This window comes from Carassius gibelio, chromosome B12 (genome assembly GCF_023724105.1).
Source record: "Carassius gibelio isolate Cgi1373 ecotype wild population from Czech Republic chromosome B12, carGib1.2-hapl.c, whole genome shotgun sequence".
Classification (NCBI taxonomy): Eukaryota; Metazoa; Chordata; class Actinopteri; order Cypriniformes; family Cyprinidae; genus Carassius; species Carassius gibelio.
The window spans coordinates 23,572,584-23,644,672 of record NC_068407.1 but is presented as its reverse complement, the minus strand read 5'-3'; the positions used below and the strand labels follow the sequence as shown (position 1 = coordinate 23,644,672).

At 40.6% G+C, this 72,089-nt stretch overlaps 1 long non-coding RNA gene across 1 annotated transcript; it reads right to left on the bottom strand.

The window, feature by feature from the left end:
• Window positions 1–42,083: 42,083 nt before the first annotated feature.
• LOC127968964 (uncharacterized) lies at window positions 42,084–42,597 on the bottom strand. The gene is made up of 2 exons (XR_008156191.1): window positions 42,523–42,597; window positions 42,084–42,379 (listed from the first exon to the last, which is right to left on the bottom strand). It is a non-coding gene; the product is annotated as an uncharacterized LOC127968964 (long non-coding RNA).
• Window positions 42,598–72,089: the final 29,492 nt, after the last annotated feature.

Below are 72,089 nucleotides of genomic sequence, written 5' to 3'. Positions count from 1 at the left end.
AGCAAAGGGTCTGAATACTTAGGACCATGTGATATTTCATTTTTTTTATGTGCAAAAATGTCAACAATTCTGTGTTTTTCTGTCAATATGGGGTGCTGTGTGTACACTGAGGAAAAAAATGAACTTAAATGCAGTTTCATAACAAGGTTCGGGTGGAGCACGTCAGAAACCTAATTAGCACAGGTGGAGCCACTTAAGATAATCAACCTTAGAGTATAAATACAGCTGAATTAGCCTACCTGTCTCCATTGACGGTTTATCAGCATCCCGGTTTGCTCTGTCTGCCATCTTATCACAGACCCAATTTTTCTTCCACCAAGGAGATCCATACCAGGGATTTTTCAGATCTGCTACTTTTGCTGATACCCATGATCATTAAACACGGCCGCTGAGCACCATCAAACGTCGTCGCGACAGCTGCTCTTCTCGCCAAGCCACACATCTTGGCCAATAGACCATGCAAAACCCGAGCTCGCCTCGCTTGACACCACGATTGATCCGATCAAGACCGGGCTATCCTCGAGTGCTGGAATCACACTTCAGTTCTTACCCACCGCGGCTCAGCCTGTCGCCGCAGCTTTTCCGGCTGAGACGCAGTTTGAGGCTGCCTCCTCTAGCGGCTCAGACCGTGCGTCGTAATCAATACATTTTCAGGTGAAAACGCTAAATACAGGTTCGCGGCTAGAAAGTAGTGCAGCAGCTGCGTGGAGTTCCGATCACATACGTATACGGAAATTTCAGATCCGATTTGAGCCTCGGATGCGTTCAAATATTTGAACTTCTGCAACTACACCGTAAGCGAACGCCCAACCGGATTTGATGTATTCTAATCAAATCTATCGGTGCGAGCGTAGAGCTGCAACTAACGATTATTTTTCTGTCGACTAATCTAACAATTATTTTTTTCGATTAGTCGACTAATCTAACGATTATTTTTATTACAATAAATAATTAATCTAATGGTCTTTTTTTAATTAGTTAATGAATCCTTTGGAGAACTTTACAGAAAAAAATATAAGTACAACTTCTAATATAATATTTCAACCTTTATTCATTTTCAACCAATGCGGTTGAAGTTTTTACAGTATAAAATAATAAAGAGGCAAAGAAAATAATTTTACTATGGTAAATATGAGTTTATGATTAAACCACAGTAGCCATAAATTTACAGTAGTCTGAGACGTCATGAAATGTTCTTTAGCATCACAAACCATGAAATGTAGTCAGGGTTCTGCTATGGTTTAGCTTGGTTTCCAGAAATCTGGAGCTGATTCGGGGTAGCTCGGTGGTTTGTGACTGTTGTCTCGCGGCGAGCCGTCTTTTCAATGTAGATGCAAGATAAGCGCGCTCATAATGGAAGCGGCGCGGTGCGCGTTGCGACACACTCTTTTTCCAGGCGCGTCCGAACCACATCGAGTTAAAAATGCCAAAGAAGGTATAAACAATCTCAACTTTCAGAATGCCGCAAGCTCAAGAATATCAGACCTGAACCAGGAAGTTGGCAACCAGATCACACGGTAACCAGTTAAACCGTAACCGGAGAGCGCCAAGATGTTTTCCTCTGAGGTGCTCGCGCATCGCAGTTGTGCTGCCGTGGTACACCATATCGGTTTTGCAAAGGGAACAAAGGGCCATTTTATTTGTCCTCTTTTTAAAGTATTCCCATACTTTTGATAACAGTGGTCTCTGTTTTTGTGAAAGAATGCAACTTTCTCCATTCCCAGTATGCTGTTACGCAAGATGTAAACAAACAGTGTGATTATATTCATTCAAATTATTAATTTTACCATGGTGAACATGCCAAGGTAACAGTTGCTGCACGACCAGTTTGAAAGTTCTGCACGACTGCCTAGAGGGAGAAATATGACAATCGAGTCCAAATGTCATGTGCCATGGAAGGTGGCTTAAAGTTTGTTAAATGAGGTTATGACATAGTTCTGTTGGATGACGATGCCAATTTTTACCACGAAGCCAAGGCTTTTTCCCATAGTCGTCATCCACACTGAAATGTCCAAAGATATTATCTGCCTTACCGTGCATGTTTAAACCTCACACAGACATAAGTTTCATGCAATTATTCTGGCAGGATCAATTTATTTAGGGATATATTTCACCATTTACTGGCGTGATCGCTTAGAATTTATCTAATACACCACTACCCTCGTTTTGCCGCAGGACAGCAAGTGTGAGTAAAAATTCTGTTGTCTTTCTAGGTCTATAATATGAAAAGCATGCAAGTAAATATCTTTAGAAACTGCTTGGAAGTGAATAGCACATAACTGCAATTAATGTTATTGCCATAATCATGTCTATTGGTATGTTTTACAAGACTAAATGATGTTCATTGTTTTCAGTCTATACTACAATGTGAAACCAGTGTTCCAAATGTATCCGTTTTGGAGGCTGCTTAAAAAGGCCGGAAGGCCAAAACAAGAGGAATGATGCTTTTCCAACAGGAACGTACTAATGTGGACAAAGGCTTAAGGAATTGTCAAATTAGGCAACCAATCGCTAAGCTGGCAACACAGTAGACTACGCATTAATTTTTTAGGTTGCCCCATCAAATGTTACTAACCTGTCTACTCTTCCCAAAGCCAAGGAGGGGGAAGATGGGCCTAGTGGTTAGAGAGTTTGACCCCTAACCCTAGGGTTGTGGGTTCGAATCTCGGGCTGCCAATACCATGACCGTGGTGTCCTTGAGCAAGGCACCGAACCCCCAACTGCTCCCCGGCGCTGCAGCATAAATGGTTGCCCACTGCTCCGGGGGTGTGTTCATGGCGTGTGTGTGTTTGTGTTCATTGCTGTATGTGTGCACTTGGATGGGTTAAATGCAGAGCATGAGTTATGAGTATGGGTCACCATACTTGGCTGAATGTCATGTCACTTTCATTTTTTTTTCACTTTCAACAACTACAGCAGTCGTTTGAAGTGTCAGTGTCTGCTCCTGCAGGAGCCTTTTTCTGTATCTCCTCACTGCCACAGCAGTGTCTGCTCCCGCAGGAGCCTTTTCTGTATATCCCCACTGCTGCAGCAGTGTCTGCTCCTGCAGGAGCCTTTTCTGTATCTCCTCAAAAAAAAAAAAAGTATATATTTTTCATCATTCAATGGGTCGTTGGTTCTCTTCTGGCAAAAGTCGACATCACCTCCGCTCTCAAGTTATGCCTATCCATCCTAGGTGGTGGTGATAGTAATACGTATCGATTATAGTCAAGACGATATTAGACTCATTCTCCTATTATTGTATTTTATTATCATTATGAGGCGGCCACTATAATTCAGCTACCAAACTGTTACGGTTTAACTGGTTACCGTGTGATTTCATTTCACGCTTGCCCGTGCTTGCAAGGATGATTCGAGCCTGTAGGTGATGAAGAAGTCTCAATCCACAAACAGACGTACATCGTCTGCAGATACAAGGTATTTCATTGCACTGTAACAAGTAATCTGGTATGCGCAATATTTTAAACAAGCCTCACTAAGTTTAATGCCTGTCAAGTTCTGTGTGTTTGATGACTGACCACAGCTTTGCCCAAACTTGAAAATGGATTTATCTCCGATGAACGCAAAGGACAACTCAAAACTGTTCACTTTCTTTTCTTTTATTTTCTTAAAGATGGTTTGATAGATTGGGTTGGAACAGAATAGGTTGATAACCTTTAAGACACACAAACCAAAACCATGAATTAATTACAAATAAATCACAATACCACTTTCTCAAAGTTATAATAAATAGATGTTACTGAATCCTCAAACCAAACCAAACAAAGTAATTTAGATTAACCTAGGATCTCTAATAGTTAATTATTAAAATACAAATCCCATAATTAAACTTATGTAATTTAAACAATACACATGCTTAGAGTAATGTTACTTCTGCCAAGTTCTACATTCACATAATAAAGTCTTCGCTATTTAATTTAAATTGCACATTACAACCAAGCAAAAAAATCATATAGCCTGAACTCAACACATTCAAACAATCACATTCTGTCCTACCAGTTGCGTCTTTGGATGATCAGGAGCTGTGGTTAGGGTATCTTTTTCCAGGAACGGGTGAGAGGGCCAACTGAGCTCTTACCAAACATTTCAATGCCATGCACTCCCTGTGGGTGCGCCAGTAAATCAGAAATTGGTTCCACCTCCTGTTGTATGGTTGCCCCCTGCAGTTTAGGAATGCTCCGGGTATCCTGGGTGAATCTAGGCTGGAATGCTCAGTACAACTTGCAACCATGAATTGACACGACACCTCCCACTTGACCTACTGGTTCTTCAACCCAAGGAGGTCACACCAATACTGTGATATGTTAGATTTAGTTACTCTATTTTTTGATCCTGTTGCTGATGCTGCTCTTCAACTGGAAGCAGGACAACTATTCGTCTGACATCCCTGTGAAGAACTGTTGCAGGTATCTTGGTTGAGTGTTTTTTCCCCTTTTTAGTGGGCTTCACAGTTGCGACTGGGTAGCTGGGGAAGGATCGGAGATATACATCCCTCACAATTCCCTTTCTGTCAGTATTGATGTCAATAACTCTGGTAAGCCTGAACTGACCTCTCAAGGCAATTGCCACATTCCTGTGAGCTGTGTGCCACTTAGTCCGGACAAACAGGTTTGGTCCGGCTAACTGGCTCCATTTCCTCCAGAACCAGTCAACTTCAGCTTGGATGGTTCTTAATCTCTTGTAAGAGTAGCCTTCAAAGTCAAAGGTCCCTGGATCTCCTCTGGGTCCAGTTCTTCCAAGCAGAAGTGAATTTGGGCTAATGTATTCTACACAGTCCTCCCGGCTCTGAGTCCTGGCATCAATAGGTCGTTCATTGGCAAGGTTGGAAGCCATATAAAGGAAAGTCTGAAACTCACCCCATGTGAAGACTCCATTACCCCCCAGATTGTGCAAAGCCCGCTTCACAGTCCGGACAGCAGCTTCAGCAGCTCCGTTCCTGTGAGGTGAATCTGCTGGATGGATCCTCCAGTTCCATTCTGTGCCATGCTTGGAGACTTCATATTCAAGCTTTGATTTCTCCAGTCGGTCCAAAAACATGTAGAGCTCCTTGAGGGCAGGTCTGGCTCCAACAAAGTTCTTTCCAGGATCCGACCACAATTTCCTCGGATGTCCTCTCAGTGCCGTAAATCTTTGGTAGGCTAACAGGAAGCCTTCAGCTGACTGGTCACTGACAAGGTCTGTGTGCATAGCTCTGGACGCCATGCAACAGAAGACAATTCCCCACACTTTGAGTTTCACCTTCTTTCTCACCTCATCCTTCACTTCGTAAGGTCCAAATAAGTCCACTGTCGTGCACTCAAATGGATTGGCTGGTGTTATTCGCTCCGATGGAAGGTCACTCATAATCTGTTGGCACCTTCGGGCCCTAAGTCTCCTGCATGTCACACAATTATCAACGATCTTCTGAGCTAATTTCCGGCCTCTTAGCACCCATGCTTTCCTTCTCATCCGGAGGAGTGTGCCTGCAATTTCTTCATGATTTGCCTTGTGGGCTTCTTGAGCTAGAAGAGCGGATACCCAGGATGTGCAGGGCAAGATTGGTACTGCAGTTCTTTCTTCATTAAAGATTTTGAATCTTACTCCACAGAGCAAAAGTCCAGTGCTTTCCTCTTTGACCACAGCAAGCCTGCTGAGTGTGGTGTCTGGCAAGGTTACCTCCTTTTGAGCTGCAAGGAAGAGATCCCTGAGTGCATCTTCACACTCCATGATGGTAAGTGTAGCTTTCTTGACTCTGGACTTGATCTCAAGAGCTGAAGGAATCTTCTTCCTCCTTGGCTTGCTTGTGGTTGAGGTCTTGGCCAGCATTTCTTTCCACTTTGTGGCAGCTCTCCACACCCAGGCAATGACTCTCATCAACCTGTTTAAACTGCTGAACTTACTGATGTTAAGGATTTTCCCCACTGAAGAACCAGAAGGTGGCCTCCGGACTTGGATTTGGTGCCCTTTTCTGCTAGGGCTGCTTTGCAGGTCCTTGTTTTGGTCAGAGGTTGGAGACATTTGCATTGCAGTGGTAGGTGGAGCATGTTTTTTTTTTCAACCTGTGCTCGGGTCAGTGCTGCTGTAAAACATTTCCTTTGGAGCTTGTTTATACCTTCTTTGGCATCTGCAGTGACATCTTTGGCTGACTTTGTCGGCCACTCCTCCACTGATCGTTTCAGAAACTCTGGGCCATTTTGCCACACAAAGTTCTCTTTGAGGTCTTCTGGGGTTGCTCCTCTTGTTGTGAGGTCAGCAATGTTTTGTTCACCTGGAATCCATCTCCAGTCTTCAACTGATGTGAACTTCTGGATCTCTCCCACTCTGTTCGCAAAAAAGGTCTGGTACCCATAACTGTCCCTTTGGATTGCACCCAGCACAGTTTGACTGTCCAACAGATGGATCAAACGATCAACTTGCATCCGACTGTGCTTTTCAATGTATTTCCTGAGTCTTGCAGCGAACACAGCACCACAGACCTCAGCCTTCACTGGTTCTCCCTTTTTGGTCAAGTGGTGTGAGCTTGGCTTTGGACTCAACAAGCCGGACCAGGATGCCTTGCTCCGTCTCCCACCTGAAGTATGCAACAGCTCCATAGCTCTGGTCGCTCCCATCTGAGAATGTTATTCCCCAGGGTTCTCCAATCCTTTTGACTGGTGTGAGGCTTCTATGGAAGGTAATTTGGTTGAGGCGTGCGTATTCCTGAAAAAGGTGAATGGCTTCTTCTCTAAGTCTTTCAGACAGAGGTGTGTCCCATGTATCTCGTGTTACAGTTTTGCCTCCAGCTTCTTGAAATGCCTTTCTGACTCAAATGGCTCCTTTCTGTTTGGCAGGTGTTGCAAGGTCTATTGGGTCATAAAAAACTAGCTACTTGGCTAAGCAATTGTCTTCTAGTCAGTGGGTTTGGAGTTTTTCTTCTTACCTCTTCTCCGACAAGATTTTGGCTGACTCCTTTGGTGGTTTCATCTAGCTTTTCCAGGTCATTATGGGATGTCAGGATATCATCTACATAGGAATCCTCTTCAAGGACTCTCCGTTCCTCCTTCAGATGAGTGAACATTGGCAGCTTTGCTGTCTCTCTCATGGCCAGTTGTGCGATGCACCCTGCTGGTCGATCACCAATGTTGACCCTGGTGATGGCATATTCCTCAATTTCTTCATCTTCACTGTTTCTCCAGAGAAATCTATGGAGGTGCATCTCCAGGTCTTCAAGCCACACAGAATTGTACATCATCTTGATGTCGCCGAGGGCAGCATGGACTCCTCTCCTGAATCTTAGTAGCACTGCTTGGATGGGATTAAGTACATTAGGCCCTTTCAGGAGAAGGTCATTCATGCTGATTTCTCTAAACTTCTGGCTGCTGTTCCATACCAGTCGGACAGGTGTTGTTACAGAGTGTGGGTTTGGCGCCACCAAATGACTGATGTACCATACTGGTCCTTTCCAGTCAGCAATGGTCTCTGTAGGGAGTTTCTTTGCTGCTTTCCTTTCCACCATCTCGTGGACTTGAGTTGTGTATGCTGCACGCCACTCTGGTTCTTTCTTGAGCTGTTTCTCCATCCTCAGAAACGTGGCTTCCACTGCGCTTCTGTTGTTGGGGAGGGAACTTGGATCCTCAATCCAGGGGTATTTTGCGTCCCAATGAGGCTCCTGACTGTGCGCATCTGACTTCATATAACTGAGGCCTTGCCTGATCATCTCAAGCTCTCTTTCTTCACTCAGAGTCATGTCTTTGCCTCCTGGTTGACAGTTACCACACCGGCATCCTCCACACATGGGTTCGCAGGCCGCACCAATGCTGTCCCACTTCCATCAGTCCAAGAACTCTCTGCCAATAACAGTGGTTTTGGTTTCAGCTCTAGATTCCTGCATCTCAGCAATTTCTTGATACTTCACTGCTGTGATTCTCATCGATCGTGCAAAGTGAGTCTCAGAATTGTGCAAGGCCATGTCCACTACTTCACAGAGGTCTGGATGTGCTCCGCCAACGGTCTTTCCTAAAGGGCTTTCCCACAGGACAAGATATCCTACTACCTTTACTCTCTGTGGAGCAAGTCTTCCTTCACGGTGGCTTATGAGAAGCTCCACGTGGTCTGGTCTGTGAAGATCTTCCAGGTTGGAATCAGGGAAGAACTTCTTGAGTTGCTGTGCTTTGATTACTCTGTGAACTTTTGCAATTTCATCCAACCTATAACAGATCAGCTCATGAGCTCTCTCCGTGCCTCTAGGTGTCTTGACTCTTACCTTGAGTAAGTATCTTTTGGTCTTTACCTTCATGGCCATGCCTCCAACTCCATGGACGACAAGCGTGATCTTTTCACTTTGAAGCATCAGTCTCCTGGCAGCTATATGAGTGATGTAGTTGGTATCTGATGCTAAGTCAATGAGAGTTCCAATTTTCTGTCCTGCGCTGGTGGTTACTTCGAGATGCATAAGAATAACTGGTAACTCACGTGTGTTTGAGTCCATCACACCAGGAAGGCTTCTTCCAGTGCAGTGTGATTTTGCAGACATATTGGTGAAGCCTCTCCTGAATTTTTCTGCCATATCCGGGGTAAGCTTAGATATTAATTCCTCTTGCTCCTCTGTGAATGTTTGCCTCCTAGTGCTGGGTTTTCCCACTTTCACAGATTCTTTCCCCTTGAATCCTCCTTTCAGGCAGAGAAAGAAATGGTGATCTGAAGAGTTTCCTTTCCTGCAGTCTCTGTTCCTGCACAGGTACGTGTCCGTACATTCATCATCCTCTGCATGACATCTGAGGCATCTTCTGCATGCTCCCAGCTATTTGACAGCATTCAGTTTCTCACCAGGCTTTAGTTCTTTGAACTGCTTACAAAAGAATATCTTCTCACGGTGCTTTTCATCTCCACAGACAACACATCCTCCTTTCCTCGTGGACTTTGTGGAGGCATACCTTTTCTCCAGGTACGTGGCTTTCTTTTCAGGGTTTTCACCTACACCCAATTGGTCTAGTTTCTCTAGAATGTCTTCTTGTGTCTTTAAGAATGTTAGAAGGATGTCAAAGTGATTGTCAAGTGTGACTCCATTTCTTGGATTGACCATGAATGTCAGCCAGTCCCTCTTTATATTATCTGGCAGCTTGCTCTCTATGGATCTGATCACAAGGGGATTTTTTATGGCTTCAGTACTTTCGAGCTCCGTGAGGTCATTCAGGGCCTTTTCCACAGCTTGAATTAGGTCAATTACCTTCCTTGGCTGGTGTGACTTTAAAGGAGGGATCCTTTCTAGGTCCTCAATTATCTCCGAGGCAATTGTTGATTTATCTCCATACCTGTTTTGAAGTACTCTAAATATTTAATCAGCACTGTTGTATGTTGCCAGGCGCAGGTCTCTACATATTCTCTCGTCCACACTGTCAAGGAGTTGGAACTTCTTCACTTCCACTGAGCCAGTCGGCTCTCCCTGCTTTTGCAGTTTTTCCCAGTCTCTCCTCCATCTATGGAAATTCCTCTTAAACCCAGTGAATTTAGGTAGACTGGTTGGCTTTATTCTTACCACTGGTTGTGGAACTGCTGTTGGTTGAGGCTCTGGACCTCTTCTTTCCTCTTCTGTAATTTTTTGTGCAGTGAGGAATTCTGCTCTTCTGGCCTCGGGGTTGCTGCCGAATTTTCTCAGGTCTTTTAACCTGCCTTTCAAGTGTGCTGTCTGATCATGTGAGATCCATTTTTCCCAGTCTTTCAGGCTTACAGTTGCATCATGAATTAGCTTCCTCACTCTTTCCAGCTGCAGTTCATAGCCATCTCTATTGATAGCAGTGACGGGGCTTGTTTGGGCTCTGTCACAGGCTTTTCCCGCTTCTTGGATTGCAAAGTCTACCTCCTCTTTACCATATCTTGACCAGAGGTTGGATTGAACTGCTTTACGGATTTCGCCCAGTCTCATGTCGCACTCTTCCATTGTCCTTTCAAGCTCAGCCTGCTGGTGCTTGTCGAGCTTCCTGGTGCTTGTCGAGCTACCCAAATTCCTCAACACTGGAGACAAAGGAAACCTTTCGTAGAAGTTCCTTACTTTCATCATTTTATTAATAATATGTATTTTGAATATGTTTTGTGTGTACCATGGTTAATCCTTGTTATGCGAGGATTATAATTTTTCTATCGTATAAATTGGAATTGTTTCTCAGAAGAATCATTTTAACTTTCTCAAAGAGACTTTCTCAAAGAGAGCCATGTTCTGCAACCCCCACACTCCTTGGCAGCTCGTAAAATTTTACGACCACACAGGACCACAGGACAGGAAATCTAATCCTTACAAAAGAATGGTAAAATGTACTCAAATGTAGTCTTAATGTATATAGTATTGTTTTTGCGGTACATTAGAGGTTTCCCATATAAATTGGGACTATCTGCAGTGTTATCATGTGTTAATCAAATCTTTAAATGTGTGTAATTCTGCATTTGAATGTAACTTCATGTTTTGATCATTTATATATATTATTTTTGATATCGGTGTAATCGTCATGCTTTGACAGACCCATTTATCTAGAGCAAAGTAATGAAAAATGTATTTAATCTGGAATTACGAACTTGCTAGAATATCCCCGATGAAATTGGACAACCCCTAAATCACTAGGGGGTTGTTTCCACAGAGACAAAGAAACTTTCCCCCGCGGACGTTCATTGGGTGTTTACGCAAAAAGAGGCGTGAACCATCCCAAGCCATAAGAACCGACCGGACAAGATCCGCCCTCTCTCCTCTTCTTTTCTTCTCGTTCTTGGTTCTCGGACACGCTGCTCTCCTGTGCGACCCTCGTCGCTCCCGCGAGTCCCTTGGCGCGGCCTAGGGCCGCGCTCACATCGCCTGGTCTCTTCTTACGCTGACTTGCTTCAAACTCACACACACGCTGCGACCAACGTCATATCACCGTCCCCCTCAGCACAGGGAGTGAGGAGAGGAAAGCCATTTTCATGGCTCCTTTGGAAGCTTTTGTTTTTGTTGTTTGTTTTCTTTTCTTTACTGAGTTTATTAAGTCTTTACTTTCTTTACTAAGTTTACTAAGTCTCCTCTCCACACAAGGAAGACGAATTCTGGAACATTGTTTGTTGAACCTTTCAAATACCGCGCGAAGACAGAACAAAGGCCCACTTCCGCTGCTGCACGCTCACGCCAAGATCCAGCGCAGCTTACACGCGCGCAGTTTTCAAAAGGACCAGCGCACAAAGCGTCACAAAAAGACCACGCTCACGCACGATGGGCCATGCAAGTATCTGGTTTGCTGGACAAACCACTGTTTGATTTGCAGTAATTTACAGTAAGAGATATCACAATAATTGATATGAAGAATGGAATATTGACATATTAATGAGTAAGTTACAGTGCCCTGTAATTCGTTATTGGTATAGACAATTGAGCTATTTTTCATAATCAATAACATTTAATGTAACTGTCATCTGAGATATATATTAATCATATTCCTGATTAATTATTCAAATTCCCTATATATCATTTGAGTTAATTATTATGTAAAACTCATTGTTGTTACATCTGCTCAGGTAGTTTGCTTGCTTGGTGAAAGCAGATTTAGCTAAGGTCCGCTCTTGCTTCAGTTGCTTGACTGTTTTCCCAAGAGTTTCCTGTGCCATGGTGAAGAGTTTCCAGTCAATTCTTCCTTTGCATCGACAGCTTGACTTCAGGCCTTTGATCCTTGTTCTCACTGCCCCGCTGGTTATCAACTGTCAAGTTCTGTGTGTTTGATGACTGACCACAGTTTGCCCATACTTGAAAACGGCTTTATCTCCGATGAACGCAAAGGACAACTCAAAACTGTTCACTTTCTTTTCTTTTATTTTCTTTATGATGGTTTGATAGATTGGGTTGGAACAGAATTGGTTGATAACCTTTAAGATACACAAACCAAAACCATGAATTAATTACAAATAAATCACAATACCACTTTCTTAAAGTTATAATAAATAGATGTTACTGAATCATCAAACCAAACCAAACAAAGTAATTTAGATTAACCTAGGATCTCTAATAGTTAATTATTAAAATACAAATCCCATAATTAAACTTATATAATTTAAACAATACACATGCTTAGAGTAATGTAACTTCTGCCAAGTTCTACGTTCACATAATAAAGTCTTCGCTATTTAATTTAAATTGCACATTACAACCAAGCAAAAAATCATATAGCCTGAACTCAACACATTCAAACAATCACATCCTGTCCTACCAGTTGCGTCTTTGGATGATCAGGAGCTGTGGTTAGGATATCTTTTTCCAGGAACGGGTGAGAGGGCCAACTGAGCTCTTACCAAACATTTCAATGCCATGCACTCCCTGTGGGTGCACCAGTAAATATTCTACGGTCGGCGAGGCTTACCCATTCGACACCGTGAGTATTGAGCTCCGGGCAGATGGTTGCTAAGTCTCCCGGCCAGACAACTTTTTTCATCCTTTGGTCAAAAAGGCTTACCCATCCGACGCTGTCAGTATTAAGCTCCCTCTGGATGCTGGCACGAGCCTCCAGGCCACACACCCTTACCTTTTCCTCCTACAGTCAGCGAGGCTTATCCGTTCGATGCCTTGAGTATTGAGCTCCCATCGGACGCCGGTGAGAGCCTCCTGGCAACACAACTTTACCTTTCCGTCTTACGTCCAGAGAGGCTTATCCATTCGATGCCTTGAGTATTGAGCTCCCATCGGACGTCGGCGAGAGCCTCCCGGCTAGACAACATTACCTTTTCCTTTCTACGGTTGGCGAGACTTACCCGTTCGGTGCCTTGAGTATTGAGCTCCCATCGGACGTCGACGAGAGTCTCCCAGCCACTTAAACTTTACTTTTCCATGCTACGGTAGGGGAGGCTTACCCGTTCGATGCCTTGAGTATTGAGCTCCCATCGGACGTCGGCGAGAGTCTCACGGTCACCTAAACTTTTGTTCCTGTTTGACGGGTGGCGGTGCTCGCATACGACGACAAGAGTCTCCACTTCCCACCAAACTCTGTCCAAATCTTTCCCCCCCCGTCTGGTGAGGCTTACCCATTCGATGTTCTGAGTCCTGATCTCCCATCGGATGCTGCGAGAGCCCGCGCAGTCGGGTTGTCCTAATCCCGCTCCCCGGCCGGCGAGGCTTACCCGTCTGATGCCGTTGAGTATTGTGCTCGTGTCAGATGTCGGCGAGAGTGCTCCCGGTCGGGTTTTGTTTACTTGCTGCCCACAAACATGTCTTATCCATCCGATGCCGTGAGTATTGATCTCCCGTCGGGTGTCGCAAGAGTCATCTTTGTCGGCGGCTCAAAGCCTGTTTATCTGCTCAACCGAGAGGACTTACACGACCGTCGTCCTGAGTCTTGATCTCCAGTCGGAGGCTTCATGGGTCCTCTCGGTCAGGTATCTGCCCTGGTTGCCCACTGACTAGCAGGGGCTCATCAGCCAGTAGGGCCCGTACGCCAACACCGTGACCTATTCCGGTCGAGACAACTCGGGCCCTCCTGGTCGGGCAATCCAATCACGTCGCTCCTCCACTATCGGCCGGTGGGGCTCATCCGTTCCAATGCAGCGAGGTGCTCCGGTTGTGCAACGGCTTGAACCCCCCCGACCAGGCGCCCTAAATCACATAGTCTGACACAAGCAGCCGGTGGTGCCTATTCCTCCAATAGGTAAAGTTGCAATCACTGGAGTACATGGGCTCTTCCGACCGGCCTTTTTTAAATATCAGTCCCCGCCAGATGGGGGTCCTTAGTCTGGCGGCTGTCCTTTCCGCTATTGCTTTTTGGGGGGGTACTCTAGGTTCGGGCCATTCCCGAGCTCGGAGCCCCTTCCCTGGACAGCACGCCAAATATGCATTATAATACTTCAGCTAATTATATGTAAGTGTGAACTCGTGAAATGCAGTTTCATAACAAGGTTCGGGAGGAGCACGTCAGATACTTAGCCTAATTAGCACAGGTGGAGCCACTTAAGATAATCAACCTTAGGGTATAAATACAGCTGAATTAGCCTACCTGTCTCCATTGACGGTTTATCAGCATCCCCCCTCCACCCCATCTCCTCCACTAGAGTTCATTTTACACTTTTACATATACGGGAGGGTACTCTAGGTTCGGGCCATTCCCGAGCTCGGAGCCCCTTCCCCGGACAGCACGCCAAATATGCATTATAATACTTCAGCTAATTATATGTAAGTGTGTACTCGTGAAATGATTTTAGCAAATGGCTGCAATATAACAAAGAGTGAAAAATTTTACGGGGTCTGAATACTCTCCATACCCATTGTATCTCCCTTTGGAGTTTACTTTGAGATTTGTAACTTTGTAGATCTTTGTAACTTTGTAGATCTCAAACATACACACTACACACAGACTAAAAAAAAAAAAAAAACACAGACTAAAATAAAAATAAAAAAGTGAAAAAGCATAATAGGGCTTTAAGGATATCTTCTTGTTATGTCTGACATAATCCTTCACCACTTCTGGGATCTAATGCTCTGCCAGATGCCCCCCGAAAAACAACAAACTGATTCAGCTAAAATATTAGTGTCTGAGACACTGTAAGCATGGAGCACCTGCCCCTTTGCCCTTTGGTGCCCAAAGTGCCCTTTTGTCAAAGCAATTTTTTTTTTTTGTCATAACGTTTCCTTTTGTGAATACCTGCTCATGCCCAATCTAAATATTAGTAAAATTTTGAATAATAATTTAGCCGTCAATAAGATGACCAACATGATGACCTTTGACCTGACGACGACGACCTCCTCATCCGACCGGGACGATTCGTCACGCCGCAAGTGCATTTTTTAATTGTCAGAGCTTTTTAATCTGCTCTGTTCTCACTCACAAAGATAATTTCACTCTTTCAGTCACACAGAGGTTTCTCGCTTGGACACACACACACAACCACACACACACACACACACACACACATGAAAAACCAGTCACTTGTTACTTTATCAATAATTGTTTCACAATTTGGATCACAACGTCGGTAACTTGGATGACCTCCAAACTCCCGATAAAGCCAGTTATTTGAAATCTACTTTGTTCTTTCAACTCTTTATACACGCTTTATTTTCTAATCACCACCTTATTGCCTCCTCCTGTATTATTTTACAATTGTTCACACTAGTTTTTCATACCATTGCAAACATAAACAGCCACATAAAACATATAAAATTAGCACATATATCTTCATGCAAAGCCCAGTATAGTTAATGTGGTTAGTATAGCCAAGCAATCAGCGCTTACAGTAATGTATCCAGCATGCTGCGCGCACACACAAATCTCTCTCTCAACATACAATGGACAGACAGAGACTAACACTTTAACTCTTTCCAGTCTGCAGACACCCGAACAAGCAGCCCTTCCCATGCGGGGACCCACCAGGGCCACACCCCACGTACTTGGGCAGCTCCCTAGTTCCTAGGCGCCCCCACTTAGGAAGTCCCTGTAACGGGATTTCTTGCCCCTCTTGGGCAACAACACTTTACACTTCATGCCCCTCTTGGGCAACAACACTTAACACTTCATGCCCCTCTTGGGCAACAACTCTTAACACTTCATGCCCCTCTTGGGCAATAACACTTAATACTTCATATGCATATAAATCTCTTTATCAACTTTAAGTTGGGACCCACCAGGGCCACATCCCCACCTACTTGGGCAGCTCCCTAGTTCCTAGGCGTCCCTACTTTTTTTCTCTATCTGCTTTTCATGGAGACCCACCAGGGCCACACCCCACCTACTTGGGCAGCTCCCTAGTTCCTAGGCATCTCCACTTTTTTTTCCTAACTATCTACTTTTCGCAAGCGCAGCTTCTGACACCTGGAATCCCTTGATTTATAGTTAATTATCTTTTGATCAAATTTAGTTCAAATTTAATACTTTAAGTTTCGTTTATTGGTGAAGCCCTGTCCTAGATTACCCCCACAGGCATGACCTTAATCTACCACGCAAACATTTTTGTGTCCAATTTAAGCAAAAATTGCTTACCTTTTTAGGCGCCCTTAATTTTCAAGTAGTTTGCATGGGAGTCAGGCCTTCTGCCCGCGACAGCTCTCCTGGACACCAGACTTCAATCCAGTCCCTTCGTCGTCGCCAATTATGTCGTGTCTTAGGGCTGATGATGAATTTCTTCAGTAAAAATTAATAAGGTTCAGGAGATGGGGTTCCAGGTGTCAGAATATAGACTTTATTGAACACAGCAACAAAGCCGAGATGCCGTGCATTGCATCTGAATCTTCTGTCTGTCCATGCACTCATTTTATACCTCTATCTCTATACCTTATTTGGTAGTTCCGGTTTTTAATTGGCATTGCCCGCCAAGTTTGCCACCCCTTATCGCTTAATGATGGAATTCGGCCAAATCAACAATTAAACAGTCTCTCCCTTTTGGTTGGCTATGATCACATGAGACATCTCTCCAAGTCTATTTACTACTGATGTCAACACTTGGAAATCACCCAAAGTTCTCAGGGTTAATTTAGTTCACAGGTGCATTACAGAGGTCAGTTTAGTTCACAGATACAACTTAGTGGAATATTACCAGGATCTCCGAGCGGGAGGTCTTTTATGTCCAATCCTGTTCAACACTACTAGTACTGCCCTATGGGAGGGCTTTTATACACCTGACCCTTTTCATGACAACCAGTATTTGGGAATAACTCAGCATATTGATCAGTATATTGCTTTCTGTCATAGTTATGCATAATATTATAAGTAAGATAATACCATATTAAGTAAATAACATAGAATAACACATTTGTATTGAGTAATACCAAAGAATAACACAATACCAACAAGTGGCGCTATGATTATAACTGAATATCGACATGTAAATGTCTTCAGCCAGGACTCTTACCAAACATGCAAAGTTTCGGGAAGATCAGACAAGTCATGTTTAAGTTAGTATAAAATAAGTAATTTCCTGTTACCAGCAGGCGGCGCTATACTTATAATTGAATATTGGCCTTTAGTTCTGTTCAGGCCAGTACTCTTATAAAACATGTGATATTTTGGTCTGATTGGGAATTGTATGCATGAGTTACAACAACTTCCTGTTTTATAGTATTAATAGCATCATTTTGCACATATTAAGTGTTGCTAGAATGTTTGAAAATATTTATAGCATGATTAGCACACAATGGCATATTTTACTGTGTTGCAAATAGTGAATAAAAGTTTTAAAAATAACACTTCCTGTTGCCAACAGATAGCGCTATGACTATAACCGAATATGGGCATGTTGATTTATTTAGGACAGGACCCTTGTCAAACATGTGAAGTTTGGAGTCGATCGGATATTGCTTGCCTGAGTTACAGCAACTTCCTTTTTCACTGCCTTAGTAGAACTTTTTTACATTTAGCTAAGTGTTGCATTATGTTTCTAGCATGTTGCCAGCCTATTTAACACTTTTTGATACTTTTTAATTTGTTCCTAGGAGTCCATAACAGTGTTAACCTTGTCACTTCCTGTTACCAGCAGGTGGCGCTATGACTATAACTGAATTTGGTCATGGGTGCTTGTTTGGAACCAAACACCTATCACACGTGTGAAGTTTGGGGAAGATCGGACATTGCTTGCCTGAGTTACAGCAACTTCCTTTTTCACTGCATTAGGAGCATGCTTTAACACTTAGCTAAGTGTTGCTAGCATGTTTTAGCATGCTTCTAGAATGTTGCCAGCCTATTAAACACTTGTTGATGTTTTTTTATTATTTTGCAAAGAGTCCATAACAGTGTTAAACATGTCACTTCCTGTTGCCATTAGGTGGCGCTATGACTATAATTGTATACGGGCATGTTGATGTGTTCAGGACAGGACTCTTATCAAAATTTTTCAATTTGGGGCAGATTGGACACTGTACGCCTGAACTACAGTAACTTCCTAATTCACTGCAGTAATATGATGCTTTAGCATTTAGCTAAGTGTCGCTCTCTCGCTCCAGTTTTTCACAAGTTCATCAAACAACCGCAGTAAAAATATTTAATCAAGCACGGTGAGTAATGGCTTCTCCTCATATTGTTATTTGCACCTCTTGCCACATGTACAGTTTATCTATCTCTGTCGCAGATGAGGGATTCACATGTGATAAATACAGGGAAATAGTTAGGCTTACAGCGAAGATTTCAGAATTAGAGACATGCATCCAAACTTTAATTGAGGACAGTAAGAATGTTAGGGCTCTAGATACGGCTTTGGATGCGTCTAGCTCAGGGATTCCTGTACATTGTCCGGTTCCGGCAGAGCCCCTGCAGCAGGGCAACTGGGTGACAGTGAGGCAGCGTACTTGTGGGTCAAAATACCGCGCTTCTGTTCCGATCAAAACATTAAACAGGTTCTCCCCACTCAGTGATGCACCCACTGAGAAACTTGATGAAAGTTCTCTAGTTATTGATGATTCTATTGTACAGAACGTGAATATAGAGACACCAGCCACCATAGTCAAGTGTTTACAGGGAGCCAGAGCGCCTGACATCTTGGCAAATTTAAAAGTGCTGGCTAATGCTAAACGTAAATACTGTAAGATTGTAATTCATGCCGGCGCTAATGATGTCCGACTTCGCCAGTCGGAGATCACTAAAATAACATTAAAGAGGTGTATGAACTTGCAAGCACAATGTCAGACACTGTAATATGCTCTGGTCCCCTCCCTGCTTACTGTGGTGACGAGATGCATAGCAGATTTTCATCACTCAATGGCTGGATGTATAAGTGGTGCCCACAAAATAACATAGGTTTCAAAGACAATTGGACAAGCTTTTGGTGCAGACCTGACCTGTTGAAAAGAGATGGTCTTCATCCCTCCTGGGGTGGTGCCACTCTTCTCTCTAGAAATATGGCAAATAGTCTTAGTATTTATACTTGACTAGCTGTGGCCCAGGTCAGGAAGCAGACAGTTTATTCAGTTTATTCAGTTAATTTTCAGTACATAGAGACACTTTCACCTAAATATCACACTATAGAGACGGTGTCTGTTCCCCAAACTAGAAAATACAAAAAACGTCCAAACCAAGTTAAGATGAACAATTTAATTGAGGTTCAACAAGTAAAAAACAGATGCAATATGGATAAACAAATGATAAAACTTGGCTTATTGAATATCAGATCCCATTCTACGAAAATACTTTTTGTAAATAATATGGTCACTAATCATAATATAGATGTGCTCTGTTTGACAGAAACCTGGCTAAAACCTTATGATAACATTCTTTTAAATGAGTCCACCCCCCAAGATTACTGTTATAAACATGAGCCAAGTCTAAAAGGCAAAGGGGGAGGTGTTGCTTCAATTTATAACAATGATTTCAGGATTTCTCAGAGGGAAGGCTTCAAGTATAACTCATTTGAAGTAATGGTGCTTCATATAACATTATCCAGAGGAACAAATGTTAATGATAAATCCCCTGTTATGTTTGTACTGGCTACTGTATACAGACCACCAGGGCACCATACAGACTTTATTAAAGAGATTGGTGATTTTACATCTGAGTTAGTTCTGGGTGCAGAAAAAGTTTTAATAGTTGGTGATTTTAATATCCATGTTGATAATGAAAAAGATGCATTTGGATCAGCATTTATAAACATTCTGAACTCTATTGGGGTTAGACAACACGTTTCAGAACCTACTCATTGTCGAAATCATACTCTAGATTTAATACTGTCACATGGAATTGATGTTGATGGTGTTGAAATTATGCAGCCAAGTGATGATATCTCAGATCATTATTTAGTTTTATGCAAACTTCATATAGCCAAAATTGTAAATTCTACTTCTTGTTACAAGTATGGAAGAACCATCACTTATACCACAAAAGACTGCTTTTTAAGTTATCTTCCTGATTTATCCAAATTCCTTAGCATATCCAAAACCTCAGAACAACTTGATGATGTAACAGAAACTATGGACTCTCTCTTTTCTAGCACTTTAAATACAGTTGCTCCTTTACGCTTAAGGAAGGTTAAGGAAAACAGTTTGTTTTAATACAGTGGCTAAATTAACAGGGAAAAAAAAGTCTCAACAAGTGTTGACATTTCCCAACACCACAGCAGTAATGACTTTATGAACTACTTTACTCCTAAAATTGATACTATTAGAGATAAAATTGCAACCATTCAGCCGTCAGCTACAGTATCACATCAGACAGTGCACTATAGACCCCCTGATGAACAGTTACACTCATTCTCTACTATAGGAGAGGAAGAATTGTATAAATTTGTTAAATCATCTAAACCAACAACATGTATGTTAGACCCTTTACCATCTAAGCTCCTAAAAGAAGTGCTTCCAGAAGTCATAGATCCTCTTCTGACTATTATTATTTCCTCATTGTCATTAGGATATGTACCCAAAAACTTCAAACTGGCTGTTATTAAGCCTCTCATCAAAAAAACACAACTTGACCCCAAAGAACTAGTTAATTATAGACCAATCTCGAATCTCCCTTTTCTGTCCAAGATACTAGAAAAGGTGGTATCCTCACAATTATATTCCTTCTTAGAGAAAAATGGTATATGTGAGGATTTCCAGTCAGGATTTAGACCGTATCATAGTACTGAGACTGCTCTCTTTAGAGTTACAAATGATCTGCTTTTATCATCTGATCATGGGTGTATCTCTCTATTAGTTTTATTGAATCTTAGTGCTGCGTTCGACACAATTGACCACAATATTCTTTTGCATAGACTTGAACACTTTGTTGGCATTAATGGAAGTGCATTAGCATGGTTTAAATCGTACTTGTATGTCCGCCATCACTTCGTAGCAGTGAATGAAGATGTATCATATCGATCACAAGAGCAGTATGGAGTACCTCAAGGCTCAGTACTAGGGCCGCTACTCTTCACGCTTTAAATGTTACCCTTGGGAGATATCATCAGCAAACATGGTGTCAGCTTTCACTGTTATGCTGATGATACTCAGCTCTACATTTTTTCGCGGCCTGGTGAAACACACCAATTTGAAAAACTAATGGAATGCATAGTCAATATAAAAAAACTGGATGATGAGTAATTTCTTACTGCTAAATTCTGAAAAAACAGAGGTGTTAATTATAGGACCTAAAAACGCTGCTTGTAATAACCTAGAACACTGTCTAAGACTTGATGGCTGCTCTGTCAATTCTTCGTCATCAGTTAGGAACCTAGGTGTGCTATTTGATCGCAATCTTTCCTTAGAAAGCCACGTTTCTAGCATTTGTAAAACTGCATTTTTCCATTTCAAAAATGTATCTAAATTACGGCCTATGCTCTCAATGTCAAATGCAGAAATGCAAATCCATGCATTTATGACCTCAAGGTTAGATTATTGTATTGCTTTATTGGGTGGTTGTTCTGCACGCTTAGTAAACAAACTACAGCTAGTCCAAAATGCAGCAGCAAGAGTTCTTACTAGAACCAGGAAGTATGACCATATTAGCTCGGTCCTGTCAACACTGCACTGGCTCCCTATTTTAACACATATGCAGGTCATCGATTCATGGGTTCAATTCAGGCATGAAACCCTTTGTGCACCAAAAGTGCCTGGCCTGGCGCCAGCCTGGCTGGCTGGACTTAAATTATTTTACGATACCCATGCGAGCTTCAAAGGAGACCTGAAAACCCCCAAATTCCTCAACACACTGGAAACAGAAAGAAACCTTTCTGTCAAGTTCCTTACTTTCATCACTTTATTAATATGTATTTTGAATATGATTTGTGTGTACCATGGTTAATCCTTGTTATGCGAGGATTATAATTTTACGGGCGTATAAAGTGGGATTGTTTCTCCTCACTTTAATTTTCTCAAAGAGAGACATGTGCTGCAACCCCCAGTCCTTTGCAGCTCGTAAAATTTTACGACCACACAGGACTTCACAGGACAGGAAACCTAATCCTTACAAAAGAATGGTAAAATGTACTCAAATGTAGTCTTAATGTGTATATTATTGTTTTTGCGGTGCATTAGAGGTTTCCCATATAAATTGGGACTATCTGCAGTGTTATCATGTGTTAATCAAATCTTTAAATGTGTGTAATTCTGCATTTGAATGTAACTTCATGTTTTGATCATTTATATATATTATGTTTAGTATTTTTCTAATCGTCATGCTCTGACAGACCCATTTATCTAGAGCAAAGTAATGAAAAATGTATTTAATCTGGAATTATGAACTTGCTAGAATATCCCTGATGAAATCGGACAAGCCCTAGATCATCAGGGGGTTGTCTCCACAGAGACAAAGGAACTTTTCCCTCCGCTTCATATTGCGGACGTTCATTGGGTGTTCCCTCGAAAAGGGGCGTGAATCATCTCAATCTATAAAAGTCGACCGAACAAGGTCCGCCCTCTCTTCTTACGCTGACTCCCTTCCCTCCTGAATCGACCCAAGTCGCTCCCGCGAGTCCCTCGCCGCGGCCTTGGGCCGCGCTCATAACGCCGTCCCCCCTCAGCACAGGGACTGAGAGAAGGAAGCCATTTTCATGGCTCCTTTGGAAGCTTTCGTTTTTGTTGTTTGTTTTCTTTTCTTTACTAAGTTTATTCAACTATTCGCCTCTCCACACAAGCAAGACGAATTCTGGAACATTGTTTGTTGAACCTTTCAAATACCGCGCGAAGACAGAACAAAGGACCACGTGCTCCACGCTCACGCCAAGATCCAGTGCAGCTTGGACGCGCGTCACATGGCCTCCGGCACACGCACGCTGTTTTCAAAAGGACAAGCGCACAAAGCGTCACAAAAAGACCACGCTCGCACGATGGACCATGCAAGTATCACTTTTCTATGGAGATTTAAATGCTGCTTTAAAGTGTTGCTATGATCTGATTGTTGTTGGCTTCCAAAAAGGTTACTGACTGATTTTCATACCTGAGCTCATTCTGTGATCTCTCTCGCTTTCTCCATTTTCTCTCTCTCTCGCTCGCTCGCTCTCTTTCTCTCTCTCTCTCTTTTATTTGGATTCCGTTATGTCTTGTAAAGTTTACTGTCTGTATTTTCGTACGCATATTTACTCTGTGTGTTTTGTAGTTTGATGTATTACTAGTTGAATTATTAAAAACCCATATATAACATGATTGGCTTGGACTCCACCCCACTCACATTACGAGTCACTGAAAGGTCTGATCTTTAGCACCAAGCTTTAAATTTAGAAACTAAATTTATCATAAGGATAGGATAATGTTTTCATGGCCAGAGAATATTTTTCCTTGAATTATAAGGAGTGATAACTTTATTGAAAATTGATAGGTCAACCTGGTTTGCTGGACAAACCACTGTTTGATTTGCAGTAATTTACAGTAAGAGATATCACAATAATTGATATGAAGAATGTAATATTGACATATTAATAAGTAAGTTACAGTGCCCTGTAATTAGTTATTGGTATAGACAATTGAGTTATTTTTCATAATCAATAAAATTAAAAGTAACTGTCATCTGAGATATATATTAATCAGATTCCTGATTAATTATTCAAATTCCCTATATATCATTTGAGTTCTCTTTGAGAACACGAGCACCAGGCAAACAATGAGTGTGCACTTTACCTTCGGCTAACGTAGCACGGACGTGTCGGACGATGGAATCTCCGATTGATCACAGCATCGCGTCCAGTCTCGCGGAAGGGAGCAAAGCGGTTCCGGATGGAGATCTCGAAGGCAGGAGAGGGAGAAGTTGTTGCCCGGGGCCCGGCTCGCGTCCTCCGCTGTGGATGCACCCAGGGTCCATGGTGTCCCGGCGTCTCAGTGAAGGACATCTGGGAAGATCGCGTCCTGGGTGCACTGGGCCTGTGCAGAGAAACACACGGAGTAGACGTGGTTGGACTGTTTACAGCATGCTGTATACTTCCCCTGGACTTGTGAGCGTCAGCCCGGGATGATTCCAGCGCGGCTCTCCGCTCTCTAAGCTGGGCCTGCCTCACCTCCAGGTTGCGAATCTGCTTCCCCACGGCCTCGAGCTCAAGCTGCACAGAGTGGAGACATTCATCCGCCATTAAAGCAAGTAACAGTGAGTACAGCAGTGGTAATGTGTGTGAATAGAGTATTAGCAATATAAGCGCAGTTAACAGCAACCACACTTGCTGATGCTAACGGGCTATAAGCTAATAGCGGACCAAGGAGATCAAAATAAAACTAGTGATACCGAGGCGCTCTGGTTGTTTTTGTTGTAGAATACAGTAGAGGATATATTCACATGTTATATAAATGGAAACGATGGTGTATAAAATGTATTTTTAAGTTAAAAATAGTCGATGAAAAGAATATAGTGATGGAGCTCAAACGCAGTACAGACGCCAACAACAAACAGGAAGCTACATGTGTGTACCGATTTTCATGCATGTACATGAAACGTAGCTCGAGGCGCACTCCGTTGAAATATAACAAGTGGCGCTATCGAACCATTTTGCCACACCCACTTCTGAAACCTATATAAGATGTACATTTTTGCCAGTCCTGATATGTGTGCAAAGTTTTGTGAGTTTTGGAACATGTTTAGGCCCTCAAAAATGTGATTCATTTCAGAGAAGAAGAAGAAGAAACGAGCAATTCCAATAGGGTCCTCGCACTGCAGTGCTCGGGCCCTAAATATAGCTGCAAGCAGCGATGGCGGGCCCGAGCTGTCAATGCTACCGCCACCTCGGTGGCATCAGGAAAACTGTGCCCAGCAGGTACATACACAGTAACCCTTTAGTACAGGTGTGTCCAACTCTGTTAATGGCGATTGACTGTCCTGCACAGTTAAGCTCCAACCCTGATCAAACACACCTGAAGCAAGACAACAATATTATAGCTATTAATATCCCCTCAAAAGTTTTGTATTGGCCTTGTTTTGACATTATTATGATGAAGTTTCAAGCAAATCGAGTAAAAATAAGATGCTGAATTCAATTAATTTTGAAAGTGACACACTTCCTTAAGCTAGTAGGTGGCGCTATAACTGTGGCTCCTAAAAGTCACATATATGTGATCGGCATCATATGAAGAACAAACCCCTGAAATTTGATAAAATCTGAAAATTCATGTGGATGCTATTAGCACTTCCTGTTTCTCATTTTTCACCATGAATTCATCGTCTCGCCACGGGCAAACCATTCGACATATCAAAAATCCCCTGGCAATTTTGCATCCCCAATGTCTTATGATCATGTTCACCAAGTTTTGATGCAAATAGTTAAAAGTCCTTGGAGGAGTATATCAAATTCCAGAGCATGGTTTTTCTAAACGGCCCTGAATAGCTGACTTCCTGTTGGGTGGAGCCTATGACATAGAGCATGAAAGTTGTTCGGCTCAATTAGATCTTTATGTGTACTGAGTTTTATTTAAATCCATGCAAGTATTTGTGAGCTATGGTTCAAGATTTCTGATGGTGTTCCAGGGGGTGCTGTACACCCCCTGTGCCATGCCCGGGTCCCAGCCTCTGCGGCGTCCTGATGGCCGCAGGTTCCAATGTGTATAATAATAATCCTTAGAAGAACAATAGGCCTCTTGCCCTTTGGGCTTGAGCCCTAATAATAATAATAATAATAATAATAATAATAATAATAATAATAATAATAATAATAACAAATAATCCTAAGGAAAACAATAGGTCTCTCGCCCTTTGGGCTTGAGCCCTTATAGTAATAATAATAATAATAAACTTAGCAATTCCAAGAGAGTCCTCGCACCATCGGTGCTCGGTACCTAATAAACGGAGCAATTCCAAGAGAGTCCTCGCACCATTGGTGCTCGGGCCCTAATAATTAAATCAATCAATCAATCAATCACCTTTATTTATATAGTGCTTTAAACAAAATACATTGCGCCAAAGCACTGAACAACATTAATTTGGAAAACAGTGTCTCAATAATGCAAAATGATAGTTAAAGGCAGTTCATCATTGAATTCATTGATGTCATCTCTGTTCAGATGAAATAGTGTCTGTTTTAATTTGCAATCAAGTCAACGATATCGCTGTAGATGAAGTGACCCCAACTAAGCAAGCCAGAGGCGACAGCGGCAAGGAACCGAAACTCCATCGGTGACAGAATGGAGAAAAAAACCTTGGGAGAAACCAGGCTCAGTTGGGGGGCCAGTTCTCCTCTGACCAGACGAAACCAGTAGTTCAATTCCAGGCTGCAGCAAAGTCAGATTGTGCAGAAGAATCATCTGTTTCCTGTGGTCTTGTCCTGGTGCTCCTCTGAGACAAGGTCTTTACAGGGGATCTGTATCTGGGGCTCTAGTTGTCCTGGTCTCCGCTGTCTTTCAGGGCAGTAGAGGTCCTTTCTAGGTGCTGATCCACCATCTGGTCTGGATACGTACTGGATCCGGGTGACTGCAGTGACCCTCTGATCTGGACACAGACTGGATCTGGTGGCCACGGGGACCTCGGAACAAGAGAGAAACAGACTAATATTAGCGTAGATGCCATTCTTCTAATGATGTAGAAAGTACGGTGTTATGTGAAGTGTTCCGGTTCCAGTTTACCTAATTAATGCAGCCTAAAAATCCTTTAACGGATTTGGATATTAAAAGCATATTAGTATGTTATGTGTATGCCAGGTTAAAGAGATGGGTCTTTAATCTAGATTTAAACTGCAAGAGTGTGTCTGCCTCCCGAACAATGTTAGGTAGGTTATTCCAGAGTTTAGGCGCCAAATAGGAAAAGGATCTGCCGCCCGCAGTTGATTTTGATATTCTAGGTATTATCAAATTGCCTGAGTTTTGAGAACGTAGCGGACGTAGAGGAGTATAATGTAAAAGGAGCTCATTCAAATACTGAGGTGCTAAACCATTCAGGGCTTTATAAGTAATAAGCAATATTTTAAAATCTATACGATGTTTGATAGGGAGCCAGTGCAGTGTGGACAGGACCGGGCTAATATGGTCATACTTCCTGGTTCTAGTAAGAACTCTTGCTGCTGCATTTTGGACTAGCTGTAGTTTGTTTACCAAGCGTGCAGAACAACCACCCAATAAAGCATTACAGTAGTCTAACCTTGAAGTCATAAATGCATGGATTAACATTTCTGCATTTGACATTGAGAGCATAGGCCGTAATTTAGATATATTTTTGAGATGGAAAAATGCAGTTTTACAAATGCTAGAAACGTGGCTTTCTAAGGAAAGATTGCGATCAAGTAGCACACCTAGGTTCCTAACTGATGACAAAGAATTGAAAGAGCAACCATCAAGTCTTAGACAGTGTTCTAGGTTATTACAAGTAGAGTTTTTAGGCCCTATGATTAACACCTCTGTTTTTTCTGAATTTAGCAGTAAGAAATTACTCGTCATCCAATTTTTTATATCGACTATGCATTCCATTAGTTTTTCAAATTGGTGTGTTTCACCGGGCTGCGAGGAAATATAGAGCTGCGTATCATCAGCATAACAGTGAAAGCTAACACCATGTTTCCTGATGATATCTCCCAAGGGTAACATATAAAGCGTGAAGAGTAGCGGCCCTAGAACTGAGCCTTGCGGTACTCCATACTGCACTTGTGATCGATATGATACATCATCATTCACTGCTACGAACTGATGGCGGTCATATAAGTACGATTTAAACCATGCTAATGCACTTCCACTGATGCCAACAAAGTGTTCAAGTCTATGCAAAAGAATGTTGTGGTCAATTGTGTCAAACGCAGCACTAAGATCCAATAAAACTAATAGAGAGATACACCCACGATCAGATGATAAGAGAAGATCATTTGTAACTCTAAGGAGAGCAGTTTCAGTACTATGATACGGTCTAAATCCTGACTGGAAATCCTCACATATACCATTTTTCTCTAAGAAGGAATATAATTGTGAGGATACCACCTTTTCTAGTATCTTGGACAGAAAAGGGAGATTCGAGATTGGTCTATAATTAACTAGTTCTCTGGGGTCAAGTTGTGGCTTTTTTATGAGAGGCTTAATAACAGCCAGTTTGAAGGTTTTGGGGACATGTCCTAATAACAATGAGGAATTAATAATAGTCAGAAGAGGACCTATGACTTCTGGAAGCACCTCTTTTAAGAGCTTAGATGGTATAGGGTCTAACATACATGTTGTAAGTTTAGATGATTTAACAAGTTTATACAATTCTTCCTCTCCTATAGTAGAGAATGAGTGGAACTGTTCCTCAGGGGGTCTATAGTGCACTGTCTGATGCGAAACTGTAGCTGACGGCTGAATGGTTGCAATTTTATCTCTAATAGTATCGATTTTAGAAGTAAAGTAGTTCATAAAGTCATTACTGCTGTGGTGTTGGGAAATGTCAACACTTGTTGAGGCTTTATTTTTCGTTAATTTAGCCACTGTATTGAATAAATACCTGGGGTTATGTTTGTTTTCTTCTAAAAGAGAAGAAAAGTAATCAGATCTAGCAGTTTTTAATGCTTTTCGGTAGGATATGCTACTTTCCCGCCAAGCAATACGAAATACCTCTAGTTTTGTTTTCCTCCAGCTGCGCTCCATTTTTCAGGCTGCTCTCTTTAGGGTGCGAGTATGCTAATTATACCATGGTGTCAAACTGTTTTCCTTAACCTTTCTTAACCGTAAAGGAGCAACTGTATTTAAAGTGCTAGAAAAGAGAGAGTCAATAGTTTCTGTTACATCATCAAGTTGTTCTGAGGTTTTGGATATGCTAAGGAATTCGGATACATCAGGAAGATAACTTAAAAAGCTGTCTTTTGTGGTAGAAGTGATGGTTCTTCGATACTTGTAACAAGAAGTAGAATTTACAATTTTGGCTATATGAAGTTTACACAGAACTAAATAATGATCTGAGATATCATCACTTGGCTGAATAATTTCAACACTATCAACATCAATTCCATGTGACAGTATTAAATCTAGAGTATGATTTCGACAATGAGTAGGTCCTGAAACGTGTTGTCTAACACCAATAGAGTTCAGAATGTCTATAAATGCTGATCCCAATACATCTTTTTCATTATCGACATGGATATTAAAATCACCAACTATTAAGACTTTATCTGCAGCCAGAACTAACTCGGATGTAAAATCACCAAACTCTTTAATAAAGTCTGTATGGTGCCCTGGTGGCCTGTATACAGTAGCCAGTACAAACATAACAGGGGATTTATCATTAACATTGGTTTCTCTGGATAATGTTATATGAAGCACCATTACTTCAAACGAGTTATACTTGAAGCCTGCCCTCTGAGAAATCCTGAAAACGTTATTATAAATTGAAGCAACACCTCCCCCTTTGCCTTTTAGACGCGGCTCGTGTTTATAATAATAATCTTGGGGGGTGGACTCATTTAAAATAATGTAATCATCAGGTTTTAGCCAGGTTTCTGTCAAGCAGAGCACATCTATATTATGATCAGTTATCATATTATTTACAAAAAGTGTTTTCGTAGAAATGGATCTGATATTCAATAAGCCAATCTTTATCATTTGTTTATCCATATTGCATTTTTTTATTTGTTGAACCTCAATTAAATTGTTAACCTTAACTTGGTTTGGACGTTTTTTGTATTTTCTAGTTCGTGGAACAGACACAGTCTCTATAGTGTGATATCTAGGTGAAAGAGTCTCTATGTGCTGAGAATTAACTGACCTCTGTGACGGGAGGCAGCTAGCAGACGGTCGGTTTAGCCAGTCTGTCTGCTTCCTGACCTGGGCCCCAGTTAGTCAAGTATAAACACTAAGACTATTTGCCATATTTCTAGACAGAAGAGTGGCGCCACCCCAGGAGGGATGAAGACCATCTCTTTTAAACAGGTCAGGTCTGCCCCAAAAGCTCGTCCAATTGTCTATATAACCTATGTTATTCTGTGGGCACCACTTAGACATCCAGCCATTGAGTGATGACAATCTGCTATGCATCTCATCACCACGGTAAGCAGGGAGGGGACCAGAGCATATTACAGTGTCTGACATCGTGCTTGCAAGTTCACACACCTATTTAAAGTTATTAAAGATGCAAGCAGTGATGAATGGGCCCTCGCACCCGGGGTCACCACTAGCGAGTGGCTTTAGTAAAAAGGTGAACGTGAAAAATATGCATAAAGTAATAAATATAAGTGGAATATATCAAAGTATGTTCCATATATGTGCCAATATTCCTGTTACCAGCAGGTGGCGCTATCATTATAATGGAATATTGGCCTTCAGATGTGTTCAGGCCAGGACACTTATTGAACATGTGAAGTTGGGGATGATCACACATTTTATGCCTGAGTTACAACAAATTCTCTTGCTGTGGTGAGACATCAAATTTTGTCATGGCCCAATGGATATGCCCTTTAACAAAAACTCAAGATCTCCACAATTTAACATTGCACAGACCTTTAGATTAGACTGACCACAAAAATACATTAATTATTTTATTATAAAAATTCTAGTAGTTTGTTGCAGCGTAAAATATGTCACTTCCTGTTGCCAGCAGGTGGCGCTATGACTATAACTGATTATGGGCATGTAGATCTGTTAAGGTTTAGAAGTCTTATCTAACATGTGAAGTTTGTGGCAGATTGGACATTGTTTGTCTGAGTTATAGCAACTTCCTTTTTCATGGCAAAACATCAAAATTTGTCAGGCCGCTATGGACACGCCCTTTAATGAAACCTCAAGATCTTCGCAATTTAACATCGCAAAGGCCTTTAGATTTAACTGACCAAGTTTGGTGTTGATCTGAATAAATCTCCAGGAGGAGTTCGTTAAAATACAACGCATGGAAATAACAAAAATTAAAATAACAGGCTTCCTGTTGGATTTAGAATTTTGCTCCAAGAGTCTTTTTTGTAGGTATTGGTGTGTTACATGTGTGTGCCAATTTTCATGCATGTACGTGAAACATAACTGGAAGGCTGTTGATTTTTTTAGTATAGGTGGCGCTGTCGAGCCATTTTGCAACACCCTCTTCTGAATCCTATATCAGACAAAATTTTTCACCAGGTTTGACGCATGTGCAAATAGTTTCATGACTTTTTGAGCATGTTTAAGCCCTCAAAAATGTGATTCATTTTGGAGAAGCGGAAGAATAATAATAGAAAACGGAGCAGAAACAATAGGGTCCTCACACCATTGGTGCTCGGGCCCTAATTAAAGCTGCAAGCAGCGATGAACGGGCCCTCGCACCCGGGCTCACCGGCAGCGAGTGGCTTTTGTAAAAAGGTGAACAGTGAGAAATATGCATTTAAAGTCATAAATATAAGTGAAATCTATCAAAGTATATTCCATATGTCAATCTTCGTTTTGCCAGCAGGTGGCGCCATCATTTTAATGGAATATTGGCCTTCTGATTTGTTCAGGCCAGGATTCTTATCGAACACGTTTGGGGAAGATTGAAAATGTAATGCCTGAGTTACAACAACTTCTCTTGCTGTGGCGAGACATCAAACTTTGTATGGCGCCATGGACACACCCTTTAACATAAACTCAAGATCTACACAATTTAACATCGCACAGGCCTTTAGATTAGACTGACCACAAAAAATACATTAATGTCAAAATATTTCTAGAAGTTTGTCGCAGCGTAAATTATGTCACTTCCTGTTGCCAGCAGGTGGCGCTATGACTATAACTGAATATGGGCATGTAGATCAGTTAAGGGCAGAAGTCTTATCTAACATGTGAAGTTTGTGGCAGATTGGACATTGTTTGTCTGAGTTACAGCAACTTCCTTTTTCATGGCGAAAAATCGAAATTTGTCAGGCCACCATCGACACACCCTTTTACAAAACCTCAAGATCGCAATTTAACATCGCAAAGGCCTTTAATTACACTGACCAAGTTTGGTGTTGATCTGAATAAATCCCTAGGAGTAGTTTGTTGAAGTACAACCCCTGAAAATGCCAAAAACAACACCAATTTTGCAGAGAAAATTCAAAATAACTGACTTCCTGTTGGGAGTCGAATTTCTTACCAAGAGACTTTTTCGTAGATATTGGTGTGTTACATGTGTGTACCGATTTTTGTACATGTACGTGACACGTAGCTCAAGGCACACTCTGTTGAACGTGTATAGGTGGCGCTGTCGAGCCATTTTGCCACGCCCACTTCTGAAACCCATGTCATGACTTTTTGAGTATATTTAAGCCTTCAAAATTGCGATTCATTGGGGAAAAGAAAAATAATAATATTAATTAAAGCTGCAAGCAGCGATGAATGGGCCCTCGCACCCGGGCTCAACACCACCCGTTGCCCATAGGAGGAACCGTGAACGTTGGGCCATATGCTTATAAAATAGTAAATACTTTTGCCACATTTCCTTCTGCCAACAGGTGGCATTATGATTATAAATTAATATCACAATTTACATGTCTTTAGGCCAGGACTCTTACCAAACATGCAAAGTTTCAGGCAGACCAGACATCTCATATTTAAGTTAGTATGAATTAAGTCATTCCTGTTGCCAGCAGGCGGCACTATACTTATAATTTAATATTGGCCTTTAGTTGTGTTCAGGCCAGGACTCCTATAAAACGTGAAGTTTGGGTCAGATTGGGAATTGTATGCATGAGTTACAACAACTTCCTGTTTCATAGTATTAATGGCATCCTTTAGCACATAGTAAGTGTTGTTAGAATGTTTGAAAATATTTCTAGCATGATTAGTACACAATGACAAATTTTATTGTGTTGCAAATAGTGCATAAAATTGTTAAACATGACACTTCCTGTTGCCAGCAGGTGGCACTATGACTATAACTGAATACGGGCATGCTGATGTGTTCAGTACTGGACTCATGTCAAACGTGTGAAGTTTGGGGTAGATCGGACGTTGCTAGCTTTAGTTACAACAACTTCATTATTCAATGCCATAGTTGCATGCTTTAACACTTAGCTAAGTGTTGCTAGCATGTTTTATTATGCTTCTAGCATGTTGCCAGCCTATTTAACCCTTTTTTGACACTTTTTTAATTTATTCTTAGGAGTTCATAACAGTGTTAACCTTGTCACTTCCTGTTACCAGCAGGTAGTGCTATGACTATTACTGAATTTGTTCATGGGTGTTTGTCCTGAACAGGACACCTATCACACGTGTGAAGTTTGGGGAAGATCGGACGTTGCTAGCTTGAGTTACATCAAATTCCTTTTTCACTGCCTTAGTAGAATGCTTCAACACTTAGCTATGTGTTGCTAGCATGATTTATTATGTTTCTAGCATGTTGCCAGCCTATTTAACACTTTTTGACACTTTTAAATTTGTTCCTAGGAGTCCATAACATTGTTAACCTTGTCACTTCTTGTTACCAGCAGGTGGCGCTATGACTATTACTGAATTTGGTCATGGGGGTTTGTTCAGAGCAGAACACCTATCACACGTGTGCAGTTTGGGGAAGATCGGACATTGCCTGCCTTAGTTACAGAAACTTTCTTTTTCACTACATTATTAGCATGCTTTAACACTTAGCTAATGTTGCTAGCATGTATTAGTATCTATGTACTTTGTTGCCAGCCTATTTAACACTTGTTTACACTTTTTAATTTGTTCTTAGAAGTCCATAACAGTGTTAACCTTGTCACTTCCTGTTACCTGCAGGTGGCGCTATGACTATAACTGAATTTGGTCGTGGGTGTTTGTTCAGAACAGAACACCTATCACACGTGTGAAGCTTGGGGAAAATCGGACATTGTTTGCCTGAGTTACAGCAACTGCCTTTTTCACTACATTATTAGCATGCTTTAGCACTTAGCTAAGTGTTGCTAGCATGTATTAGTATGTATATAGTATGTTGCCTGCCTATTTAACACTTGTTAATGCTTTTTAATATGTTCCTAGGATTCCATCACCTTTGTGATGCAATTTAACATCACAAAGGTCTTATGAGGACCCTCACCAAATTTTAAGATGAAACTGTAGGAGGAGTTCGTCAAAGTACAAGGCATGGAAATGGAAAAAACTGCACAAAAATCATACAGGAAATTAAAAATAACTTACTTCCTGTTGGGTTTGGGATTTTGTACCAAGAGACTTTTTTGTAGGTAATGGTGTGTTACATGTGTGTACCGATTTTCATGAATGTACGTGAAACACAGCTCGAGGTGCACTCCGTTGAAATTTAACAGGTGGCGCTACCGAGCCATTTTGCCACACCCACTTCTGAAACCTATATGAGATGTACATTTTCGCCAGTCCTGATGCGTGTGCAAAGTTTCGTGAGTTTTGGGGCATGTTTAGCCTGTCCTAAATACATCAACATGCCTGTATTCGTTTATAGTCATAGCGCCACCTGCTGGCAACAGGAAGTGTCATGTTTAACACTTTTATGCACTATTTGTAACACATTAAAATATTCCATTGTGTGCTAATCATGCTAACTTAAACATGAAATGTCTGATCTGCCTGAAACTTTGTATGTTTGGTAAGAGTCCTGGCCCGAAGAGATTAACATGCCGATATTCAGTAGTAATCATAGCGCCACCTGTTTGCAGCAGGAAATGTGGCACAAATATTTACTATTTTATAAGCATATGGCCCAACGTTCACTGTTTCTACTTTGGGCACCGGGTGGTGGTGAGCCCGTGTGCGAGGGCCCATTCATCGCTGCTTGCAGATTTAATTAGGGCCCGATCACTGATTGGCCATTGTATTCGTGCAACAGAACCGTTGATTGTCATGAAGCGTTGTACAAACGTCTCTGGCTCAGCACCAGCCAGCGAACACAGATTTGAATTTAGCAGCAGATGCTGCACTGAACGATCTAATCACAACAGTGTGATTATATAAAATATATAAAAAATATTATTCTGCTGTTTTTTTTTTTTTTTGGTCGTTTGGAAGCTGCATTTAAAATCAACTTGGCTCAGAAATCTTTGAATGGGCATGATGCCTCTGCCCTCGATGCCTGTGAAACGTTTCTCCCTACAACAGCACGCTAACGTTACTCTACACTACAGGCTACAAACCGCAATATAAACAACATATCTGCATGTTCTCACATCACTTCGTTCTTGTAAAATAATAATAAGTAAATAAATATCAAAATCACTTCGCTGAGTATGAAACACCACTTACCAGCTTCCACGGTGTTGAAAATATCCTCTGACAATTAAAAAATGCGAGTGCGGCGTGACGAATCGTTCCGGTCGAATGAGGAGGTCGTCGTCGTCAGGTCAAAGGTCATCATGTTGGTCATCTTATTGACGGCTAAATTATTATTCAAAATTTTACTAATATTTAGATTGGGCGTGAGCAGGTATTCACAAAAGGAAACGTTATGACAAAAAAAAATTAGAGGAAATTTTGCTTTGACAAAAGGGCACTTTGGGCACCAAAGGGCAAAGGGGCAGGTGCTCAAGCAGCCCAACACCCAACCCACCAACCCCCCCCCCCCCCCCCCCTGCACGTGCCTGCTGAACATTAGAATATTCAAGATAGGAGGGTTTCACATAGAGTAAACCCCATCTTCCACTTACTCAATTTGGGTAGGAGGAATGACAGCTACAGGTCACAGATTGTGGAGTTTTGAGGCAAGTAGCATGGGAGAAAACAATTCGAACAAAAAGCAATTTGCGATGGAAAGAACCAATAAATCCTGTGTTACCCTTCAAACTGTTAACTAGAAAAAACATTGTGATTATTTTAAAATATTTGAGACAATCTAATCAGCTTCTATAAAAAGTGACAAGTCCTCCGCCCAGCAAAAGTCCAGGTGGAAATCAGGGGTCGGATACTTTTAGTGATCCTCGTCTGATGAGCCTGGTGAAGATTAGCTATTAAAGTGCTGGGATTAGAGAGGTAAATCACTGAGGGAATAATAATAATTTATTGTGTTGAACAAATTAATAACTGTGACTTTCAGAGATGTCAACTCAAGTAGAGTTATTGATTTCTAAAAATCCAGCCTGTAAACAAGTAACAAGGGAGCTCTCAAAAAGGTGGGCAGAGAAAACTTGTTCAAATTTTTTAAATAATTACAAGATCAATGATAAATCAAAAAAAATAAAAAATAAAATAAAATAAAATAAAAGAGAACAGGAATCATGGGTATTGACTCGGTTAAAACAACATGGAATTAAATTATTAAAATTGGAGAAACAAGAAAGAGACAATAAAAACAATGAAATTGAAGAAGAAAGGCCGCCTCCATATGCTCCTTCCTGTGATCGAGCTGTGAATCAAATGCCTGTGATACAGGGAAAAATAGATTTAAAGGGATAAATAGAATTTGCGGGATATGTACAAGATGCACCTGCAGATGTTGAAATAAATGAGCAGAACAGCAGAAGTGAGCTGAGGAGAATGGCAGACAGCAGGAGAGAGAGAGAGATACACACACAGCCATAAGGGAGGGGCAAGAAGCACTAAATGAGATGGAGGAAAGGTGCAACAGAACAAGAGAGAATCTCAAACAAACTGTTCACATGACAAGAGAAGATTTCAAGCAAGCTGTGGATACATTGCAACAAGAGCTGGACGAACTGATGGGCAAACATGAACGAATGCAATCACACCCAAGGCAATATGATTATGTCCAGCGGAAGCAGTTTAAGCAAGTAGTCGGGGCACTGGTCATGCAAGACATAGAATATCCAGATGATCGGTTTCAAGCATACAGACGAAGAGGAAAAGTGCAGCATGGATCAACAAGGACATCAAGAAGGACTGAAACCCCATAATTTGAGTGCTCAATAATCATCAAGCAAGGTCACACCCAATACATTCCCTGGGCAAGTCAAGATCTGGACACTGGTTTCCCGTCTTCTAGACATCCATAAAGGAGCTGGAAAATGGAATCAGAACATTTGAAGAAGAAACAACTGGAAAGCTTCTGGCCCTAAGTGACATCAAAGCCCTGTTTGCTAAGTATTTGGGGACCTCCAAGATGAATGACATTCTCAAGCAGTCTGGCCTCCACCAAGCAGTTGACAGGCCTCAAGCAGAAGGAGTTTCTTTTGACAAACATTGACGTGACATCTGGATGACTCTGAGAGTTGAATACCCTATGCAAACTTATCCAGAATTCCTGAAGGGGGAGCTAATTAGGGAGACTGAGAATCCCACCACCTGCATACAGAAAAAAAAAAAAACTAAGATGCTGGAAAGAAGAACTGGAAAAAGATCCCGAGCAAGAAAAAGTACTGACAGCACTCTTCAGGACTGCCATTGTGGAAGCCATGCCTGCAGTAATGAAAGTGAAGCTGGAGGATGAGTTCAGAGACCATGTGGTCCATGCTGTAGAACAGCACAGAAGACCAGAGCTAAAGATGAAGGACCAAGAAAAAGAGCTGCTAAATAAGAAGAAAAAAGGTCCAAGCAGTGCAGAAGGAACACCACTCAGCAGTGACGGCACCTGTCAATACTTCGGTGCCCTCTCAATCCACTTGTAACAATGAATGTGCCTGCACCATCAAATCAGACCGCAGCAGCACAGGCACTGCCTGCTGGAACAGTTGATGCACCACAAGGACCGGCACCAGTCGTCATCTATCTCAAGCCAGAGCAGCCAAACAACAGGAGCTGGAAAAGACAACAACAAAAAGGACGTGGCAGAGGAAGATTTAACAACAATCAACAAAAAGTTGGTGGCTGTAATGATATTAAAACTCCATATACATCGGGAAGAAGGAGGCGGGAACCGGCGGACAATCAAAACATTTTAATAATTGAAAAATAAACACAAAACAGCGCACCAGCCCCTCGCGGACGACTGGTGCGCGCAAAATAAAAAGCAAACATAAAATAATGTCCCAGGCCTGGTCCTCTCTCGTCCTTCACGGTCGTCGCTCCAGTTTTATATCCTTCCATCTCCTACGTGGGACTCGATACTGGCAGTGGGGCGCAAGTGCAGCTCATCTTCAATCACTACACCTGGCCTCACTCCTCGTTCCCACGCCTCTCGGCCCCGCCCCACTCGCCACAGTGGCCCTCCAGGAGTATGTTGGGGATGCTATCAGCCTGGACACAGTAGAAGAAACTGCACCATCAATCCTTGGCAACAGAGCCAGCCAATGGCCCCAGGAGTCAACTATGGACAACGACAAGTGCAAGCTCAACCTCCAGGCCCTGTTAACCCATCACGTGGACCTGATCAAGGCTATTAGGGCTGCCCAGAGAATCCTACAGGGAGGAATCAGCTTCCAATGATATCTTGTGATGCTGATCAAGAACCAATGCTGCAAGTTAAAATCGAAGAAAAAACCCATTATTGCCATGCTTGATACAGGGCAACAAACTCCTGTTTAAATCCAAGATATGCCTCGCACTTCCCAATGTCTAGAAAATATATAAAGACAGTAGGATTCTCGGGGACAATTCAGTTACTTCCCATGACTGCCCCTGTGAGCATAAGCCTGAAAGACACTGAAATAAGAATACCAATCTTAGTCTCAGAATACACACCTGTTAATTTATTAGGCAGGGATGCTATATAAAAATGCAGATATGTTGTACACAAGATGGAATTTATGTAGACGATAGGGCAATTAGACAAATGAATGTTTCATCATTACAATAAACACAAGAACCATGTGCTAATATATATTGGTTGGGTCATCTAAAGGAAGATGTAGAAAAAACAATTAGCAAATGGGGAAGATACATATGAGAACAGCTTTGTGAAGTCCACCAAAAACTGAACACAAAGACCCAGAATTTGAAAAAAGATGGTTAGAAAACATACATACATATAATACATAATAGTAGGACCAGAAGGTTAAGCTCTGCAGATAGATAAAGAAAAATTCATTGATGAATGGTTTGAAATTCCAAACTCGATTCCTGATGTTACATTGTAAGTAAAGATTGTGTTTCTAAAGACTTAGGCCCTATGATGAAATGAGCAGAAAAAAAAAAAAACAACAACTGGGAAGCCACAGAAAAAGTTGTGTACTACTTCAATGATGGGAGTCCCCAGAATGGTTATAAATACAAAAGTTGAGCCAAAGGTTAAAAAACATTGAACAAAGCAAAATTAATTGTTGAAAGAAATGTAGAAACATGTACCACCTGAACTATGGTCTCAGCATGACATAGATGTGGGATTAGTAAAATCCAGAGGTGTATAGTAACGAAGTAGAACTACTTCACTACTGTACTTAAGTACTAAAAGGCGGTATCTGTACTTTACTAGAGTATTATTTTTTTCTCCTACTTCCACTTTTACTTCGGTACATATTTTCGCTGAGTTTAATACTTTTACTCCGATATGTTTTTTTATGTGCTGCATCGTTACTCGTTACAATTATAATAATGTTACGAATCATTCCATTACAAACCACTGCCAGAACTGTAGATGGCAGGTTTGATGAAGCTGCCACATCCCAGATAGCACACGTACGTCGCGGAGACGTCTGCTGAAGAGCGCATCATCTGATAAACATAGGATTCCTTTTTTATAGTCGTATTTTAATCGTCTGTAGATCGTCTGTTTGAGCTGTTAAATGAAACGTCTTCCCTACCTCTAAATGACATCTATACGACGTATCTTTATTACCCGAAATATGCCGGCATGTCCATCGAGAACTGGAAGCTGCTATACTTGATTAATTTAAAGGGAAATACTTGAAGAAATAACGATCATTTAAAATCCATGTTCTGTGATTTGCTCTTAGTACAAGAACGTATATAGCATGTTTAAAAGCAAACATCACATTATTTTGTAGACATACATTTATTTATTAAATGTATTATATTCCATTGATGTTTTCAAGGAGACACAAACACTTTTTCTTTACTTATGTGCACAGAATGACACTGTGCGCTTTCGTTAACATTAATGTCTAAATGATCAGACAAAAGGTGACATACTTTACTGGAAACAAACGAGAACAAAGCACAAAAAAAATGTTTTAACAACGTAATCCATCATGCACTTTTAAATCGGTTTGTCCAACTATCCCTGTTAATGAAGATAAACGCGTGTGGAAGTTATTTTGTACAGCGCGTGTTATATATGTATATGTTGAGCAAGTTACTCCAAATAAACTACAGTATGATTATTTTGTACTTCAAGTGTAATAACATTACTGTACTATTTACACACTTGTAAATGTTAAACTTGAGATGATTTTTAAATTCACTATTGTTTTAGACAAATGTTCATTAGTCTATACAGTATTTAATGCAATTACTGTACATCCTGCCTATAAGTTAACTACAGCATAATAATGAGCAATAGACTATTCAATAATTAGTCACACCAACACCTGTCTACATAACTATATAACTTCCTGGAAAGTTCAGCTTCAAGCCTTCTCAAACACTACTGAACCTGCTATTTGTGGTCTTCAGGAGCACTGGTTAACTACTGACAGGGCTGTTGGAGCAATGTTTAATTTGACAGAATTGATCACCCTGATTATTATAATTAAGGGGTGATTCATGGCTTTAGTTCATGTAGTTCTTTACCTCCACAGCATATATAAAAAATGTGGAATGTACACCCAGCCATGGCTTACCTTACATATTGCATTTAATATTTCATTTAAAAGCACCATTAATATGGTTTCAGTATCTATTGAGAATGGTTACAAAGACACTCATTCTGCGCAGCACCGCTTAAATTATGACAAAGTATGTTGAGAGCAATTCAAAAGTACAGGTCCTTCTCAAAAAATTAGCATATTGTGATAAAGTTCATTATTTTCCATAATGTAATTATAAAAATTAAACTTTCATATATTTTAGATTCATTGCACACCAACCGAAATATTTCAGGTCTTTTATTGTTTTAATACTGATGATTTTGGCATACAGCTCACGAAAACCCAAAATTCCTATCTCAAAACATTAGCATATCATGAAAAGGTTCTCTAAACGAGCTATTAACATAATCATCTGAATCAACTAGTTAACTCTAAACACCTGCAAAAGATTCCTGAGGCTTTTAAAAACTGCCAGCCTGGTTCATTACTCAAAACCGCAATCATGGGTAAGACTGCCGACCTGACCGCTGTCCAGAAGGCCATCATTGACACCCTCAAGCGAGAGGGTAAGACACAGAAAGAAATTTCTGAATGATTAGGCTGTTCCCAGAGTGCTGTATCAAGGCACCTCAGTGGGAAGTCTGTGGGAAGGAAAAAGTGTGTCAAAAAACGCTGCACAACGAGAAGAGATGACCGGACCCTGAGGAAGATTGTGGAGAAGGACCGATTCCAGACCTTGGGGGACCTGCGGAAGCAGTGGACTGAGTCTGGAGTAGAAATATCCAGAGCCAATGTGCACAGGCGTGTGCAGGATATGGGTTACAGAGAAGCAGCACTTGACTGTTGCTCAGTGGTCCAAAGTACTTTTTTCGGATGAAAGCAAATTTTGCATGTCATTCGGAAATCAAGGTGCCAGAGTCTGGAGGAAGACTGGGGAGAAGGAAATGCCAAAATGCCTGAAGTCCAGTGTCAAGTACCCACAGTCAGTGATGGTCTGGGGTGCCATGTCAGCTGCTGGTGTTGGTCCACTGTGTTTTATCATGGGCAGGGTCAATGCAGCTAGCTCTCAGGAGATTTTGGAGCACTTCATGCTTCCATCTGCTGAAAAGCTTTATGGAGATGAAGATTTGGTTTTTCAGCACGATCTGGCACCTGCTCACAGTGCCAAAACCACTGGTAAATGGTTTACTGATCATGGTATTACTGTGCTCAATTGGCCTGCCAACTCTCCTGACCTGAACCCCATAGAGAATCTGTGGGATATTGTGAAGAGAAAGTTGAGAGACGCAAGACCCAACACTCTGGATGAGCTTAAGGCCGCTATCGAAGCATCCTGGGCCTCCATAACACCTCAGCAGTGCCACAGACTGATTGCCTCCATGCCACGCCGCATTGAAGCAGTCATTTCTGCAAAAGGATTCCCGACCAAGTATTGAGAGCATAACTGAACAATTATTTGAAGGTTGACTTTTTTTGTATTAAAAACATTTTTATTTTATTGGTCGGATGAAATATGCTAATTTTTTGAGATAGGAATTTTGGGTTTTCATGAGCTGTATGCCAAAATCATCAGTATTAAAACAATAAAAGACCTGAAATATTTCAGTTGGTGTGCAATTAATCTAAAATATATGAAAGTTTAATTTTTATCATTACATTATGGAAAATAATGAACTATCACAATATGCTAATTTTATGAGAAGGACCTGTATATGAAGCCGTCTTATTGCTCTCATGGTACTGTGATGTCATACTTCGATCGGTCTGCACAGCACTGCTTCAAGTCAAACACACCCATTATCTCTTCTAGGGAAAGATTAAGTGAAGTTGCTTTTAAATAATAAACTTGAGATATATTCAATACAAATATTAAAAACATTTTAATAACTGAATGGACAAAGGTAGGCAAGACCATGCTACATTGTGAACAGTAACAAATCAGGGAAACTGTTAGGCAAGACTAAATTATTTGAGTTTGATATTGTGTAGAGATTATGTTGTGAATGGCATCTCTCTCCAGAACAGAAATCCATAATATTGGCAGTATACAGGGTGCAGACACTGGTGATGGACTGTGATGAGACACAGGTGAGGGAATGATCGTGACCAGGGGTGAATCTGGGTGTCTTAGGAGATCACAGGCTGGTCTGTCCTAAGGTATTGGGTGAAGAAAAGAAACAGAGTAAGAGCATTTTATGTAACAATGTTCACAAAAAGAGCATCACATCATATAAAACACATTATTATTCTTTAGCTTGGGTTAAACTAATTAATTTTACTGTGTTGGAACATTACCAGCTATGCTTATGATGTCTCTATATGTTACTCTGTTTCTGCTGGGATTTACATCCCGTGGTAACTAGGATTTACACAAGCTCCAGTCTGGATCCAGAACACCTGAGAAGAGATGATGCTGACCCTCAAAGGACCCCAGATGATGCTTACCCTGAATCAACAACAGAACTAACAAATATTGCTACAAGTGTTACTGCATTATATAATAATTGCTGTTAATAATGTTCATTGTCTGGTTGACTACGTCTTTGATTAATTTTTCTGAAAAATCCTGTCATATGCACATAAACTGACAGTCACCACTTATAAGCTACTACTAAATATTTTAGAAACTTAATTTTCTGTAAAGTTGCTTTGTAATGATTTGTATCGTAAAAAGCGCTATACAAATAAACTTGAATTTAATTGAATTAAAAAGATACTTTAAATGTGACATTAAAAACCACCAGTAGGTGAAAGCAGGTAACTGTTAATAAGTGAGCAATTAAAACAGTTGATTCATTCAGGAACAAAAAGCCTTCATGTTGCTTAGAGACGCAAAACAGCACTGTGGCTTTGTTTGGAATTATTTTTGTTGGCGAAATAGTGCAAAAATGTAAGTCTCTTAATAGAACGTATAGTTTATGAAACTGTTGTTAAAAAAAAAAAAAATACATTTATATATGGTAATTTTTTGAGGAAAAAAAAGGCACTCTGCCATGTGAAATTTAAGGGGGGGTGAAATGCTATTTCATGCATACTGAGTTTTTTACACTGTTAAAGAGTTGGATTCCCATGCTAAACATGGACAAAGTTTCAAAAATTAAGTTGTATGATTGAAGGAGTATTTCTGTTCCAAAAATACTACTTCCGGTTTGTCACAAGTTTCGGAAAGTTTTTTTTTTTTTACATCTTTATTAAATCTTTACGATACAAACAATAAGAACACACAAATAGAGTCATTAATACAGAAACAAAAAAAATATATAAAAGAACAGAGCCAGGGGGAGTTTCAAATAAATACATTAAAGATAGAGCATAACTGAATGGTTTTAGCAGCCTTCTTATTTTTTGAATCATGGATGGAATTGATGTACTGTTCGGTCTCCTTACCAAAAGCAATAAAAGAAGGTTTAGAATTACTAAATTTCGCTTTGTGAATATGATATTTCCCTAAAATGATCAATAGATTAACTAGGTATATTTCTTTCTGTTTTTTGTTATCATGGAAGCCAAACAGTACATTTTTCCAAAACAAAGAAAAATCTGCAATAAGATTAACAGAAATGTATCGGGACAGATCTTTCCAGAAAGTGATGGCATAGGGACATTGCCAGAACAGATGTACCATTGTTTCTGGACATATTCCACAAAAAGAACAGTTAACACATATGTCAAGCTTAAACCTAAGGAGATAATGCTTAGCAGGATAATACCTATGTATGATTTTGAAAGAGACCTCTCTTACTTTATTCGTAAGGAGATATTTGTAAGGAAGGTTCCATATATTCCCCCAATTCAGGTTGTTAACAAAGTTAGACCAATAAGGAACAACATTAGGTATGCTGGTAACATCTTTCTGGAATAAAGAGCGAATATTACGATTATTATTCCTCATTGTGGTTGCGAAACATATTTTACCAACTGAGGTCAATTTAGGGTCCAAATCTGGTAGGCAATCTGGTTTTCCAGCCCCTTTTAAGAGAATTAAAATACCAGATGGGATGGCATCCATAACAATTGCAAACTCTCTTGGGGTGACTGGAATGCCAAAAGTGTTAAGGAATTCAGAATAATTCATCAAAGATCCACTATCATTTATTAGTTGGGAAACTAGAATTATGTTATTATTGAACCAAGTCTTAAAAAACAAGGATTTATTCTTGAATTTAATAAGCTGATTATTCCAGATGAAGCACCTATGTGGGGAAAAATTATGTTTGTAAATTAATGACCATGCTAAGAGCATTTGTTTATGGAATTTAGATAAAATTAAGGGAATTTTTTCTATTTTATAATTACATAAAAGTAAGAATTCTAGACCACCAACCTTAGAGAAGATATAGTTAGGTATAAAATTCCATGTAGATGTGGGATTTTTTAGAAAATGCTTTATCCAATTAATTTTAAAAGTATTATTAAGGGTTGTAAAATCAAGAAAATTAAGACCACCACGTTCAAAGGTGTTCATGATAACAGATTTTTTCACATAATGAGTCTTGTTTTTCCAAATAAAATTGAAAAGTGACTTGTCAATAGAATTAGAGAGATTTTTGTTGACAAACAAGGGGATGGCTGCATATGTAAGACGGGATAAACCTTCTGCTTTTGTCAACAATACTCGTCCTTTCAAGGATAAATCTCTCTGCAGCCACTGATTTAGCTTTTTCTTTGTCTTATCATGAATCAAATTAAAGTTTACAGAGCATCTCTCCTCCTCATTTTTCATTATAGTAATCCCTAGATAAGTAATCTTATCTTTGATTGGGATGCCACAGATCTGGGAGGTGTCGCTTTCTTTAAGGGAAAAAAGTTCACACTTCTTCAGATTTAAGCAGAGTCCAGAAGCTGCTGAAAATAATTCTATTGTTTTGATAGCAATTGGCACTTGGCTGGCATCTTTTAAAAATAGTGTGGTATCATCTGCTAGCTGGGTGAGGATAACTTCTCTTTCCGCAATTGAAATTCCTTTTAAAGTACTATTTCTAATATGGGTGGAAAGAAGTTGAGAACATAAAATGAATAGATAGGGGGAGGCAGGGCAGCCCTGTCGGATGCCTCTTTGCAGCTCAAATCTAGGTGATGTCCCATTTTTAAGTCTGATAGAGCTATTGCCTTTGCAGTACATTGTTCTAACAGCTTTACAGAAAAACTCACCAAAACCAAATTTCTCAATAGTTTGAAATATAAAGTTATGTTCTACTGTGTCAAAGGCTTTATAGAAGTCCAAGAAAAATATATAACTATCATCAGGACATAAAAATGAATAATCAATTATATCTAAGACAAGCCGAATATTGTTTGAGATGTGTCTTTTTCTCATGAAACCTGATTGAACTTCATCAATAATAGGGTCTAAAACATTTTTTAATCGTTTTGCAATAATTGAGGCAAAAATTTTGTAGTCGGTGTTTAGTAATGAAATAGGTCGCCAATTATCTATAAACAGTGGGTCTTTATTGGGTTTGGGGATTAACGTAATTAAACCTTGGGTCAGCGAGGGGGGTAAAGAGCCTTTTTCAACACTTTCTAATATTACTTCAAGTAGAAAAGGAGCTAATTCTTTTGTAAAAGCCTGATAAAACTCTGCAGAGAGGCCATCAACACCAGGAGATTTGTTAGTTTTACAATGTTCAATTGCAAATGTAATTTCCTGCAAGGTAATAAGGTCATCGCAGAGTTTCCTATCATCTTGAGAGATTGGAGTGATGATAAGAGAGTTCAAGAATGTAGTGGATGATTGATGGCAATATTGAGATTTATATAAATTACTATAGAAGTCCGCACAGAAAACAGCTATGCTCTTCGGATTATCAGTTACAGTATTATTGATATTAAGTTGCTGGATTAAATTAAATTTCCCATGATATTTTTCTAAGCCAAAAAAATAGGCAGAGTTCTGCTCCCCTTCTTCAATCCACCTTTTCCTTGACCTTATAAAGGCACCTTTTGCTTTGTTAGAGAAGATCTCATTTAATTTAAGTTGTTCTGAAATTAAAGATAGTCGTTCCTCTTCTGATATACCAGCAGGGTCCTTCTGGTACAAGGAAATTATTTTAGAGACCACTCTTTCTTCCTCCAGTTTACGTTTTTTTGATAAGATACTACCATAATTTCTCAAATATTGGCCAGTTTTAAATTTTTAAAGTTCCCAATTGCTACCAAAAGCATTCTCGGACTTTGCTTTATTCCAGAATTTCACTATTAGATTCTTTATATCTGATTTTACTACATCGTGTTGCAGGAGTGAACTGTTTAGTTTCCAGTAAGCATTCCTACATCTTGTGGAGGGGGCAGAGTGCAAAGGTATAAAGATGGAGACTGCATTATGATCGGTTAATGGGGTTGTGATGATATTAACTGATATTTTATCAATATTCAAATTATCTGAAACTAACCAATAGTCCAATCGAGAACGTCTGGTGGCACTTCTATTACTCCAAGTAAAAGCACTTATGTTAGGGTTGTGAAATCTCCATACATCAATCAAGTTAAATTTTTCCATAAATAATTTTAAGTTATCATTTACTGCAGTGGAAACACGTGGAGGCCAACAGTCAATATTGTGATCCAGAATCATGTTAAAATCCCCACCTATTACAATACCTGAATTTGGAAATTTATTAAGTGTATTTTGTATATGCTTCTCTAAGGTTTCAAGCAGTATGTCGTTCTCATGGTTAGAATTATATCCATATATATTAATAACTATCAAAGTAAACTTTTCAATGGTTAATACTTGAAAAATAAAATGACCTGATGTATCACTGACAGATAAAAGAACAGTCCCTGAAAAATTATATTTTAGAGTCGCAACACCAGCAGAATGTTCAGACCCGTGAGCCTGCCACAGATCATTCCCCCATTGGGATCTCCAAAATCTACCATCGTCCGGAACAGAGTGTGACTCTTGAATAAAACATAAATCAGATTTGTGCTGCTTGACAAACAAAAATAACGCCTTGCGTTTAACAATATTCCTTATCCCCCTGGCATTGAGAGTAATAATAGATAAAGACGTATTAACAACAACTGATAGAACAATATGAGGTAAAGGTCGAGAGAGAAAAAATAAAATAAAATAGACTTTAACCTTACTGTAAGGAGCTGCACCAATAAACTTGAAGGTACATAGCAAAACTTAGTGAAACACTGAAAACTAATGAGATACCTAGGTTTTACGGTTGACAACTTAATAAATACCAGATATTAGCAACTAATAGCCATAAAATGCTATATAGAGCACTGCAAATAATTGAACAGGATGTAATAGACCTTGTCTTATAAACAAACAGTTGAGTGTCATTACAGAGCTCAACAACCTTTATAAAAACATTTGAAAAATAAAGTGTATCTCAGAACATAAAAATATACACCCATTGAATAATGAGCATTTAGGATATTATAGCTTAACTCGACTTAAGGCACATATTGACAGGTGTGACGTTTACCACAGTCAGGACTCAGGAAACAGTTCAGTCCCATTAGCAAAGGCTCGACCTCCAACGAAATAAGCAGCTTTCCCTTGTTCTCGTGCTTTAGCCACCAGTGGCCACAGCTGCATCCTTCGCTCTCTGACTGCTGGGGACAAATCTTCGGCAAAACGTAGCTTGTTGTTTTGCAGGAAAGTAGACTTCTTTGCGGCCTTCCAAACAGCGTCGCGGTAAATGCGAGCACTGAACTGCATAATTATCCCTCGAGGCTTGGTGGCGCCTTTCTTTAGTTGGCCAAGACGATGCACGGAGTCAATAACATCAGGGAGTTTGTCCTTGTGTTCAGGCAGGATGGACTGACAGATGTGTATAACCTCTTGGCGGACGTTCTGGTCTTTGTTTTCAACCACACCGAAGAGTCGCAGGTTCCACCGTCGCGAATAGTTTTCCAGCTCAGTAACTCGTTGTTCCAGTAGGCTCGTCTTTTTCTCCGCCACGCTGACACGGTTATCTATGTGTGTCACTTTACCTTTCACTTCACTGATCTCAGCGCAGGCAAAATCAACTGTCTTCTTTAGCCCCTCAATCTTCAATGTATTGTTAGAAATCATTTTCTCCACACTTTTTTCCAGGGAGTCAATTCTCGTGTTGAAAATGACTGAGATTCTCTGCACAATACCTTCACTGTCTATATCCACGGAGCGCTGCGGCTTCATTTTTTTTTGGTGCAGGAGGTTTGGAGGGAGTTGTGGAAGGAGTTATGGGGAGACCTGGGAAATCAGGGTCCCCAAGGGAGATCACAGGCACATCTGCCATACAGTAGTCGTGTAGGTTGTTCACAAGCGGATTGTCCGTCGATACTTGCATGCTGCCGTAGTTGTGAGATGCTAGCTAGTGATGCTGTTAGCCGAGGTAGTTCTCCACGTGCGTCGTTAAAAAGTGAAAATTCTAAACAGTACCAATAAGATGACACGATGCACTTAACTCTGCATTAAGGCATCTCCAAAAATATACTTTACGTAACTATGAATCACTAGTATGCAAGTCTGAAGGTGAACAGCTCCGAAACTTACGCGCGCTTACTCCGCCATCTTGCGCCGGGTTCTCGCAGTTGAGAAAGGTCTGACTCACAAGTTTCGGAAAGTTTTTTTCGAGTATGGCTCTGTGTGACGTTAGATGGAGCGGAATTTCCTTATATGGGTCCTGAGGGCGCGTCTGCCGGAAGAGCGCGCGCTCCCGTATAGCACAGCACTGAGAGCACAACAGACTTCACTGATCAGAGGCTCAGAGCGAGAGCGTCGCGAAATGTCACAAAAGGAGTGTGTTTTTGGTTGCCAGGGCAAGACAACCCTGCACAGATTACCTAAAGAGAAACAGCATTAAGGGACCAGTGGATGGAGTTTATTTTTACAGAGCATCAACGGAGTTGTGTAAGTGTTTGTTCCCCTGTATTTCGAAGATGCTTGTTTTACAAACAAGGCCCAGTTTGACGACGGATTTGCACATCGTTTATTTCTTAAGGATAATGCAGTCCCAACGAAAAAGGGTCACAATCGTGTGTTGGAACCGCATGCGGTGAGTGAAACGGCTTCAAATATCTCTGTGTTGTTAACTTAGCTGTCGGCGTGTAAGCACATCAAGTAAACAACATGCGATGTTGTCATCAAACTGCACTTTCCACATGTACAGCTTAAAAAAAAAAAAAAAAAAAAAACGACAAAGTGGAACTTAATCATTTTCCAAAACCGCTAAGCAAATATATATACAGTTTCAGTACATACCACATAGAGCCGCTGTTGTTGCTGCTGCTCTTGTAATTTCAGCCTCTGGATCATAAATATACGCTGAATCTGACTGTTAGCAATGGTTTGTTTTGGTTGGTTTTGTCCTCAGATAATGTCACAGCTTCCAAACGCTATCAGCGCAAAAGCCTACTGGCTCTCGTGATTCTTTAGCTCCGCCCACACGTCACGCCTACAGACGCTCGTGTTTTTCCGGAAAAAATCGGTACAGACTATCTTTCTCTGATGAATATAATAAAACTAAAGACTTTTTGGAGTTATGAAGGATGCAGTACTACTCTATAGGTACTCAAGATTAACAGGATATTGAGTGAAAACGAGCATTTCACCCCCCCTTTTACCAAAATTGATTAACTATATTTAAGAGGTATTAATATACACATGTTCTTCCCCCGATGTCTTTTAATAGACTGAATCATGCAGTGCACATTCTAAATGAACACACGTAATGCATACACTCTGTAGGTGTTTTCAATGACTACGTTTACATGCAGCCAATAACCCGTTCAAAACCGGGATATTAGCAATAACCCGGTCGCGCACGGCCATGTAAACACCGGCAAAAACCCGGATATGCTCATATCCGGGTTTTTAAAAACCGGGATATTATACCTGGGGTACCCCTTTTCTAACCTGAATATTTGGTCTTGCAAACGCGTTTCGGCATATCCCCATCAAAATGTGTGTTCTGCGCATGTTCTATTCGCAAGGAATCTTGGTCTTTTGAGTCTTTGGATACAGGAAGAAGAATCGGAAATGACGCATATTGCATCTTACGTCCAGACGCTAACCGTGCGTCGCCGTTTACATCGGGATATTGGCGACTGATTACCAAGGGGCAAGGAACTCGACCGGAAGTTGAAGTCGGGTGGGGGCTGCCATCTTTTAGCAGAACTTCACTTGCGTTAGCATTCCCATTGACTCCCATTCATTTTGGCGTCACTTTGACAGCGAATAACTTTACATCTGAGGCGTTTAAAGACTCTGTTTGTCCATTATTTATTTCGAAAGATACACGACAATGTATAAAGGGCTCCATTACCTTCTATGTTACATTATGGCCCCGTATAAACAGTTTTTGTAAAAAATAGGCTAACGATTGCGTCATAACCACTCGGCTCTCTGTCGCATTACCGTACAGACAGGAGGAGAAGCTCGCAGGCAATTAACTTAATATGGCGTACGGGCGTTACATTTTAAAATACTATACAAAATAATTAATCAGATTACTTACTCCTGCTCACTCACGACAAAGAACTCCCCGCTCAAGCTCGCCGTCTCTGCAAGATTAACGATGGCAGTTTGCACGCACAGCTACTAGAAGATTTACATCTGCCAGACAGGTTGCTGACGTCGTCAAGCTTCGTTTGAGTCTGCGCGTCAGAAACGGAAGTGCTAAAAAACGCCAAAACTGGGCTTCATTCGTCTCAATTGAGTTCCAATGGGGTCGCTGTGTCCATTTCTTTTACTGTCTATGCTGATTACACATTCCATGTATACAGGAGTAACTCTCTCTGCTCACGCATGTAAACGGGTTATCCCGAATGTTTCAGAAACCCAAATAGTGACATTAACCCGACCATAACCCGAATTTTAACAGCTTGTAAACGTAGTCAATGTTTTTTTTTTTTTTTTTTTTTTTTTTGCGTTGTTAGAATATTGTTCAAGATAGCTCACTTGTCAACGTTTTACTTTACTATATCAAGTTTATGTGTGCCATTTTATTTGTTCTATCTGAAGTCTCTCACAAAGAGTGAGCCTCAGCGCATACTTGTATTCTTCACTCTTGTATTCTTCACTCTCTATACAATTCACTCTGATGATGCAGGGGAAGAAAAAAAAAAAAAAAAAAAAAAAACCTTCTGTCCAATGATTATCAACAGTCATTAGGTCCATCAGACTGAAGTGACCAAATATATTTAAGACCTATCTTATCTGAATTTAAGACATTTAAATACTTTTTAAGGCCTTATATTAGGAAAACACTATTTAAGACATTTTAAGACTTTTTGAGGACCTGCAGACACCCTGAATATAGCGGTTAAATATAGCTGTTATCAAATTGATCAGAAAAATTATAATTATTTGCAGCTTAAAACAAACTATTCACTGACCAACAACACAATCTTTAATTTATTACCTCATCCGAGTGATATAAGAGGTTCAATAGTTGAGGATGGTGGAGAGGGTCCTCACCAGGTCTGGTTTCCACAGCTGGTGCAGCCAAGGCAGAAGAAACAGGGAAACTAGAGAAAAAGAAAATGTGTGCCAGACACATCACTCATATATCAAAAGGAATAAATATAATACACAGTTAATAATAATAAAAAGTGTTTTACAACAAGGTGTCCACATTGAGTCTGTGGGTTGCCATTGTAAAAATCACTACATCCAACATCCACAGTAAGACAGGACTCAAGCCTGTATTAACGGTTACAGAAATAATAGAATATAATAACAATTGTTTGTTATGAAGCTATGGTAATTTTTGCATTTATCTCCATACTAAATGTGTTCAGGTTACTGTTTTTCATGAATACCAGACTTGTAGAGAAAAGTTGTTTTTTTCTTACTGTGTAGTGAAGAGGCATTCATGGTTTTAAATATGGCTACCATGACCTAAAAAATGTTTAGTACTATGGAATATGGTGAGTTTTAATGAGCAAATATAAAGAAAAGCAAAAGCTATAAAGACCCAACTCAGATAAGCTGTCAGAATACTAAATATTTTCATATATATATATATATATATATATATATATATATATATATATATATATATATATATATATATATATATATATATATATATATATTTTATTTTTTTTTTAACACTTAACACAGATGTTGTTTAAACAAATTTATATTTCACCCAACTTAACTTGAGCGCTTTACTGCCAAATATCCAATTTCATATAGGGAAAAAATAATTAATAAAAATTACCATTGCCACTGTGGCAAATTGTGTGGCACTGAAATATTCAGGTAATGTGACACACAGAGAGAAAACGATAAATGTACACATTTCAATATTTTCATACTCTTTTAGTACTGACTGTCAAATTAAATTTAAAATGCCTAATAAATAACTAATAAAATAAACAATAAATTTTAAAATATCTTCAACATATGGTGGAAAAAAAAAAAAAAAAAAAAAAAAAAAAAAAACACCCATTACATTTACAAATTAAAGCTGCAAGCAGCAATGAACGGGCCCTCGCACCCGGGCTCACCGGCAGCGAGTGGCTTTAGTTAATAGGTGAACGGTGAGAAATATGCATTTAAACTCATAAATATAAGTAGAATATATCAATGTTTATTCCATATATGTGCCAATCTTCCTGTTGCCAGCAGGTGGCGCTATCATTATAGTGGAATATTGGCCTTCAGATGTGTTCAGGGCAGGACTTTTGTCGAACATGTGAGGTTTGGGGAGGATTGGACATTTTATGCCTGAGTTACAACAACATCCTATTTCATGGCGAAACATGGAAATTTGTCAGGCCGCCATGGACACGCCCTTTAACGAAACCTCAAGATCTTCGCAATTTAAGATCGCAAAAGGCTTTAGATTACACTGACCAAGTTTGGTGTTGATCTGAAAAAATCTCTAGGAGGAGTTTGTTAAAGTCCAACCCCTGAAAATGGCCAAAACAACACTAATTTTGCAGAGAAAATTCTAAATAACTGACTTCCTGTTGGGATTCGGATTTCGTACCAAGAGACTTTTTCGTAGATATTGGTGTGTTACATGTGTGTAACGATTTTTGTACATGTACGTGAAACATAGCTCGAGGCGCACTCCGTTTAAAGTGTATACGCACTCCGTTGAAAGTGTATAGGTGGCGCTATCGAGCCATTTTGCCACACTCGATGGAATATTGGCCTTCAGATCTGTTTAGGCCAGGACCCTTATCACACAAGTGAAGTTTGGGCAAGATCGGACATTTTGTGCCTGAGTTATAACATCTTTTATTCCCATGGCGAGACATCGAACTTCATCACGGCGCCATGGACACACCTTTTAACAAAAACTCAAGATCTTCACAACTAAACATCACACAGGTCTTTAGATTAGACTGACCACAAAAAAGACATTGATGTCATAAAATTTCAAGGAGTAGTTTGTCGCAGTGTAAAATCTGTAACTTCCTTTTGCCAATAGGTGGCGCTATGACTATAACTGAATATTGGCATGTAGATCTGTTCAAGTCAAGAGTCTTATCCAACATGTGAAGTTTGGGGCAGATTGGACATTGTATGTCTGAGTTACAGCAACATCCTTTTTCATGGTGAAACATCGAAATTTGTCAGGCTGCCGTGGACCCTCCCTTTAACGAAACCTCAAGTCCTTCGCAATTTATTATCGCAAAGGGCTTTAGATTACACTGACCAAGTTTGGTGTTGATCTGAATAAATCTCTAGGAGGAGTTCGTTAAAGTACAACCCCTGAAAATGGCAAAAACAACACCAATTTTCAAGGGAAAATTCAAAATAACCGACTTCCTGTTGGGATCCGGATTTTGTACCAAGAGACTTTTTTGGGAGTGTTACATGTGTGTACCAATTTTTGTACATGTACGTGAAACATAGCTCGAGGCGCACTCCGTTGAAAGTGTATACGCACTCCGTTGAAAGTGTATAGGTGGCGCTATCGAGCCATTTTGCCACACTCTATGGAATATTGGCCTTCAGATCTGTTCAGGCCAGGACCCTTATCACACAAGTGAAGTTTGGGCAAGATCGGACATTTTATGCCTGAGTTATAACATCTTGTATTCCCATGGCGAGACATCGAACTTCATCACGGCGCCATGGACACACCTTTTAACAAAAACTCAAGATCTTCACAACTAAACATCACACAGGTTTTTAGATTAGACTGACCACAAAAAAGACATTGATGTCATAAAATTTCTAGGAGTAGTTTGTCGCAGTGTAAAATATGTAACTTCCTTTTGCCAATAGGTGGCGCTATGACTATAACTGAATATTGGCATGTAGATCTGTTCAGGTCAAGAGTCTTATCCAACATGTGAAGTTTGGGGCAGATTGGACATTGTATGTCTGAGTTACATCAACTTCCTTTTTCATGGCGAAACATCGAAATTTGTCAGGCCGCCATGGACCCGCCCTTTAACGAAACCTCAAGTCCTTCGCAATTTATTATCGCAAAGGGCTTTAGATTACACTGACCAAGTTTGGTGTTGATCTGAATAAATCTCTAGGAGGAGTTCGTTAAAGTACAATTCAAAATAACCGACTTCCTGTTGGGATCCGGATTTCGTACCAAGAGACTTTTTTGTAGGTATTGGAGTGTTACATGTGTGTACCAATTTTTGTACATGTACGTGAAACATAGCTCGAGGCGCACTCCGTTGAAAGTGTATAGGTGGCGCTATAGAGCCATTCTGCCACACCCAGTGGAATATTGGCCTGCAGATCTGTTCAGGCCAGGACTCTTATCACACATGTGATGTTTGGGGAAGATCGGACATTTTATGCCTGAGTTATAACATCTTTTATTCCCATGGCGAGACATCGAACTTCGTCGCGACGCCATGAACAAGCCTTTTCAAGAAAACTCAAGATCTTCACAACTGAACATCGCACAGGCCTTTAGATTAGACTGACCACAAAAAAGACATTGATGTAATAAAATTTCTAGAAGTAGTTCGTCGCAGCGTAAAATATGTCACTTCCTGTTGCCAATAGGTGGCGCTATGACTATAACTGAATATGGGCATGTCAATCTGTTCAGGTTCGGAGTCTCATCAAACATGTGAAGTTTGGGGCAGATTGGACATTGTATGTGTGAGTTATAGCAACTTCATTTTTCATGGCGAATCATCGAAATTCGCCAGGCCGCCACGGACACGCCCTTCGACGAAAACTCAAGATCTTCGCAATTTAACATCGCAAAGGCCTTTAGATTAGGCATACCAAATTTGGTGTTGATTTGAAGAACTCTCTAGGAGGAGTTCGTTAAAGTACAACACATGGAAATGACCAAAATTACCCAAAATATGCTCATAATATTAAAAATAACCAACTTCCTGTTGGGTTTAGAATTTCGCTCCAAGAGTCTTTTTTGTAGGTATTGGTGTGATACATATGTGTGCCAATTTTCGTGCATGTACGTGAAACATAGCTGGAAGGCTGTTGATTTTCTTGGTATAGGTGGCGCTGTCGAGCCATTTTGCCACACCCTCTTCTGAATCCTATATCAGACGAAAATTTTCACCAGGTTTGACGCGTGTGCAAAGTTTCATGACTTTTTGAGCATGTTAAAGCCCTCAAAAATGCGATTCATTCGGGAGAAGAAGAAGAAGAAGAAGAAGAAGAAGAAGAAGAATTAAAGCTGCAAGCAGCGATGAACGGGCCCTCGCACCCGGGCTCACCGCCATCGTGTGGCTTTAGTAAAAAGGTGAACGTTGAGAAATATGCATTTAATGTCCTAAATATAAGTGGAATATATCAAAGTATATCCCATATATGTGCCAATCTTACCGTTGCCAGCAGGTGGCGCTATCGTTATAATGGAATATTGGCCTTCAGATGTGTTCAAGCCAGGACCCTTATCACACATGTGAAGTTTGGGCAAGATCAGACATTTTATGCCTGAGTTATAACATCTTTTATTCCCATGGCGAGACATCAAACTTCGTCATGGCGACATGGACATGCCTTTTAACAAAAACTCAAGATCTTCACAACTTAACATCACACAGGTCTTTAGATTAGACTGACCACAAAAAAGACATTGATGTCATAAAATTTCTAGGAGTAGTTTGTCACAGTGTAAAATATGTCACTTCCAGTTGCCAATAGGTGGCGCTATGACTATAACTGAATATTGGCATGTAGATCTGTTCAGGTGAAGAGTTTTATCAAAAATGTGAAGTTTGGGGCGGATTGGACATTGTATGTGTGAGTTATAGCACCATCATTTTTCATGGCGAATCATCGAAATTTGTCAGGCCGCCATGGACACGCCCTATAACGAAACCTCAATTCCTTCGCAATTTACCATGGCAAAGGGCTTAAGATTACACTGACCAAGTTTGGTGTTGATCTGAATAAATCTCTTGGAGGAGTTCGTTAAAGTACAACCCCTGAAAATGGCAAAAACAACACCAATTTTGCAGGGAAAATTCAAAATAACCAACTTCCTGTTGGGATTCGGATTTCGTACCAAGAGACTTTTTTGTAGATGTTGGTGAGTTACATGTGTGTACCAATTTTTGTACATGTACGTGAAACATAGCTCGAGGCACACTCCGTTGAATGTGTATAGGTGGCGCTATCGAGCCATTCTGCCACACCCGGTGGAATATTGGCCTGCAGATCTGTTCAGGTCAGGACTCTTATCATACATGTGAAGTTTGGGGAAGATCGGACATTTTATGCCTGAGTTATAACATCTTTTATTCCCATGGCGAGACATCGAACTTCGTCGCGGTGCCATGAACAAGCCTTATAACGAAAACTCAAGATCTTCACAACTGAACATCGCACAGGCCTTTAGATTAGACTGACCACAAAAAAGACATTGATGTCATAAAATTTCTAGGAGTAGTTCGTCGCAGCGTAAAATATGTCACTTCCTGTTTCCAATAGGTGGCGCTATGACTAAAACTGAATATGGGCATGTCAATCTGTTCAGGACAGGAGTCTCATCAAACATGTGAAGTTTGGGGCAGATTGGACATTGTATGTCTGAGTTATAGCAACTTCATTTTTCATGGCGAATCATCGAAATTCGCCAGGCCGCCACGGACACGCCCTTCAACGAAAACTCAAGATCTTCGCAATTTAACATCGCAAAGGCCTTTAGATTAGGCACACCAAATTTGGTGTTGATTTGAAGAAATCTCTAGGAGGAGTTCGTTAAAATACAACGTATGGAAATGACCAAAATTACACAAAATTTGCTCATAATATTACAAATAACCGACTTCCTGTTGGTTTTAGAATTTTGCTCCAAGAGTCTTTTTTGTAGGTATTGGTGTGTTACATGTGTGTACCGATTTTCATACATGTACGTGAAATTTAGCTCGAGGCGCACACCGCTGAACGTGCATAGGTGGCGCTGTCGAGCCATTTTACCACGCCCACTTCTGAAACCCATATCAGACGTAAATTTTCGCCAGTTCGGAGGCGTGTGCAAAATTTGGTGACTTTTTGAGCATGTTTAGGCCCTCAAAAATGCGATTCATTTTGGAGAAGCGGAATAATAATAATAATAAACGGAGCAATTCCAATAGGGTCCTCACACCATCGGTGCTCGGGCCCTAATAATAAACAGAGCAGATACAATAGGGTCCTCACACCATCGGTGCTCGGGCCCTAATTAAAGCTGCAAGCAGCGATGAACGGGCCCTCGCACACGGGCTCAACGGCAGCGAGTGGCTTTAGTAAATAGGTGAACGGTGAGAAACATGCATTTAAACTCATAGACTGACCACAAAAAAATACATGAATCTAAAAAAAATTCTAGGAGTAGTTTGTCGCAGCATAAAACTTGTAACTTCCTGTTGCCAGCAGGTGGCGCTATGAGTATAACTGAATATGGGCATGTAGATCTGTTAAGGGCAGAAGTCTTATCTAACATGTGAAGTTTGGGGCCGATTGGACATTGTATGTCTGAGTTAAAGCAACTTCCTTGGCAAAAATGGCAAAAACAACGCCAATTTTGCCAAGAAAATTCTAAATAACCGACTTCCTGATGGGATTCGGATTTCGTACCAGGAGACTTTTTTGTAGGTATTGGTGTGTTACATGTGTGTACCGATTTTTGTACATGTACGTGAAAAATAGCTCGAGGCGCACTCCATTGAATGTGTATATGCACTCCGTTGAAAGTTTATAGGTGGCGCTATCGAGCCATTTTGCCACACCCAATGGAATATTGGCCTTCAGATGTGTTCAGGCCAGGACTCTTATCACACATGTGAAGTTTGGGGAAGATCGGACACTTTATGCCTGAGTTATAACATCTTTTATTCCCATGACGAGACATCGAACTTCGTCACGGCGCCATGGACATGCCTTTTAACAAAAACTCAAGATCTTCACAACTAAACATCACACAGGTCTTTAGATTAGACTGACCACAAAAAATACATTGATGTAATAAAATTTCTAGGAGTAGTTCGTCGCAGTGTAAAATATGTCACTTCCTGTTGCCAATAGGTGGCGCTATGACTATAAATGAATATGGGCATGTAGATCTGTTCAAGTCAAGATTCTCATCCAACATGTGAAGTTTGGGGCAGATTGGACATTATATGTCTGAGTTACAGAAACTTTCTTTTTCATGGCGAAACATCGAAATTTGTGAGGCCGCCATGGACACGCCCTTTAACGAAACCTCAAGTCCTTCGCAATTTTACATCGCAAATGGCTTTAGATTACACTGACCAAGTTTGGTGTTGATCTGAATAAATCTCTAGGAGGAGTTTGTTAAAGTACAACCCCTGAAAATGGCAAAAACAACACCAATTTTGAAGGGAAAATTCAAAATAACCGACTTCCTGTTGGGATCCGGATTTCGTACCAAGAGACTTTTTTGTAGGTATTGGTGTGTTACATGTGTGTACCAATTTTTGTACATGTACGTGAAACATAACTCGAGGCGCACTCCGTTGAAAGTGTATAGGTGGCGCTATAGAGCCATTCTGCCACACCCGGTGGAATATTGGCCTGCAGATATGTTCAGGCCAGGACTCTTATCACATATGTGAAGTTTGGGGAAGATCGGACATTTTTTGCCTGAGTTATAACATCTTTAATTCCCATGGCGAGACATCGAAATTCGTCGCGGCACCATGAACAAGCCTTTTAATGAAAACTCAAGATCTTCACAACTGAACATCGCACAGGCCTTTAGATTAGACTGACCACAAAAAAGACATTGATGTCATAAAATTTCTAGGAGTAGTTCGTCACAGCGTAAAATATGTCACTTCCTGTTGCCAATAGGTGGCGCTATGACTATAACTGAATATGGGCATGTCAATCTGTTCAGGTTCGGAGTCTCATCAAACATTTGAAGTTTGGGGCAGATTGGACATTGTATGTGTGAGTTATAGCAACTTCATTTTTCATGGCGAATCATCGAAATTCGCCAGGCCACCACGGACACGCCCTTCAACGAAAACTCAAGATCTTCGCAATTTTACATCGCAAATGGCTTTAGATTACACTGACCAAGTTTGGTGTTGATCTGAATAAATCTCTAGGAGGAGTTTGTTAAAGTACAACCCCTGAAAATGGCAAAAACAACACCAATTTTGAAGGGAAAATTCAAAATAACCGACTTCCTGTTGGGATCCGGATTTCGTACCAAGAGACTTTTTTGTAGGTATTGGTGTGTTACATGTGTGTACCAATTTTTGTACATGTACGTGAAACATAACTCGAGGCGCACTCCGTTGAAAGTGTATAGGTGGCGCTATAGAGCCATTCTGCCACACCCGGTGGAATATTGGCCTGCAGATATGTTCAGGCCAGGACTCTTATCACATATGTGAAGTTTGGGGAAGATCGGACATTTTTTGCCTGAGTTATAACATCTTTAATTCCCATGGCGAGACATCGAAATTCGTCGCGGCACCATGAACAAGCCTTTTAATGAAAACTCAAGATCTTCACAACTGAACATCGCACAGGCCTTTAGATTAGACTGACCACAAAAAAGACATTGATGTCATAAAATTTCTAGGAGTAGTTCGTCACAGCGTAAAATATGTCACTTCCTGTTGCCAATAGGTGGCGCTATGACTATAACTGAATATGGGCATGTCAATCTGTTCAGGTTCGGAGTCTCATCAAACATTTGAAGTTTGGGGCAGATTGGACATTGTATGTGTGAGTTATAGCAACTTCATTTTTCATGGCGAATCATCGAAATTCGCCAGGCCACCACGGACACGCCCTTCAACGAAAACTCAAGATCTTCGCAATTTAACATCGCAAAGGCCTTTAGATTAGGCATACCAAATTTGGTGTTGATTTGAAGAAATCTCTAGGAGGAGTTCGTTAAAATACAACACATGGAAATGACCAAAATTACACAAAATATGCTCATAATATTAAAAATAACCGACTTCCTGTTGGGTTTAGATTTTCGCTCCAAGAGTCTTTTTTGTAGGTATTGGTGTGTTACATATGTGTGCCAATTTTCGTGCATGTACGTGAAACATAGCTGGAAGGCTGTTGATTTTCTTGGTATAGGTGGCGCTGTCGAGCCATTTTGCCACACCCTCTTCTGAATCCTATATCAGACGAAAATTTTCACCAGGTTTGACGCGTGTGCAAAGTTTCATGACTTTTTGAGCATGTTAAAGCCCTCAAAAATGCGATTCATTCGGGAGAAGAAGAAGAATAATAATAAATATAGCTGCAAGCAGCGATGGCGGGCTCAAGCCACCAATGCCATCGCCACCCCGGTGGCATCCGGTAAACTGTGCCCAGCGGGCACATGCATTCACAATATCCCTCTGGCAGTGAGGTTTTAAATGATATGGCAGTTAAAGGGTTAATCCGAATCATCTAGACTTTAAAATCACATTCACAGAACAATATATATATATAACTATATAACTTTTGTCATGATTCTGCCCTCGTGTCCTTGATTTTTTCCTAGTCTTGAGGCAGGATCATGACAGACCCATGTTTTGTGTACAAGCGCATGGCCTTGTCTTTGGGCCATGTGCTTGTGTTGTCTCGTTCCCTTGCCCCGCCCCCCTTGTAACCTAGTCGTGTCTTGATTGTCCTATCTGTAACACCTGTCGTGTCTTGATTAGTACCCCTATTTAGATCTCCTAGTGTGCTCTGTCTTGCGTCGGTTCATTGTACCTGTGATTGTTCCACTCTGAGATTTGTTCCCTAAGATTTGTGATTTGTGTACCTCATATGTGTTCATCATTCGTGATTGTACCTTGTCCTTGAAACTCCTCGAAGTCTTTTGTCCTGCAGTGAGTGTTTGTAAGTAGTTAGTGTTCAGTCTTTGTTTACCTTGTTTATTGTGTTTTGTAGAATTATTTAGTGTTTACCCTAGTCCTGTTTTCCCCCTCGTGGGTTTTGTTTTCCCCTTTTTGTAATAAACCCTTTGTTTGAGAATCCCTGTCTGCACCTGAGTTCCTCCCTTACCAAGATCCTGACAGAATGAACCGACCAGAATGGAACTCAGCGGACAGGAGGCAATGCTGGATGCCCGTGCCAGCAGCGTCGAGAGCTGGCGTGCCCGTGCCAGCAGCGTCGAGAGCTGGCGTGCCCGTGCCAGCAGCGTCGAGAGCTGGCGTGCCCGAGCCAGCAGCGTCGAGAGCTGGCGTGCCCGAGCCAGCAGCGTCGAGAGCTGGCGTGCCCGAGCCAGCAGCGTCGAGAGCTGGCGTGCCCGAGCCAGCAGCGTCGAGAGCTGGCGTGCCCGAGCCAGCAGCGTCGAGAGCTGGCGTGCCCGAGCCAGCAGCGTCGAGAGCTGGCGTGCCCGAGCCAGCAGCGTCGAGAGCTGGCGTGCCCGAGCCAGCAGCGTCGAGAGCTGGCGTGCCCGAGCCAGCAGCGTCGAGAGCTGGCGTGCCCGAGCCAGCAGCGAGGAGCGCTGGCGTGCCCGAGCCGGCAAAACAGAGAGCCGTATTCAAGTCTGCAGTCGTGAGAGCGGAGGAGAGAGCCGCGGCCGACTCTGCAGCAAAGACTCTTGTACAGTCTGTCTCATCTCGTAAGGAGATGCCAATTGTCCTGGCTGCTAAAGCCTTTTCTGATTATTTGTCCCGTCTTGTCCAAATCCTAGAAGTCCCCGTCAGTCCTGTTTTGTCCCCTGACCTTGTCCCCAGAAGTCCTAAGTGTCCAGCCGTTGTCTCCCCGTGTCCTGTTGATGTGGCCCCGTGTCCTGTTGATGTGGCCCCGTGTCCTGTTGATGTGGCCCCGTGTCCTGTTGATGTAGTCATGTGTCCCGTTGATGTGGCCCCGTGTCCCGTAGATGTCGTCTCCCCGTGTCCCGTAGATGTCGTCTCCCCGTGTCCCGTAGATGTCGTCTCCCCGTGTCCCGTAGATGTCGTCTCCCCGTGTCCCGTAGATGTCGTCTCCCCGTGTCCCGTGAGTGTAGCCCCGTGTCCTGCTGATGTAGTCATGTGTCCTGTGGATGTGGCCCCGTGTCCCGTTAATGTGGCCCCGTGTCCCGTTGATGTTGCCCCGTGTCCAGTAGATGTTGCCCCGTGTCCAGTAGATGTTGTTGCCCCGCGTCCCTTGTCTGCTCCTGTCATGTCCTCTGCCAGCTGTCCCGAGACCCCTCCCCGCCCCTCACCACCCAGACCTGCCCGTACCCCCCGTCGTCAGCCTTCGTCCTGTCCTCCTAAAATCCCTACCCCTCCCACCCACCCTGGCCTGTCCCCCATGAACTTTGTGCTCCCGCCTCCTCCCCTTCCCTGTTTGTTTTTTTTGATTTGTCACCCTAACCCTGCCGTTGTGTATTCATGTTTGCCATTGTTATTATTTGTCATGTCCTGTTGGTTTGTGTCTGTGTCCCAGTCTGTCATGTCAGTCGTGTCCCGTGTTTGATGTTCCCTTGAGGAGCGTCTGGAAGCCGCTCCTTAAGGGAGGGGTTCTGTCATGATTCTGCCCTCGTGTCCTTGATTTTTTCCTAGTCTTGAGGCAGGATCATGACAGACCCATGTTTTGTGTACAAGCGCATGGCCTTGTCTTTGGGCCATGTGCTTGTGTTGTCTCGTTCCCTTGCCCCGCCCCCCTTGTAACCTAGTCGTGTCTTGATTGTCCTATCTGTAACACCTGTCGTGTCTTGATTAGTACCCCTATTTAGATCTCCTAGTGTGCTCTGTCTTGCGTCGGTTCATTGTACCTGTGATTGTTCCACTCTGAGATTTGTTCCCTAAGATTTGTGATTTGTGTACCTCATATGTGTTCATCATTCGTGATTGTACCTTGTCCTTGAAACTCCTCGAAGTCTTTTGTCCTGCAGTGAGTGTTTGTAAGTAGTTAGTGTTCAGTCTTTGTTTACCTTGTTTATTGTGTTTTGTAGAATTATTTAGTGTTTACCCTAGTCCTGTTTTCCCCCTCGTGGGTTTTGTTTTCCCCTTTTTGTAATAAACCCTTTGTTTGAGAATCCCTGTCTGCACCTGAGTTCCTCCCTTACCAAGATCCTGACAACTTTAGTAACACTTTACAATAAGATTTCATTTATAAACATTATGTTAACATGAACAATATTTATATAGCATTCATTCATGTCAGTTAATATTCCAAATTAAACATTAAAACATTGTTTTATTGTGATTTTTTTCCAAGCACATTTTACCAATTCCAAACCATATCAATCTTAATAACTACCATTATTTTTTATTTAATCATTTATGAGTGCTATACAATAGTCCAGGAAAGCTGGAAGAGAAAAACAGGTCAAGAAGAACTGACAAAAAGAATTGCAAAATAATTAGGAATTAATGTGAAGATTAATTTTTAGTCAATTCTGCAAGACAGACTTTCAGGAAAGGAGGTGGAATAAAAATGAGCTCCTAAATCTTAATCCCGGATTCTGGAAGATATATTCCTCAAACCATCGGACAAGAGGAGGTGGTGCTGGTCCTTCACGAGTCACTCTAATCTGTTAATTAAGCCTATATATAAAGTCTTAATATATAGTATTTCACAATACTTCATAGTATTCTAATTAAATAATTTTTTGGAATCTTAGATCTCTCAGAACCTGGCACATTGTAATTCTGAGACTCCAGGAAAGTGGCAGTTCTGTAAAATGTTGGCGCTGGAGACTAAATGCTCCCTGATAGTTTCACACCTAATTAACTTAACACACACACAAACACACACACACACACATTAACCACAGTGACAGAGGGACAGAGTGACATCAGATGTATGATAGTTTTTTAATTTTCTATCATCCATATAATGTTGTATAGTCATGGAACTATGCATATTTCCTCAGAATGACTTGTCTGCTATGTGTACATTTTTTTTGAAGTGTTTAGAAGCTGCACTTTAAAAAAATAAAAGACATTTACTGGTTACTTTTTTACTGTTATTTCAAAAAATCACCACGCAAAATCATTCAAGCTATCCAAAATTCATTCACACCTGTTCTGTAAGATAAATTCTTTAAACAGTGGTAAAAGAGGATGTGGTGCTGAACCTTAAAACGTATCTGTCCATAAAGCTTATAAAGAATTATTCTTAATATACAGTTCACAATACTTCAGCTTGTTATTCTAATTAAGTGAGGGTCATTTTATCAGTAAAATACATAAAATACATATTATTTTTCTTTGAAAGATTTCTATAAATGATTTAAATCATACTTGTTTTACAATAATTATTTAAAAGTAATCCTATAGCTCCATCTGGTGGTCATTATTGCAACTAAGAATTGCAAGCTTGATTTATAAGTTATGATAGTTTTAATTTTATGCTGGCTCTTGAAAATGATAAAGCTATGAAACTTACTGTGCTTCCTTCAAATGATGACTTCTACGTATATAAAAAATTATGAAGAGTTGGAATGAAAAATTTTAAAGATATAGTAAAATAACGCTTGTATTTTTTTATGTTACTTTAATAAATCGCTATGGCCACACCATTTAAGCTATCCTAAACCCATTCGCAATTTAACATCTTCAGTATATTAGCTTCATGTTAAAAAAGTTTGCTGTGAACTTGTGTCTTCTTGGAGGAGTATGAATTCATTTACAGGCTGATTTTATCATAAATCCACAATAAAATTTCTGAGTTCTGTATCAATCTGTGTTGTTGTTTGTTTTTTTTTTTATTTTTTTATTTTTCATAGGAAGATAACTGACCCTTTACTCTCCTTTTTAATAAATGTGCTTATAACCCATGAAACAAGCTTTTTATAGCTGTATTTATAAACTGCTTACTACTGACTATTAATATTGGGACAAGGCTTTATAAAGCATGAACTGAATATTTACTGTTTGAGTTTGAAATTATTATTTGCAGCACAAATAAGGTTTTTTAGGATTTTTAAAAATCCCTAAAACTGTCAGAAAAGGATAAGGCCTATAAGATTTTATGTGAGTGGCTAAATTTATTTGTTTTTATAACTATAATGCATAAACTATGAAATTATACAAAATGTATAAAAATGTACAACAGTTATTCTTTTCCAATGTTTTTTATTTATTTATTTATTTAATTTTTTTTATTTTATTTACATTTCAAAACATTTGCCTACTGCAATCATTCTAAACAGCTTGAATAAAACCTGTTAATATTTATTATAGACCACTGTAACTGTGTATAATCTAACAAACAAGTTTATTATGAAAATAAAAGTGTACACCAGATAAATTGGACGATAAAGAAATTGCTAACAATAGTATAATAGAGCATGTTTTAGGTTTTTAGGCGTTTAGATGCAGAAATGGACAAATCAAATGTAAAATAAAATGTAATTGATTTAATTAAATATAGATTAATTCTTGTTAGAGCAAAATAATAAATAAATAAATAAATAAATAAATAAATACGTACACACATTAAAAAAAGCAGCCAAGATGAATGAGTTTCATTTTTTATATGGATCAAAATTGAAGACAGAAGCAGCTGGTATATGCGGTCACTTAATATTAAAATCCAGTAGATCCATTTCAGATTTATTTCTCAACAGTTTATGTTCACGTGGCTGTTTTCGTTTATAGTCGCCAAGCTATTATGTATTTTGAAATAATCTTGTCCGTGATGTGTTCGTTCGTACGACGAAAGGCAGAATCCTGCAGCTCGAGAGATATATGTTATTCTGCCAGTCGCGCTTTCAAATAGTCTTGCACACTTAAACGGGTCACAAACACCTGCATTTAGCTCTTGTAGTGTTGCAATGGGTTTATTGTGTGCATTTGTGGTAATATTTTATTTAAAAAAGCTCTTAAACAAGAATAAATTCGTTTGTTTTGAGCTCGACACTGTACGCGCTGATCGGAGGCGGTGGTTTCAGATAGGCAGCCGCAAATAATTCATTTTCACACAAACAGTTCAAAAACATCTGAATTTAGCTCTTGGTGTGTTCTAATTGGTTGATTGTGTGATATCGCTGTAATAATTTATTTTTAAAAGCTTTAAAACAGGAATAAATTCGTTTTTTTCTGAGCTCTTTACTCCAGACGCTCGTGATCACAGCGGTGATTCATCTCTCCTATTTCTCACGTATCTCTGGCCAGAAATAATTTATCCATGAGCCCTGAACCGGTAATAATCAGATATGTTGGTTTAGCTTGTCAGTGTGAATTAAATCTAAGTATTTATTTGTATTTTTAACCGATTTAAAAGTGAAAGTAAAAGTCCGGGAATTGAACCTGTAGGGGCGCTATTTCTCTCAGTCAATGGAAGTCTGAAGCACATATACTCAAACAGAGGGACAGAGTGAGATGAGATGTCTGACAGTTTTTAAATTTTCTGTTATCCATACAGTGTTGTAAAGTCGTGAAACTATCCATATTTACTCAGAATGACTTTTTTTCTGTACGAAAAAAGGTTTTGAAGTGTTTGGAATTTAAAAATGCAGGAAAATTAATAATTCCATTTTTACTGTCATTTAAAAAAATCACCACGACAAAACCGTTTAAGCTATCCAAAATCCATTGGCAATTTAAGTTGTTTAAAATGTTTTGGCATCATGTAGACAAAGTTTGGTGTGTATAGTGTTACTCTCCTCTGAGCAGTATGCATTAATTCACAGCTAAATGTAAAAAAAAAAAATCCACATTCAAATCAAAATAGCTGACTTCCTGTTGATCGTAGCTGATGACTGTGAATTAGAAAGTTGTCCGTCTTGATAAGAAAAATTTTTGTACCGAGTTTGGTGTCTGTAGCTAAAACTAACCCCGCCACTTTTGACAAAAGGTGGCGCTATAGAGTGCCTCTTCCACGCCCTCTTATGAACTTTTGCCAGTGTCTAGTTATCATAAATACTGATATGTGTTCTGAGTTTGATGAAATTCTAAGCATGTTATATGCCTCAAAATCACCTGAGAAGTATTCCAGTTTAACATGTTGCCACGGCAACAATATTTTTAGATATCAATATCCCCCCAGCAGATTTATATCGGCTGTGTTTTAACATTATTCTGATGAAGTTTGAAGCAAATTGAGTAAAAATAAGATGCTGAATTCAAATAATTTTGAAAATGACACACTTCCTGCTGCCAGTTGGTGGCGCTATAACTTTGACTCCTAATAGTCACATATATGCGATCGACATCATACAACGAATAATCTGATGCAGTTTGATTAAAATCAGGAAATGTATGTGGATGGTATTAGACACTTCCTGTTTCTCATTTTTCGCCATAATTTCAACACCTCGCCACGAGCAAACCGTTCGAGATATCAAAAATCCCCTGGCAATTTTTCATCCCCAATGTCTTGAGATCATGTTGACCGAATTTGGTGGCAATCGGCAAAAAAACCTATGACAAGTATTTCAAATTCCAGAGCATGCGCTTTTTACATAACTCTAAATAGCTGACTTCCTGTTGGGCGGAGCCGAATGACATGCAGTACGAAAGTTGTTCAGCACGATGAGATCTATATGTGTACTGAGTTTCATATTAATACGAGCAAGTATGTGTGAGCTATACATCAACATTTATGACTGTGTTCCAGGGGGCGCCATAGAGCCGCTGTGCCACGCCCGGGTCCCAGCCTCTGCAGGCTCCTAAAGGCCACAGATTCCAAAGTGTGCGCAAATTTTCAAGAGTTTTTGAGTATGTTAAGGACCCCAAAAGCCCCCACAACTTTGACGAAAAATATGAATACTAAACCCTAAATATCCAACTTCCTGTTGGGCGGAGCCTATGACATGCAGTACAAAAGTTGTTTGGTTTGATGAGATCTACATGTGTACCGAGTTTCGTGTGTCTACGTGCAAGTATGTATGATATATGGCCCTCAGTATTCCAGGGGGCGCTGTAGAGCCCCTGTGCCACGCCCGTGTATCAGTCTCTGCCCGGCCCTAATGGCCGCAGGTTCCAATGTGTGTGCCAATTTTCAAGACTTTTTAAGCATGTTAAGGGCCCCAAAAGCCCCCGAAACCTTGAAGAAAAATAATAATAATAACAAATAATCCTAAGGAAAACAATAGGGCTCTCGCCCTCCAGGCTTGAGCCCTAATTAAAGCTGCAAGCAGCGATGAACGGGCCCTCGCACCCGGGCTCACCGGCAGCGAGTGGCTTTAGTTAAAAGGTGAACGGTGAGAAATATGCGTTTAAACTCATAAATATAAGTAGAATATATCAATGTTTATTCCATATATGTGCCAATCTTCCTGTTGCCAGCAGGTGGCACTATCATTATAATGGAATATTGGCCTTCACATGTGTTCAGGGCAGGACTTTTATCGAACATGTGAGGTTTGGGGAGGATTGGACATTTTATGCCTGAGTAACAACAACTTCTCTTGCTGTGGCGAGACATCAAAATTTGTCATGGCTCCATGTACACGCCCTTTAACAAAAACTCAAGATCTCCACAAGTTAACATTGCACAGGCCTTTAGATTAGACTGAATACAAAAAATACTTTAATCTCAAAAAAATTCTTGGAGTAGTTTGTCGCAGCGTAAAACATGTCACTTCCTGTTGCCAGCAGGTGGCGCTATGACTATAACTGAAAATGGGCATGTAGATCTGTTAAGGGCAGAAGTCTTATCTAACATGTGAAGTTTGGGGCAGATTGGACATTGTATGTCTGAGTTACAGCAACGTCCTTTTTCATGGCGAAACATCAAAATTTGGCAGGCCGCCATGGACACGCCCTTTAACGAAACCTCAAGATCTTCGCAATTTTACATCACAAAGGCCTTTAGATTACATTGAAGAAGTTTGGTGTTGATCTGAATAAATCTCTAGGAGGAGTTCGTTAAAGTACAATTCAAAATAACCGACTTCCTGTTGGGATCCGGATTTCGTACCAAGAGACTTTTTTGTAGGTATTGGAGTGTTACATGTGTGTACCAATTTTTGTACATGTACGTGAAACATAGCTCGAGGCGCACTCCGTTGAAAGTGTATAGGTGGCGCTATAGAGCCATTCTGCCACACCCAGTGGAATATTGGCCTGCAGATCTGTTCAGGCCAGGACTCTTATCACACATGTGATGTTTGGGGAAGATCGGACATTTTATGCCTGAGTTATAACATCTTTTATTCCCATGGCGAGACATCGAACTTCGTCGCGACGCCATGAACAAGCCTTTTCAAGAAAACTCAAGATCTTCACAACTGAACATCGCACAGGCCTTTAGATTAGACTGACCACAAAAAAGACATTGATGTAATAAAATTTCTAGAAGTAGTTCGTCGCAGCGTAAAATATGTCACTTCCTGTTGCCAATAGGTGGCGCTATGACTATAACTGAATATGGGCATGTCAATCTGTTCAGGTTCGGAGTCTCATCAAACATGTGAAGTTTGGGGCAGATTGGACATTGTATGTGTGAGTTATAGCAACTTCATTTTTCATGGCGAATCATCGAAATTCGCCAGGCCGCCACGGACACGCCCTTCGACGAAAACTCAAGATCTTCGCAATTTAACATCGCAAAGGCCTTTAGATTAGGCATACCAAATTTGGTGTTGATTTGAAGAACTCTCTAGGAGGAGTTCGTTAAAGTACAACACATGGAAATGACCAAAATTACCCAAAATATGCTCATAATATTAAAAATAACCAACTTCCTGTTGGGTTTAGAATTTCGCTCCAAGAGTCTTTTTTGTAGGTATTGGTGTGATACATATGTGTGCCAATTTTCGTGCATGTACGTGAAACATAGCTGGAAGGCTGTTGATTTTCTTGGTATAGGTGGCGCTGTCGAGCCATTTTGCCACACCCTCTTCTGAATCCTATATCAGACGAAAATTTTCACCAGGTTTGACGCGTGTGCAAAGTTTCATGACTTTTTGAGCATGTTAAAGCCCTCAAAAATGCGATTCATTCGGGAGAAGAAGAAGAAGAAGAAGAAGAAGAAGAAGAAGAATTAAAGCTGCAAGCAGCGATGAACGGGCCCTCGCACCCGGGCTCACCGCCATCGTGTGGCTTTAGTAAAAAGGTGAACGTTGAGAAATATGCATTTAATGTCCTAAATATAAGTGGAATATATCAAAGTATATCCCATATATGTGCCAATCTTACCGTTGCCAGCAGGTGGCGCTATCGTTATAATGGAATATTGGCCTTCAGATGTGTTCAAGCCAGGACCCTTATCACACATGTGAAGTTTGGGCAAGATCAGACATTTTATGCCTGAGTTATAACATCTTTTATTCCCATGGCGAGACATCAAACTTCGTCATGGCGACATGGACATGCCTTTTAACAAAAACTCAAGATCTTCACAACTTAACATCACACAGGTCTTTAGATTAGACTGACCACAAAAAAGACATTGATGTCATAAAATTTCTAGGAGTAGTTTGTCACAGTGTAAAATATGTCACTTCCAGTTGCCAATAGGTGGCGCTATGACTATAACTGAATATTGGCATGTAGATCTGTTCAGGTGAAGAGTTTTATCAAAAATGTGAAGTTTGGGGCGGATTGGACATTGTATGTGTGAGTTATAGCACCATCATTTTTCATGGCGAATCATCGAAATTTGTCAGGCCGCCATGGACACGCCCTATAACGAAACCTCAATTCCTTCGCAATTTACCATGGCAAAGGGCTTAAGATTACACTGACCAAGTTTGGTGTTGATCTGAATAAATCTCTTGGAGGAGTTCGTTAAAGTACAACCCCTGAAAATGGCAAAAACAACACCAATTTTGCAGGGAAAATTCAAAATAACCAACTTCCTGTTGGGATTCGGATTTCGTACCAAGAGACTTTTTTGTAGATGTTGGTGAGTTACATGTGTGTACCAATTTTTGTACATGTACGTGAAACATAGCTCGAGGCACACTCCGTTGAATGTGTATAGGTGGCGCTATCGAGCCATTCTGCCACACCCGGTGGAATATTGGCCTGCAGATCTGTTCAGGTCAGGACTCTTATCATACATGTGAAGTTTGGGGAAGATCGGACATTTTATGCCTGAGTTATAACATCTTTTATTCCCATGGCGAGACATCGAACTTCGTCGCGGTGCCATGAACAAGCCTTATAACGAAAACTCAAGATCTTCACAACTGAACATCGCACAGGCCTTTAGATTAGACTGACCACAAAAAAGACATTGATGTCATAAAATTTCTAGGAGTAGTTCGTCGCAGCGTAAAATATGTCACTTCCTGTTTCCAATAGGTGGCGCTATGACTAAAACTGAATATGGGCATGTCAATCTGTTCAGGACAGGAGTCTCATCAAACATTTGAAGTTTGGGGCAGATTGGACATTGTATGTGTGAGTTATAGCAACTTCATTTTTCATGGCGAATCATCGAAATTCGCCAGGCCACCACGGACACGCCCTTCAACGAAAACTCAAGATCTTCGCAATTTAACATCGCAAAGGCCTTTAGATTAGGCATACCAAATTTGGTGTTGATTTGAAGAAATCTCTAGGAGGAGTTCGTTAAAATACAACACATGGAAATGACCAAAATTACACAAAATATGCTCATAATATTAAAAATAACCGACTTCCTGTTGGGT